Source organism: Siphateles boraxobius, unplaced genomic scaffold (assembly GCF_051911475.1).
Source record: "Siphateles boraxobius isolate OS27281-9 unplaced genomic scaffold, OSU_SipBor_1 22, whole genome shotgun sequence".
NCBI classification, from domain to species: Eukaryota; Metazoa; Chordata; class Actinopteri; order Cypriniformes; family Leuciscidae; genus Siphateles; species Siphateles boraxobius.
In genome coordinates, this window is record NW_027508833.1 from 27,588,091 (window position 1) to 27,660,179 (window position 72,089).

Sequence of the window (72,089 nt, forward strand, 5' to 3'; positions counted from 1 at the left end):
AATCCTCGGGAGGAACCTCCAGGTCGTAGATGGGTTCCGGGCAGGCCTCCCGGAGCTTGAAGGGCGCAGGCAGGACGAGGCGCAGAGGCGGGGCCGGCAGGGCGAGGCGCAGAGGCATGGCCGGCAGGGCGAGGCGCAGAGGCGGGGCCGGCAGGGCGAGGCGCAGAGGCGGGGCCGGCAGGGCGAGGCGCAGAGGCGGGGCCGGCAGGGCGAGGCGCAGAGGCGGGGCCGGCAGGGCGAGGAGTCTGGGAACGCCCTCCGTAGCCTGGCGAAGCAAACGAGTCCTCTTCCTCCTTCTGCGACGACGCTTCACTGGGCTTGATTCACTACTGGACGTACTTGACTCGGCAGACTCGCTTGACTCGGCAGACTCGCTTGACTCGGCAGACTCGCTTGACTCGGCAGACTCGCTTGACTCGGTAGACTCGCTTGACTCGGTAGACTCGCTTGACTCGGTAGACTCGGTAGACTCACCCGACTCGGTAGACTCACTTGACTCGGCACTTGATTCACTTGACTCGGCACTTGATTCACTTGACTTGGCACTTGATTCACTTGACTTGGCACTTGATTCACTTGACTTGGCACTTGATTCACTTGACTTGGCACTTGATTCACTTGACTTGGCACTTGATTCACTTGACTTGGCACTTGATTCACTTGACTTGGCACTTGATTCACTTGACTTGGCACTTGATTCACTTGACTCACTTGACTCGGAACTTGACTCACTTGACTCGGAACTTGACTCACTTGACTCGGAACTTGACTCAGAACTTGATTCACTTGACTCGGAACTTGACTCCGAACTTGATTCACTTGACCCGGCGGCGCTTGACTCACTTGACTCGGCGGCGCTTGACTCACTTGACTCGGCGGCACTTGACTCGGCGGCAATTGACTCGCTTGACTCGGGAAGCGCGGTCTCACTTGACTCGGCGGCAATTGACTCGCTTGACTCGGGAAGCGCGGTCTCACCTGACTCGGCGGCACTTGACTCACTTGACTCACTTGGTTCGTCGAGGCTGAAGCGACTTGCGGGTTCGGAAGACAGAAGCTCAGCCTCAGGCATGTCGATCTCGGCAGGAAGAAGCTCAGGCATGTCGGTCTCGGCAGGAAGAAGCTCAGGCATGTCGTGGAAAGCGGGCTCGACTCGGTTCTCGTGAAGCGCAGGCTCGTGGAGCGTGGTCTCGGCTGAGCAGCTGAAGTGAAGCGCGGGCGCGACCGGGCTGACGTTAAGCGCAGGCTCTCGCAGCTTCTCCTCCACGCCCACAGTAAACGGGGAACCGCTCCACAACAGGGCCAGGTCAACGTACCATTCTAAAGATCCGTGAGGACCAGGTTCGGGCATCAGAGACCGGAGTGGTTCCGATAATCCTCCGCGGAAGAAGATCTTCAAGCCGTGGGTGTTCATTTGCGCGAGATATGCCAGCTCGAGGAATTCTGCGACATAATCCTCGATGGCGCGATTCTCCTGGCGAAGACGGAGGATCTGGACATCAGGACTCCAGGTTGGCATGGCTGCTAGATCCTAGGGGGTCAGTTATTCTGTTACGAATTTGCGTGGAAGCAAAGGCAGTAGGCGGATCTAAATGCAGCAGTTGACTTTAATTACGGGTTCAGAACAGACAAGATACTAGTGGTACGCACATTAAACATACATTCAATAACTGACCACGAACAAAAGAGCAGACAGGATTTAAATACACAGACGGGATGAGGGAACAAGACACAGCTGGGGCAAATCAGAACACCGAGCGGGACCATACAACCTAACAAGACAACACACCTGAAACAAGGGACCTAATAATGACATGACTAGGATAACAGACTACAACTAACAAGGCACAAACTGAATAAAAGACCAAAGACAGAGAAACCACAAACCAGAAACATGACAAAATGAATAAACACTGTAACAAACTGTAATTTCTCGTTATATCTTGCATTTTGGACTTTAATACTCACATTCTGACTTTCTATCTTATTTTACATTTTATCTCACAACAGACAACAGGCTTCCATATCTCAAAAACTGAAAAAATAAGCCCCAGTGGAATGCAGGAGTGCAGCCTGTAGTAATGGAGCCTGTATCTATTCAGTGTTTTTATGTGTCAAAGTAATGTCTTAAAATACCTTCACAATATCTGTCAGCATATTGTAATTAATTCAATTTAGTTTTTTAATCGTTTGAAAGTCCTATTAATATTTACACAAAAGTGATGGTGAACCATGGCTACCACGGGAAGCAAAAGAAAACCATTATCGTTCATAAAAATTTCATGTCATTGTTACCTTAGGTAACCAGATCAGAAGAGAAACAAACAAGTATTGTTTGGAGCTGTGCAACGCTACAAGTGTTCCCATGAGCAACCATGTGTGTATGTGTGTCTTCATCAGACACAAGATCCGCCAGCCACTCAGACAAAAGTTTCTGTAAGATCCGATCTGTCAGACACACAGCCTCTCGCCCTGGGGAAAGAGAGAGAGAGTGTTTGTAAGTGTGTGCGTGTTTGCAGACAAATCTCTCTTGAGCAGCTGATGTGTATCTCTTTAGTCTGGAATTGCAAAAGCTAGTGAAACCTAACATTATATCAGTGAAACACATTTACCATGTACACACACACACACACACACACGCACAGGCCTGCTGCTCTTGTGTTAACTGATCTCTCTGGATCTGAAGGTTAAACATTCACCTGAATTGTTTCCGCATAGTAAATGTTTTCTAGCTGAAACAGAGGGCCCTGAAGGGAGTTCCTTTTATTTGCTCTGTTTTTTTTCAAGTCGCTCAAGGGCTCACTCAAATGCATGGCGCTCCAAATGTGTTTTCCCTCTGAGCATCAATGTAGTATAAAATTCTGCTTGTGAAAATCTAGATAACTTGCTAGTTAAAGTGGATTAAACAATCTTTTGGAATTGCATTAATAGTTGCATAGAGTCAACATAATTTTAACAGTAGAAGACTAAAATGCTTTAGTAAAAACCTGTTAATTGATTAATAGTAAGTTCTTTTAACCAATCTTACTATGGGAAAAACTGTAATAAATCTAACAGGACATTTAATTAATTTCACAGTAAAATACTGTTAAATGTACCGTTTTCAGAAGTAAAAAAAGTACAAATCATCTTATAAATTACTGCAAAAAGCCATAAACAGACATTCCCAGAATTCCCTGTGACAGCTCACATCTGAAGGTTTTTCATTTGAATAAATAAGCTACTGCTTAGTTCCCTTTCAAATGGGAACTTGCACTGCGTCTAAAAAGACACTATGGGGAACATGCGTGCACCCAGTGTGACCAGTGTCTGAAGCATCTGTCTAAACACGACAATGATGTTGGCCGGCGACAGCCCATGATGCATCTACCGGTGCAACCTCAGTATAAAAGTACACGTCATCCTCTTCTTCGTCTTCAGGTGCTGTTTGTTTGTGATGTATAAGGGGATCATCATGAGGATTGTAGTGCAAAGCGTTTCAGGAAGTTTGTGCATCCGTGTCAGCATTAATCTTGATGACAAACACTGGGCAAGGAAAATACATACTCAGTCTTCAAGGGGGCTTAATGCAATGTGAGAGCTCTGCTCTCGTTTGGGGATCACAGATGGAGCTGGTCGAGAGAAAGGTGTGGCTATTTCTCGTTTTTCAGTGGTTTATAAGTGCGATCTGCTCAATGACGATTTGTTGTAACTTACATCCTCTGATCCATCGGGTAGCACTCTGCTGGCTGAGAGCCAGGAAGAGCCGGATGTGGCTGTAGAGGGCGAAGAAGTAGTTGAACCCTCTCAGCCTGCCTGCCCCGCATGAGAGTTGTTGGATGTTATGCCCCGTGCCTCAGACAGATTAGATCTGACGGGGTGGCTCAAGAGATGTGAAGTTGCTTGCAGCCGGTTAGATAAGGGATTTTTGTCCGGACATAACCGTCCCGCTTCAGTGAGTCACCCGTTTCTTCCGGATCTCCACAGCGAGGTAGAGAGCTCATGGAGGAAACCATATTCGTCCTGCATCCACCTTTTTCAGCCCACACGAATTACTCAACTGTAGAGGGGATGCATGAGCACGGATATGTATTGATCCGTTTAAGAGATGCTGGCAAACTAACTCTCTGTGGGATAGGCATCGACATTGATCCCTCAGGCTCTGCCATCAAAGCCTGTAAGCGTTACGCCGGTTTCACACTGCACGTGTTAGCAGAGCGTAAGCAGCGTGTATTCTTTTTATGGAGCCCATGTTAACAGATTAGAGCATTCACACCGCACGCAGAGGCGGCGCGGCAGCACGTAACAGGAGCAGAGCAGGAGCAGCAGTGCCGCGATAGTTTCGGCGCCCAGTCTATTTTTGCCGTGCCGCTTACGCTGAATTAAAGTGACAATGCATTGATCATGGCCAAAATACATAGCAGCTTTAGCCAAAAATCGCATTGATGATATCTATTGTGTTTTAAACAGTCAATCAATGTCCTTCATCAATTTAAAAAGAAAACAAATGTCCAAAAACAAACTTGTTGCCCAAACTACAAAAACAAAGATGAACCAAACGTTATATAATATATTAATAAAATAAGCTTCTTGACAAGTCTTTTTTCTTAAATGTATATGAAAACGAAATAAAGCAATGCCAACTTACTCAGTAGGCTACTCTGTCTATTCAGACGCTGCGGTTCAGCCGCGCGCGTCAAACGCTGCCAGTGTGAAAGCAAAACGCGCGTGTCCTGCTTCCGCTCACTGTACGCACTGCTCCTGCGCTGCTTACGCTCTGCTAACACTTGCAGTGTGAAACCGGCGTTACACTTTGTGTTGCAAGCTTACCAGGCCAATCTGTTGTAGGACCTAGCCTAGGGCCAGGGTCTTTCCCCTGAGGCGGTGGCCGAGCTGCTCCACACCATGGATCTTGCTCTCCTCTGCCATTTTCTCTTGAACATTCTTTTCAATGAGGTAGTTTCGCCTTCCTTTCACATCCGTCAAGACTGTGGTCAGAAAGTTCAGGGAGGCGAAGACACAGTCTGTGGCATTCAAAGTCTACATACTGCGATGTAATACATCGCATACATACTACATACACTACCATACACAAACTGAGGTTGGGTAGGTACAGTAGATGCTTTACATCAGGCCAGTTTGTACCAGTATGTAATGTAATACCAGTATTCATTAAGATGTACATTCTGAGGGGTCTGGATCAGGACTTGATGGGGAGTGTGAGAGCATGCCTAGTCAAGCCAAAGTTGAGGATGTTTGCCAGCTATGGCATCACTCCTCTTGGTATAACCAGACTAGATGAGTGCTTAAGGTTTAGCTGATATTGAGGGAGGCAGCCAGTAATCAAATGAATTCAGATGACCACAGAGTGTTCTAGTATTAAATCTATTGCTAAACAAATTAGTCTTAATGGGGTACAAAAACAGGGTTTGTCTTTACTAGACAGAACAGAAGGTGATGTAGCTTGTTGGTTAAAAACTAGGTTACAAAATGTTCGCATTTTTACTATTGTGCATTTAAGTCAACGGTTCAACTTGTTTAGTAATAAGCTTTTAGTAACCTTGGAGGAAAAACAATCATTAGTTATCAGTTTGAGCTCATATATTTTGTACACCATCTCAAACTGAACACTGCTGCTCAGATACTCGTCCACACATGCATACATGATTTACAAATACACAAAGATATGCAAATCTACAAACTTACATTCACACGAACGCTTACTGCTGCAATTCACTCAAATTAGAGAAATAAACTGATTTGGTGAGAACATGCAGAATCAAAAGCTGAACTAACACATACAATCAAAACCACATCTCACTTCCTGTAGTTAATGATGTCATAACAATTCTTGCACTTACAGTACGTGACTTATCTGTAATATATTGGTACCAAGAAAAGGACATTATACTGCAAATGCATTGATGAGGGAACATTTTACATTTAATTTCTGAAGATTTTGTTTTTGTTGTTCGTTGTTGAAACATTGAGTTTGGAGAAAATGTTTATTTTTCTGAGATTGAATCTGACCAGTTTTTCTCAACATAAAGTGTTCAATGCAAAGCATGTTTGAATAATGAGAAGTGCAAATATTGCAGAATAGGGAGGGACAGTATGGATAAGGGAAATGTTTATGAAGTCTCAGTTCATGTGTCAGGTGAGTCAAGGCAGTTATTTCCTATAAACATTTTGGATTAACTTGGCTAATAAAACTTTATTGTGTGACACACCTTGTGACCAATTATATTTTATTTTCTTATATGTAACTACCATGAAACAAGAGACTTGGCATGTATTGTGTTTTTGACAATTGCTGAAGCAGATAGCTAAGGATTTGTGTCAAGACTAAACATCAGTTTCATTATTAGCACTAAACCCAGTTGCAATGTAAGACACATAAGTTTTTAATACTGAGAAAGAAATTCATTATAGTGAAATAAATGATCCGTGGAAGAGGCAAAGGCTGCCCTTCAAATTAGTGATATCGTAGGGCAGGTACAGCATGGAAGAGGGGGTTTTGGGCTCAGTTTAGCTCCTCCTAAATGGCAAAACCCAGCTCGAAGGAGGAAGCTGGTAGTCAACGAGGTGTGAAAGCAGGAGGAGAGAATGAGGTGTATAAAGGCCATTTCCCAGGCCAAGCAGGGAGAGTGGATGAGATGGGAGAGTGTGGAACAACGCAAGATGGGCTGGCAAGACCTCTGGTCAATGGAAGAGAGTAGGATCAGTTTCCTTATCAGGTCAACATAATGATGTTCTCCCATCACCACAGAACCTAAACCTCTGGGTAGGAGAGGATCCCTCTTGTCCTTTGTGTTCATCACCTGCCACATTAAGGCACATTTTGACAGGATGTAAGGTGGCTCTTAGCCAAGGTCGGTTTACTTGGCGCCATGACCAAGTACTCCGATGTTTGGCTTTAGCATTGGAACATAAGCGTAACATGACCAATAAGTTGCCACCTGTTCTTGCAAAACATTATACACAGAAGACAATATTCCTCCGCCCAGGCGAGCAACCACCAAGAAAAGGTGTTAACCAATTCTCGTCCAGGACGACTGGAAGCTGCTAGGGACTTGAAAATGCTGGCTGATCTTGATCAAAGGCTTATTTTTCCACCTGAGATCGCCACCACTAAACTCCGACCAGATATTGTTTTGTGGTCTGGATCAGCACGCATTGCTCAACTCATAGAGTTAACAGTGCCATGGGAGGATGCTGTAGATGAGGCATATGAGAGGAAGAAACTGCGGTATGCTCAGCTGGCCACTGAAGCAGAACAGCGAGGATGGAGAGGTTTATCCAGTGGAAGTGGGTTGCCGAGGATTTGTGGCACACTCCACAACCCGGTTCCTCAGAGACGTTGGATTCAGTGGCCAAGAGTTGCGCCGTAAAGTAAAGTAAAGAACAGTAAAGAACTTATCTGAAGCAGCAACTTATCTGACGGAAAGATTCTGTCTGGCTGTGTACAGGCCGCCACGCTACGGGTTCGAAGAATTCTTGAAGAACTTGAAGAGTCTGTTGGTTTATTTGTATAGTTTGCATAGTAATTACAGTTATTACATTCCTGTGTATTTTGCGTGAATGAGGATTGGTGTTTGGACAGATATTCTGTTTTGCGGTAGTATGCCATACAGAACCGTTGCCACTGACCTGCTTTAACGACGGCAGTGGGGCTCAACAGCCTTAGTCAAATGGGTTGGCGCGTAGGGTTGGGTTGCGGAGAGATTGTGAGAGATTGTGGTTAGCTCACATGTGAACTACGAGGAAGGAGCAACCTCAGCAGAGGGATGTAAGGGTCAGTAAGCTGAGCTGAGTTGAGTGGGGGACGGAGGGGGGTGATTCTGGGACGCCAGAGTCACTGTCGAGCCCTCTTGAGGTGTCGTGGACTAGTCGACGAAACACTGAGGACGGAAGGTGCCCACTTGAAGACCCTAGAGATGTCACTTACTCAGCTCAATCCAGACGGTTGTCATGGGGGGACCGCACTGTGGTTGCAGCCGTTGTGTGTGCTGACGCGCAAATACACTGCAGCTATTAACACCAGACAGAAGGAGATTCACATCACCATATGGAAAGAAGCGTAAATGGATGGAGAAACATAGGTTACTGTAAAGCTACGTCTTAGTTGGTGCTTATCTTGGCGAAAGCCGATTACAGATCAGCATAAAGTTTTAACATCTACTCTCGTGTAATGGAAATCATGGTGATGGAACTTGTTTGTTTATAGAGCTCATTGTGCTTTATTACAGGGCTTCTCATGTCTATTGGTGAACAGCAGGGGAAAAACAATGTTAAATTCAAATAATAAACTGCAGCTAACCTTAGTTATAACCGTCCCAAGTTAAGATGGCAAAATTAATAGGCATATGAACTTTTAAAAGGGAGGAGAAAAACCTTCCCATGTGTCCAATTAAACACTATTCTATGGTATTTTGGTGCAAATTATCCTCCATTTGGTAGAAACCAAATTAGATGGATGCCAATATGGACAGGTAACATGACAATCTCTCATTCTTGTGAACCATGAACACACAAGAAAAAGGCAATACTCATCAAAATTCAAGAAATATTTAGAAACCTATTATAGACTAGACTAGAATAAATGACTTTAAGAAAACAATTTTGCCCCACAACTGTCTGGTATTTGGTAACCACTTCATGATTTTCTTAATTCTGAATATGGACCTGAATGAAATAAATAATAAGATTATGCAAAACCACTAGTGTTTAACAAAAACAAAACAAAAATCAGCATTTTAATTCGCCCCCCCCCCCCCCCCCCCTTTTTACTGTACAAGTATTTCAGCATTTTTTTTCTTTACTTTTTGCTCTACAATCTCCAGACAGTTACAGCACATATATTGTGTGTGTGCTTGCATGTGTGTGTGAGTTGCACTTTTATGTATTTTTGAATAACCTGATAGATCCACACAAAAATTTGTGTCAGATTTTTGATGTACATATTGAAGGAAGAACATTTTCTCCTAAAGTTATCCAGTAAAAATCTCTGGCTGCTTTATTTTGGAGCTATTAGGTGACATAATTTCATAAGAAATTCCTGCCATGTCTAACAGCAGCAGGACTCACAAAAGTATCCTGCCAGAGCCGGATGATGAGGGCAGAGACGCTGGAAATTATATTTAAATGGTTCATACAAGCTGCTGTGTGAATGGAACAGTTTAAGATTCACATCTGTTATAAAATACTGTTATACAAAACGTTAACACCTTGAATGTACCAAGCAAACAGTAAACATTCTCAGAACTTTGGAAAATGTTCTGGCAAGATTCTCTCAGAGTTATGAACATTCTTCCAGTAAAGTTAATAGAATGTTAATTTAAACTTGTCTGGTCTTTAATAATGTTCTCTAAATATCAGCCAGAAGCACAAAAATTGTATTAATACGTTGTGCAGAACATAGAATCTTATTTAAAAGTTTCCATAATGTTTGCAAAATGCTAAAATGGAAAGTTTCCTTAATGTTTTCTGTAAAAAAAATATTATTCAAATATTTAACATTGTTAAATTGTTCAAATGTTATTCAAAATTGTATTAAAACATTTGAAAAACTGCATGCTTTGAACCAAAATTAATTTTTCATAACTTAATGGGAACATTAGCTAAATGCTTATATGTTCAATATAGAGTTGTAATCAAAATTATTCAACCCCCATTGTAAATTAGATTTATTGGCAAAATGTACAGACTTTCAGCTGTTTGCAATGAACAAATCAAACAAAAGTAATTCAAATAGCACAACACAACAAATGTTTCATGTAGTTTCCCCTAATTCAACTGAAAATGCAACTTTTATTGACTTCTGAAGTCTCAAAATGATTCAACACCTGAATAGAATCTCTCCCAACAGCAAAAATCTAAAAAACAGGGGTTGTCTCAAGCACACCTGATGTAACTAATCAAGGACTTCATTAGTTGCACCAGGTATGCTTGAGCTAGAACACATAAAATACCTGAACTGGCTAGGTTTGGTGATAGCCATATCTGCAACATGCAGTCAAACATGACAAAGAATGGTCCACAAAGTTAAGAGAAGATATTATTGCATGTACCATTGCACCTTCACAAACAAGGAACAGGATAGAAAAAGATAGCGAAGGCACTGAATGTTCCCATAAAGACACCTTTGGAAGCGTAGTTCGTTTAAAGTTAAAGGAAAAGTGGTTACACTTTCTGGACAGACTAGAAAAAGGAAGATATCAACGGCTGCAACCAGATTTCTGAGAAGGCGAGTTCAGAAACACCCTAGAGTGACTGCCTAAAACCTGCAGCAAGACTTGGTGGCGCCAGTCACTGAGGTTTCAGCTTGCAGAGTAAGGTGTGTCCTAACACATGACAGAACTCCAAGACGTACACCACTACTGACCCAAAAGATAACATTTACTCAAAATCATATAAATAAGCCACAGACGTTTTGGGATTCTGTTCTGTGGAGGGATGAAATAAAACGAACATTTCAGCCCAATGGATCAGTGGTATGTCTGGAGGAAGAAGAATGAAGCATATGCTGAAAAGAACACTGCCTACACAGTTAAGCATGGTGGTGCTCAGTAATGCTCTGAGGCTGCTTTGCTTCCTCTGGCACTGGAAACCTGCAGTGTGTGGAAGGCAAGAAATTCTAGGAGAAAACGTCATGCCGACAGTGAGGAAGCTAAAGCTTGGGTGTCCTTGGAACATCCAACAGGACAATGATCCCAAGCATACCTCAAATTCCACCAAGGCTTGGTTGCAGAAGAAGTCCTGGAAGATTCTACATTGGCCATCACAGTCACCTGACTTGAACTCCGTAGAAAATCTCTGGTGTGATTTGAAGGTTGCGGTTGCAGACCCGTCGCCAGACCTCAGTCTTAAGGGGGGCATATGAAATGTATGGGGGGGGGCACAATTATTATTAGCCTACAGTATGTATACACACACACACACACACACACACACACACATACATACGCACGCAAATACACTCGCACAGATACTTTGAGTGGAGGCAGCGCTGTCCTCTCTCCAGTCCCAGTACAGCGGGAGGAAGCGTTTCTCTGAGCAGAACCTCCACATCAAAGTATCATTCCACTCGGAAGGAACTGAAGCGAGTAAGCCGGCGAAAACTCGTTTTGAAACAGCTTTCAAAAATGCGGGGTAACTGTTGAGCGGCTTAGTTGTATGTCACGTACGTTACTTTTGTAAGGCCGTGATAGGCTGTTGCAGTGTAGATTCCCATCAGTCAAACTAAATCACACCATTGTTTCTTTATATTTTTAATATTTTAATGATAAAGAATGCAACATTAATGCAACACAAAATTAGCAACTATGATAATATTAAAATTAAATTAAAATTAAATTAAAATTAAATTAAAATTAAATTATCTGTGCCTCAAGTGCACAAGCATTTTTCGGTGCGGGCCCGGCCCCCTATGGCCCGCCCATAGCGACGGGTCTGGGCTGTTGCAGCAAGCAAACCCAATAACTGAACTGGAGGCCATTGCTCATGAGGAATGGGCTAAGATTCCTCAAAAACACTGCCAGAAGCTGATGTCTGGTTATATATCTCATTTGCAGCAGGTCATAACAGCAAAAGGGTGTTCTACTAAATACTAAAGATGCTTGCCATGAGGGGATTGAATAATTTTGAGACTGCAGCAGTCATTAAAAGTTGCATTTTCAGTTGAATTTGGGGAAACCACTTGAAAAATGTGTTGTGTTGAGCTATTTAAATGACATTTGTTCTTTGCAAACAGCTGAAAGTCTGTAAATGTTGCCAATAAACCTGATTTGCAATAGGGGTTGAATAATTTCAATTACAACTGTAGAATATATTTTTGTTAGCTGTGTAGCCAGCTGTTTAATTCTGTTAATATTATAGGTCGCGCTGTCGCCTCATAACAAGAAGGTCCCCAGTTTGAACCCCAGCTAATCCAGGAGTCCTTTCTGTTTAGAGTTTGCATGTTCTCCCCGTGTCAGCGTGGGTTTCCTCTGGGTGCTCCAGTTTCCCCCACAATCTAAAAACATTAAGAATGTAAATGTGTGTTTGGGTATGAGTCCAAAACCATGTAATGTGGAGGGTCGGGGAAAGACCTGGCGACCTACCCCAGAAAAATCATCACCAACAAAATTCATGGACAGTCTTGCGTATGTCAAGAGATGGCCCATGTTATTATCAAGAGTCAGATACGACTGAAATGATTAATGAATGACTTTGTTTGTAGTCTTATATACATGGGGTTTTTGACTGTGTTTAGTTTTACTGTATGTTTGTTTGTTCCAGGTGTTTGGTGGATTGGTGTGGACCCTGATGGCCTCCACCTATGTGAACCCAGGAAATCCTCAGGGCTGGGTCATGTTTGTGTCCCTTTCCTCTTCCTTATCACCACTTTCTGGTTCTTCATGACATAAACCAAAGCGGCATAAACCATAGCAGCATCTGGCCTGGCTTGGTAATAAAACATCAGTTCATGGTTTTAGCATATTTTTTGGACATAGTTTTGGAGACAGCATGCATGGTAATATTATTGTATTCTCTGGAGTACCACAATATTATCATACGGTACCATTACTGAACCATGGTTCCACCACAGTACTTTTTTGTTCAAAGTTTGGTTTCTCATACCAACATTAATTCAAATGTAGACCTAGACATTTTAATAGTTTATTTAGGGCAATGAATAATAAAGTCCTGGACATGACATTCGTTCTCACTTTTGTTCTGTATTTTGCTTTCTTTAGGATGGATATCATCTCATTGCCGTATTGTTTTATCTGAGTGCTGCAGTGCATTTGACTAATGTCACAATCTCAAAACAAGGACAGGGTAAAGTCTACCAGCTAGACATTCTTGCTGTGGTAAGACTCATTCATTACAGATAATGAAAGTAAAATCTTTATATCACTCATTGATCCTCAAGGCAACACACTACATTAAGAGCCTGGGAGATGTAAACATTTGAGCAGGATTAATCCATATTATTTGATATCATAATGATAAGGAGGTACAAAAACTTTGAGATAGTCAAACGATGTATGTTCTAACAACTCTTTAAGTAAAAATAAAAAAATGACTGGTCTATATAAAAGTGATATTGATCCAAACACCATCTTCAGTTGAAAACACAGGAAGTAACTCCTCTTGCTGTGGAGAACACCGATCTCTTCATACAGCGGGGTGGCACAGTTTCTAAAACAGGTGTTTGGGAATCTGGTCTTTTGGATGGACCGGACATTTGTCATTGGTTTAAAATACACAGGGATGCTATGCTTGGAGAAAATCCTTCTGAAAATCTCAGATATTCCAGTCACATAAGGAATGACCACATGGCTTTTACGGACAGTACGCACCCTCTCGCTTGATTTTTTTTCTCCCTCCTTTTTTCATCTTATATTGGTTTTAATAAAATCCCCTGGATCTGGATAACCACATTTCTTTAGCATGTTTAATGTAGTTATTTTCTTGTTCTCTGGCCTCAGGATATGTGGGTACACTCTCAATACTATACTGAACCACAGGAACAAAACATCCAAACATAAGATGGAGAACAGACAACTGAACCAAGGAAACTGAGGACTTAAATACACAGAGGTAAACGAGGGAACTAAATGAACAGGTGAACTTAATTAGGCTAACTGGCACACACAAGGAAACTAGGTCAACATACACAAGCATGGAACAGAAACAAACCAAAACAGAATATACACGTTACATTACACCCGCCTCCCGAAAGGCCCGTCCCCAAGCTGAAACTTTAGTCCAACTGTGGAGGGAGGGAGGGAGGGGGCTTAAGTGGTGGATGCAGAGCAGGGACATGGGACAAGCAGGGCCAGGGTGGAGATGAAGTCAGGAGGAGCCAGGTTGGAACCCTCAGTAGAAGGGCCAGGACGCAGGCCCAAGGCAGAGTTGAAGGATGGAGGAACCATGGGGAAGCCTTACCAGATGAATCTAGGCCCTAGGGGAACGCCAGAACGAGACAAAGCCAGCTGGAGTGGAGATCCAGGTGGAGGCGAGGGACTGTAGGGACCGGGCAATGACGAAGGTCCTGGAGGGCAGGGCAGAGCAGCAGAAAGAGCAACCGAGGTGGAGCCAGGGGACCAGAAGATGGAGACGAAGCAACTGAGGACCAAGACGGAGCTGGATGGCAGGAGGAGCGCGCCAGAGCGAAAATGGAAATTTTAATATTCAGTTATTTGTGGTGAGTTGCAATAAACCAGGTAGACCAAACCATGTCTTTCTTCAGTTTTATTCTTGCAAGAAGGCCATTCACATACAGACATCAGAATTTTCTGCAGCGAAGGGCAACCTTGCATAATGAGGGCTGCCTTTTTATACACAACTAACCTCACTCTGCTGTTTTCCTGTTATGTTTGAGAAAGAAGATTTATATACCATATAAGGAGACAAAAACATCTCTTACTCTCTAGACCACAAGACAGAGGGACTGTTTCTAAGAAATAGCAGGATGTTGAGTAAACAGGTGAGAGACATTTTCAGTTCATACGAGGTGACATTTGAAATAACACAGTAATTTACCACTTAGATCAGTTGTCTGTTGCATGCAAGCTTTACATTACATGATGTAAAATTATTTGCAACCACATCTCTCCCTTTTTATTAGTATTAATCAACTTAAAAGTATTTTAAATTATACATAGCCTATTCATCGTGTGAAAATCATTTGCAGTGTTTGTATTTTTGTTGCACAAGACCATTTTCACAATCTATTTAATTAACACTTTGAAGACCCAGAAAGGTAGGAAAAAAATCGTTAAAATAGTCCATGTGACTAAAGTGGTTCAACCTTAATTTTATGAAGCGAGAATAATTTTTGTGCGCCCAAAAAAAAAAAAGATGTATAAAAGTATGTATAAAAAGAGCCTTTTGTACATTGTCGTGTTTCTTTAGAAATAAATAATGGACAAATTAAGGCTTTAGACGCCTCAGATGTAAAGTTATTCGCTGTCAAAGTGACGCCAAAATGAATGGGAGTCAATGGAATGCTAACAGCAGGTGTTGGTCTGCTACAATGGCGGCCCCCGTGAGGCTTCAGTTTCTGGCTGATGGATTACCCCCTTGCTTTATTCAGCAAATTTCTTCTCTTCCATATCAGTCTCTGACGCGCGTTCACGAGAACACCACAACGCTTGCGTGTGGAAAGCCGTGATCCTCTGTTATACAGCGAGATATACATGTGTCGTCTCATCTTCTGAATTATCCAAACTTTTGAAGGTGTGGCATGTAGATATCGCAATCGATGCAGCAGATACTCTCCTGTTCAGTAGGCATCGCTTGGCACTGATGATCTGAGCGTGCATCTTCCTCTGCTTGTAAACACAGCCCTGTGTTTCCGGGTCAAATGTCAGAATGCCTGCTCCTGCGTCATCAACACCTCACACACATGCATCAAGACTGATACGGAAGAGAAGAAATTGTTGAATAAAGTCGTTGTTTTATTTTTTTGGTGCACAAAAAGTATTCTCGTCGCTTCATAAATTTAAGGTTGAACCACTGTAGTAGTCACATGGACTATTTTAACAATGTCTTTCCTACATTTCTGGACCTTCAAAGTGTTAATTAAATAGCTGTCAATGTAGCCCCCCTGAGCCAATCGGATTTCATCAAAAATATCTTAATTTGTGTTCTGATGATGAACAAAAATATTACGGGTTTGGAACAACATGAGGGTGAGTAATTAATGATAGAATTTTCATTTTTGGGAGAACTAACCCTTTAATCGTTCCAGTTCAAAGCATCACTTCAAAGAAGAAAATGCAATCTGCTGTTTTTCTGAGACATAGACATCTCTGTTGGTTTATAAAATCAACCTTTAAAGTGCCAAAAAGAATTGGACCCATGCATGCACTAACAAATTACAACATCAGATGTCGTTTAAGACATCCCCATGCATTTATTCATCTTTATGCGTGTTCTGTATGATCTTACCCAATTTCCTAATCATATTTTGTAAGATTTTAATTACTTTACAGATTTTCATGATTACCCAGATTTTCTTTTTGCCTGTAGGCTATTGATAGCTTTAATCGGATTGCATGGGAATATTCGGACCTGGTCCGTCAAAGCTATCACACATTCTCTATTATTTAGAGAAAAACTGTTGCAACTCTTATCAATTTGTAGCATCTAAATTTTTCATTTCTGCGTTAGGATTTTAAAACCCTCAAGTTTCTTCAATATTAATCGCTAGATTATTTATTATTTTTACAATAATGTAAGTAGTGAGAGTCCCTATTGTCTATATTATAAAGAGAACTCTTTTCGCTTTACATGCAGCCTACCTGAAATATTTTCGAATAAATCAGTAACTAATCAAATCGTGAGATGTATGTCAATACTCAGCCTATACAGTTTGATAGAATCAAACAAAATGATCAAAATCATCACAAAAACGTATTCTTACTCAACTTAAATTATTAGTTGGTCCACATCTTCTTAGGTGTGTAGATCATCTCATTAGCATCATGGATTTTCAGGGTGACTTTGTGAGCCGTTGCAATGGTGTTTGGATGAACACTGACATGTCTTGTCGTTTCTTCTTATAATTGTCCAGTGATTTTTAAATAAAGTGTTTTGTTTAAACACTTTACAACCTGGATGTTTTAGAAAATCACGAATCTACATAGTCAAAAGAAGTAGCTAGCCCAAATTCCGTAAGGGCATCAAGAATCGTGTTCCACCCAGGCCTACTGATTAATGCTGGACCTCACCCTATTTTTATACATGTTTATTTAAAGTTATGATGTCACATAGTTGAAAACTATATGCCCTTGAAGAAAGAGGACAATCCTTGTCCTTATCTGTCATTATAACTGTTTTACACAGCAATAACTTTGCCACATTGTTAACTAGTTTTGACTCTGTTTTTGACTTTATTCACAACTTCCCTTCCACAGTCGAGTATGTCTGTGTATTTGCGAACACCTGAGCTGATTGGCCTGTGCAGTAGGCTATTACTCAACCCGTTGCCAAACAGCACCCACATACACGATTCCCGCGTCCCTCAACAACATCACAGCCTCTCCTCACGTAGGGTGTGTTCACACAGAGCAGGTTTTTCAGGTCTCCAGTGGACATTGAAAAGAAGCGCCCGTGGCTCCGTTACTCCATTCATTCCTCTGGAGGATGGCAGCCGTCACGCAGCAGATGTCGAGCCTGCCTAGCGGACTCCGGATCTGCACCACAGCACCGGACATCCTCTACCTGCCCGAACTGGTGGGTGAACGGAACATTTAATGCTATTTTTTATCCAGTTATTGTAAAATAGCATATCAGATGAATATGGGTAAATATTAAAATAATCTTTTAGAATATTTCGGTCATTGTGTTAGCTATTTATTTTTATATTTTGCCTATATTTTATGTTTATTTTTAATGAAGCAATTTTTTCTATTTTAACATTTGAAGGTAATGGAAATGAAACGAGTAAAAATTTCAATTAAAATAGAAATAGGCCTACATATTTTTAGAGCTTCCGTTTGTGGGGTAAATATTTCTATAGGCTATTTAGGCTACAGTTCTAGGTAAACTTTGATATGTTAGGCTGTATATCTTTCTAAAGTAGCCTATGGTCTCACTTCATTTAGTTTTATTTATATTAAATAGGAGAATGGAACGGTTGGAGAAGGGAAGTTACATTTTTTTTTACGATTATCACATTTTAATTATTAGAATTTTATTCAATTCTATTTCTCTAATAATGTTTTTATTTTTATATATATTTTACTACAAACTGTAATTGACTGCGGGTTTCTGGTGACATGAGGTCTCAGCCCAGCACCTCCACAACAACCGCATTTGACACCGAGGTAAATGAGGGACACACAATAGGCTACACTTACGGAACCCATACACCTGAATTAACCTGTAACGATGGATCAACGAATGGTGTTTAATAAAGGGGAGTTTGTTTTGTGGTTTTGGTTCTTGTCTGACTCTGAGCTCAGTCGAAGCTATGAGGGGCATGAATGTGAGTTTAGATTATGTATCAGATTCAGTAGCTCAAATTAAAGCCGAGATGAGTCTGTCTGTTTGGAGGATTTGTGCAAGAGACAGAGAAAACAGAGACGGTGAGTTTGCTTGCTTTTTTATCTTTTGTTCTTTGTTTGGAATTTTTACTCTGTTACAGTTGGCCATTTACATAGTTTTAGACAGTAGGGCTGCACGATTCATCCTAAAATGTGAATCACGATTTTTCTCCATGGGAATTGAGATCACGATTTTCTTACACGATTCTAATTTTTTCAACCAAAATTTACTGCACTCAAGTACAAAAAAAAAAAAAAACAAGAACAAAAAACACAGGACATTCAGTATAAAAAAAGTGCAGGAGTAACAAAAAATTGTATTTGTCTATTTCTTTGTTTTATAATATAACTTTGCTTTTCATTTATTACTTAAAGCCCACTTTAAGTTTTTCGATAGCTACATTAAAATCTAATAGCCTAACTGATAAAGTTCACTCATTAATTAAAACAAGTGAACAGTCATTAATAAAATAAGAACAAATACACAAATTACAAGCAGAGATGAATACTAAATAACAAAGTTTACAAAGTCTAACAGTAGGCCAAGTATTCAGGTACAGAAATTAGCCTAAGCCTAAATGTAAAATAACACTATTTGTTCACTGTATAAATTAAATATAGTTTCATCTTTGTTAAAGCTGTATTTTGTTGTTTTATTCATATCAATAACACAGAAAACAGTGTATGTATATATATTAAGTGTGTGCTGTCACTTTAAGACCGACTGCACAGACTGGAAAAAAAAATGACAAACATCCATTTCTTTCTCAACTGTTCACTTATGACATAAGCGAGAGAATAGTTGTTGAGACGTCCATTTAGACAGGTATTTTGTCAATTTTGTGTTTATGTGTCCGTTCAAGGGCAAGGAAACGCGAAAGAGGAATCAATTCTGTATTCGAGCGCTGTCTGACACGCGCCTCTCTCTCTCTCTCTCTCTCTCTCTCTCTCTCTCTCTCTCTCTCTCTCTCTCTCTCTCTCTCTCTCTGCGCTTCGAGTGTGTGTGGCTGGGGGCTTTGCGCACAGATAACGCGCGAGTCCCGGTTTTCGTCTTTTCTTCTGTGATTAAAATGGTTTGAATGTGTAAATTGGCAAGCGGTACACGTCCAAATGATAAACTTTCACTCTTTGATGGTTATATTTAGCAGTTAACCCGCGAATCACATGCGTGCCGAACTGCAGAACCTAAGTGCGATCCATTCCACCCATAGCGCGTTATTTCGTTTAATTTCATTGGCAGAATCGTAGAAATGCAGGATTAAGATCGCATGGGGTGTTTAATCGAGATTGCGATCTTTTAACGATTAATCGTGCAGCCCTATTAGACAGTGGCATGCACAGACCTCCTCAGGGGCCGGGGCGGAGGGACCAAAAAGGGCACTAAATAAATAAAAAAAATATTACTTCTTGATTTTTTCCCCCCCCCTATTCTTTCTTTCCTTGGCATTCTAATAAAATATGTTGATACAATTATTAGAAAGCATAGCACATCAAATGAAAATAGGGAAATTATGATAATATTACTAAATATTATTTACTTTACCAAACAAAACAGTGAAAATCAAGAAGGTAATTATGGAAAATTTATTTTTAGTTTTGTTGATGTTGTAAATTTAATGTATGTATTATATGTATGAAAGACAGTGTTAGCTATCATGAATCACACTTTACAAAAGGTTTCATTATTAAAATTAGCTAAATGAACTGCACTTCTACAGCATTTATTAATCTTAGTTAATATTAATTTCAGCATTTACTAAAACATTAAAATCAAAGGTTGTATTTGTTATCATTAGTTAATGCACTGACTGTGACAACATGAATAAACAATTAACAGTTGTAGTGTTAACTAAGACATAGCCTACAGTAACAAAACAAATGAACCTTATTGTAAAGTGTTAGGCTATGAAATCAAATATATAAGTTCCTTACAATTTAGAGTTGGACATGGACTTAAGATTTAATTTAACTAACTGTTAGATGTATTTCCCCTTGCACTTTTATTCCTTGGATAAAAACGAATGACATTGTCACTCAGAATGCGTCTGAAATCGAGTTATTTATTGTAAAAATAACTCGCATAATGCAGAAACATTTAGAGTAGCATGGTGATGGTAGGATAAATGTAATTTTCCGTATTAGCTTAAATGTTACCTGCTGCTCGTTTGAAGAGACTCGCGTGAACTGCTGCGTAGTGGCAAAGCCGTCTAAGGAAAGCCGACTCGGTTACTAACGTAACCTCGGTTCCCTGAGAGGAGGGAACGAGTATTGCGTAAGTAGCTTACGCTATGGGAAAACTCCTTTTCTCGAGAATATTGAAGTCTTTATGTAAAACGCATTGCAGCTGCACAGCAGACAGCAATGAGCGAAGGAGCTCGGTCATTGGCTGTGCTGCGGCAACTTGCTCGAACCAATGACGTGGCGACTCTGAATGCGCGAACAATGAGCGTGCCTCGCGCTCGCGCCCGCGCTCGTCAGAGCCCGCCAAGATGGGCGTGGCCAAGAGCTATATATTGGGCACCCGTCATGAGAGTTCTTTAGGTTAAAACGACTGAAGCGAACTAACCAAGCACAAGCACGACAGCTTACGCAATACTCGTTCCCTCCTCTCAGGGAACCAAGGTTACGTTAGTAACCGAGTCGTTCCCTTTCGAGAGGTCTCTTCTATTGCGTAAGTAGCTTACGCTATGGGAACACCATGCAAAACGCTGTGCGTGCTGAACTTCGCCTTATGATAGCCAGAGGCAGGTGCCTGAGCTAAAAGGCAAAGTTATCATCCAACTAGCCGGCAGAGGCGAGCTTTATATGTGGGAAAAAAGTAAAGAGCAGCCAGAAGGCGCTCAGTGTGACACAAGCACATACATAATCTAGATACGAACTCATAGTTCTACTAGCATCATGCTGATAGTACATTGGAATGCCATGTCGGGACCTGTAGGTTGTAAAACCTGATAAATGTGGACGGTGAGGCCCAGCCTGCCGCCGCACAAATATCCTCGATCGGTATCCCGCTCGACCACGCCCAGGAAGAAGCCACACTCCTGGTGGAGTGTGCTTTGACTCCCCAGGGGCATTGAAGTCCCCTGGCTTCATAAGCCAGAGTTATAGCCTCAACTATCCAGTGAGAGATTCTCTGCTTTGAAAAGGCGGAACCCTTCGTACAGCCGCCAAAGCATACAAACAGTTGTTCTGTCTGTCTGAATGGGGCAGAAAGCTCCAAATACACTCTGAGAGCCCTAACGGGGCAGAGTAGGTTAGCGTCATGTTCGTCTACTGGAGACGATAGCGCAGTTAGGGAGATAACCTGTGCTCTGAAGGGAGTGGTGAGCACTTTAGGAATATACCCATGTTTTGGCCTAAGGACGACCCTGCAGTCGTTAGGTCCGAATTCCAAGCAGTCAGCGCTTGCCGAAAGCGCGTGCAGATCGCCCACTCTCTTGACCGAGGCGAGTGCCAGCAAGAGCGCAGTTTTGAGCGAGAGCTGCTCAAGGTGCACGGTTCGGAGTGGTTCGAACGGGGGCCCTTTAAGGGCGTCTAGGACAGTAGCTAGGTCCCAGATCGGCACTGAGGGGGGGCGTGAAGGGTTCATCCTCCTAGCGCCCCTTAGGAAACGAATAATTAGGTCGTTTCTCCCCAATGGACGTTCCATCACAGGGTCGTGTGACGCTGTGATGGCCGCCACATATACTTTGAGCGTGGAGGGGGAGCGGCCCGCCTCCAGAAGCCCTTGTAGAAAAACGAGTATGTTCGTAATCTCGCATGTTTCAGGGTTCAGGCCCTCGGCGTTACACCAGTCACTGAACACTTTCCATTTCTGGGCATATAAGAGTCTCGTGGAGGGCACCCGCGCCTCAGCGATGGTTTTTAGCGCTCCACTCGTGAGGTTCCTGGGAACCCGTTGAGGGGCCATGCAGAGGGGCCAAGAGGTCGGCCTCGCCAAAGATTTTCCATAACCACTGAATCGTCAGCGGGTTGAGAGCCCATTCTCCTGGGAGAATCTTGTCTCTGGATAGCATGTCTGCCCCTTGGTTCAGCGCGCCTGGCACATGCGCTGCTCTCAGCGAGCGCAAGTTGTGCTGGGACCATAAGATGAGTCTCCTGGCCATTGAATGCATGGAGCTCGACCTGAGTCCACCCTGGCGATTTATGTACGACACTACCGTCATGTTGTCCGTTCGGACCAGGACGTGTTCGTTTTTTAGATGTGGAAGCAGGGCTCTGAGAGCCAAAGCGACCGCTTTCATCTCCAGACAGTTTATGTGTAGGCGCTTCTCCGGGTTTGACCAAAAGCCGGAGACAGGCCTGCCCTCGTAAAGGGCCCCCCAACCAATTTTGGAGGCATCTGTTGTGATCATCTTTCTCCTTGTGTTCACACCCAGACTCACGCCTGACTGGTACCAGTCGGCGGCTTTCCAGTGCGTCAGGGCTTTTATACAGCCGTGGTTCGCTCTGATTAAAAGGTGGCCCGAACGCCACGCGTGAGCAGGGACGCGGCTCTTGAGCCAGCGTTGGAGAGGACGCATATGCAACAATCCTAGCTGGAGTACGGCCGATGCTGAGGCCATGAGACCCAGCATCCTCTGAAACCGCTTGACGGGGGTGCGCGCGCCCGCCCTGAATGATGTTGCAAGGCGCCGGATGGTGAGCGCGCGCTCTGATGAGAGACGAGCTGTCATTTGCATCGAGTCTAGAACTATTCCCAGGAAAGAAATCTTCTGGCTGGGAGATAGTATACTTTTTGCAAAATTGATTCTTAGACCCAGGCATTCTAGATGGCTGATAATCCAAGATCTGTGTGTTATTAACTGACTCTCTGATTGTGCTAGGACCAGCCAATCGTCGAGATAATTCAGTATTCGCACTCCCCTTCGTCTCAGGGGGGAGAGTGCTGCATCCATACATTTCGTGAATGTACGGGGAGCCAGGGACAGGCAGAACGGAAGTACTGTGTACTGGTAAGACTGTCCCTCGAAAGCGAATCTCAGAAAAGGCCTGTGATGAGGCACTATTGGAATGTGAAAGTAAGCATCTTTCAGATCCACTGAGAGAAACCAATCTCCTGGGCGTACTTGCGCGAGGATATGTTTGGTTGTCAACATTCTGAACGAGCGAATCATTAGTGCTTTGTTCAGGTGTCTGAGATCTAGGATGGGGCGGAGACCGCCATTCTTTTTCGGGACGAGAATATAGCGGCTGTAAAAACCTGCCCCGCTCATAGAGGGGGAAACAGTTTCTACAGCGGCCTTTTCTATTAATTTGCGCACCTCGGTGCGTAGAACATGCAAACACTCCTTTCTCACTTTCGTTTCGACCACAGTCGTAAAACGTGGTGGTCTGCGAGTGAACTGGAGCGAGTATGAATGGGAATGTTTTCCCATGCCGCTGCGTGTACAGATATGGGCTGAATACATGCTAGGGGCGGGCCGCTGTGACGTAGGGACTCGGCCAGCGAATCGCCTGAGCTCGTAGCTCTCAGAGGCGCGGGCGCGCGCTGAGCAGCTGAGTGAATGGGCGCGTGTGTGATTACAACAGCACGCACTATGTCTGTAAGACTCGCAGCCTGAGCTGGGGTTGTGTTTGACACTGTAGGGACAGTGTTTATAAGTGGGGGTGCATAGACAGTGGTAGGCACACGCGTCACTTTTATAATGTTTCCCGCTTGTACTGGGGATGAATTCATAACTGTGTGAACAGTGCTTGTGTGTAGTGGTGCGTACATGACCGTAGGCACGTGATCTACATTCATGGGGCGTGCAGCCTGAGCTGGGAATGAATTTGGCACTGTTTTGACAGTATCTGGGAATGCACACTTTGTGGACATGTGAACCCTTAGTGACACAGGCAGAAAAAGACTCTTTTTGTGTTTTCTGTGTGTCGCCGTAAAAACGGCATTTGTTTGCAGGTGAGCGAGCTCTGTGACTGGCCCATTGACTGCTGTATAGACATTTCCAGCCGCCTGTACGGGGACTGGGTAATGTTTGAGATTTTGCAGAGAGAGTGGTCCGGCTTTTGCGAGACACGCACTCTCTCTTCTCATTCCTGTGGCTAGGAAGGCTTTCGAGGCTCAGGGTTCAGCACAATCTTGGGCCGAGGACCCCGTCGCTCAGGAGGCGGCTTGCGGTTGTGGGAGCGCGAGCGTCAGTCTGAGGCGCGGGCTGAGAGGCGGTGGGGGCTGATCTAGCCCGCTGCGGCTGTGGCGGCCTCTGTCTGCTCTGCGATGAGCTGGAGCGTTTAGGCAGGAAATGGCGCATAGCTTGTGAAGCGTTCTGGGCCTCAGTGAAGCGTTCGGCGAAACCTTTAACTGCCGGTCCAAACAGCCCTCTGGTGGAGATAGGCCAGTCGAGAAACGGGGCCTTATCCGCGTCCTTCATCTCCGTCAGAGTCAGCCACAAATGGCGCTCGAAAACAGTCAAATTAGCCATGGCGCAGCCAATAGACTGGGTGGTGGCCTTCGTGGCTCGCAGGGCTATGTCAGTCGCGCTGCGTAGGTCCTTGAAGGCTCCGGGTTCGGGGCCAGACTCGTCCAGGGAGCGGAGAAGCTTGGCTTGGAACACTTGAAGTACCGCCATTGAGTGAAGCGCTGACGCAGCTTGGCCGGCGGCGGCGTAGGCGCGACCAGTGAGAGCCGAAGTGGTGCGGCAGGGCTTCGAGGGGTGGGAAGCCTTGGCTTTCCATCCGGTGGTGGAGGGCGGGCAGAGATGATTGGCCACGGCCTCCTCGAGGGGCGGCGTTCCCTCGTAGCCTCTTTCCTTCGCGCCGTCCAGAGAGGAGAGCGACGAAAAAAAGAAGGCTTCAGACGCGCAGAGTGGGGAGCTTTCCATGATTTGGTGAGTTCGTCGTGAACTTCCGGGAAGAAAGGAGAAGGCCTTTGCCGAGGGGCCTGCTGGCGCCCCTGCAGAAACCACTCGTCCAGTCGGCTTCGGGTTGGTTCTTCGGGAGAAGACCAATCGAGCCCGAGGTCCTCCACGGCCTTCGAGAGGATGCGGACAATCTCTGGATCCAGAGAGGATCCCCCACTCGTGCTAGTTAGCGTCGACGGGGCGGGGTCGAAAGTGGAGCCCGGCCAGTCGTCAGATGCAGCGTCGATGGAAAAAGAGTCATCTACTCCCCCGTCGTCCTCGGACGCGCCGAAAGTCACAAGGCCCACCGCTCTGCTAGAGGGGTGTGGGTCCGGCTGAGTGAACTGAACCGGCGGTGGGGAAGACAAGAGCGGCGGTGAAGCACGCGGAGACTGGCTCGGCGTGACGTCACTGAGCTCAGGTTCAGGAGCCTCTGTGAGCGGCGCTTTTTATTAACACGCGGCTCAAACAGAGGGGTGTCGGCGATGGGCTCGCTTGCGGCGAAAGCGAGCCCGCAGTGCGGAGAGACCCAGGTCGTCACATTCGGGGCATCCACCCTTGGTCAAAGCAGCTTCTGCGTGGTCCCGGCCCAGACAGCGAGCGCAGATGATGTGACGATCCCCTTCCGGAAGAAGGTCTCTGCACGACACCCAGGAAGGCATTTGAAACAACGCCTCAGAAATTTGCTCTTTTACAAATGTCGCGGGGCGAACAGATGTAAATACTTGCGTGTAGCGTGTAGCGCGCCGGATGGCTCAGTAGGATGGCGTTCGAAGGCGGCTGAAGATGCCGACGTCCTCGTAGCAATCCCGCTGGTATGCTTTTCCACGGCGGCGAAGGCTTTCAATAATCCGGAGGATTCAGCGAAGAAGGTGTTCGCTGAAGGAGATTAAATCTAAAGAACTCTCATGACGGGGCGCCCAATATATAGCTCTTGGCCACGCCCATCTTGGCGGGCTCTGACGCACGCGGGCGCGAGGCGCGCTAATTGGTCGCGCATTCAGAGTCGCCCCGTCATTGGTTCGAGCAAGTTGCCGCAGCACAGCCAATGACCGAGCTCCTTCGCTCATTGCTGTCTGCTGTGCAGCTGCAATGCGTTTTACATAAAGACTTCAATATTCTCGAGAAAATGAGTTTTCCCACAGCGTAAGCTACTTACGCAATAGGAGAGACCTCTCGAAAGGGAACTGGCCACTCCCTATTAAGCACTATTGTACCAAATTTTGGTTTTAGTTCCACCAGAGTTCCACTGGGGGGCGATTTTCCGAGTGCAAAATGAATGGGAGTCTATGGGGCTAGACGGCTAGTCTCTTTCACCCGATTGCCGTTGAGAAATCTCAGATTTGAATGTAGATTTTGCAAGTTCAACATGGATTATAGGTCCTAAGTTGAATGAACAAGTACTTATGTCCTTTCGATTTCTTACAGGTTGAGTTGTGGTTGCCCATAACACGCTAGCATTCCGCTAATGGACTTTGATTGGTCAGTGAAGGACTGATTACGTCCAGAGATACCGCTTGATGGCATCGTGGCATCCGAAGCAATTTTGGCGTGGTCTTTTAAAACAACAAAACAAAAACCCTTATAGCACGTGTATTTACCTGTGTCAGCGGTATTGTTGATGTCTCGAGAGAAAAGAAAGTGCAGATCGCTAAAGCACCAAAGTGACTGAAGGATTGCCGTAAAGCAGTATCTCTGGCCGTACAATGTATATGACGTCATTGCCATTTCAAAAGACTTTTTAAAGCAAATAAGTGACTCTAAAAAATCTAACACCCAGTAATCTGTAATTTCTTTGCATCTCCTTTCGAAAACAACATTCAAATTACTAGACAAAAAATTATATCCTGAGAAAAGTGGATTTTTAGGGGTATAGCTCCATAGACCTCCATTCATTCTGCACTCGTCCTGTGAGCGCCCTCATATGGAGCCAGAGTGGAACTGCAACCAGTTCAGAACCCGGAAGTTTACTGCCAGTGAAACTTCTCCCCATATTAGACATTCTCTGGTAGTGGGTACCAGAACCATAGACATCATATAGATAGACGCCCTATCGACCGCTACTGCCTATTGGCGCGGACGAGCCGGGGGGCCGCCATCTTAAACCGGTCACCCGCTCCGCTCAGTGTAATATGTTTGGCAGGTGCAATGAGCTGCCAGCGCATTTAATTAATCATACTTCACTGAATACCAAACTGATTTTCACGTGGGTTTTTTTTGCTGCAAAGGTCATACATGTAGCTACAATACAGGACACATTGAATATTTTGTTCACTAAATACAACCAATAGTAGAGTAATGTTAAATGTTAAATCTTACTTGTGAAAAATAATCCCCGAGTGATGGTCCGCCGATTTGAGCAGAAATATGCTGCACAGTGCTCTGGCATCTACTGCTGCTATGGAACGCAAATAGGAGTATGACCGGTTTAAGATGGCGGCCGCATTTTTTGCGCCACAGCGGCCAAAAGGGCATCTAGTCTCTGTATGATATCTATGACCAGAACCGTTAACTGCGTATGAGGCGCTGCAAAGGAAACTCGACCTACCACTTATCCGCCAATTTTTTTTTAATATAATATTTGTTTGTATTATTATTGTTAGTGGCAAGGGTGTGTAAGTGTGTTATATATTATAATATTTATAATAATAATTATTATTATTTACAATTATCAGAAAAGGGCACAATACATTTTGAGACAAAAGGGGCAGGGGCTTGGATTTTGGTTGGAAATGAATGTCGGGTTCACGTCAGAACCCGACTGATGTTGGTTTCTGACGTCAACCCGATTTTCATTTTTAATGTTGGGTTTAGTCTTCTAAATGTGCATTTTGTCATTGTTTTGGAGCACACTAGCTTATAGATAACAGTAAGGCTAACATATTCGTACTAAAAGCCAAAAAATTTAAATAGGGCACTATTTGAGGGAACAGCCAGGTGTCCGAAACCCTTGTGGACCTTATTGAGTGCACTTATTCAATCTCAAATTCAATCCCACTACTGAAACTGTGTTCTAGAAATACATTTGATGTAGATATGAGGGTAGGCAGTCTGAGGCATAATGCTGTAGCCTAAGTATTACATACAACAATACAACAATAATAAAATAATGCATTACTTCTTACTTTTGATACTTAATTACTTTTAAAAATGAGTACTTCTATACTTTTACTTAAGTAAAAATTGGTCTTTACAACTTTCACTTTTAACAGAGTAATATTTGACCAGTAGTAGGCTATCTGTACTTTCACTCAAGTAAGGAAGTTGTGTACCTTACTTTGTCCACCTCTGAAAACAGGTCTCAACGTCTCATTGCATCAGATTGAATGTCTGAGAAAATGTTAACAGCAATACAAACAGACGGTGATATGGACTTTAATAGCAGGCTAGCTAATCAGCTATACCCAAGCTAGTTATTTTTGTTGTTGGCATTTTATTTGATTTAAAACATCTAATAAAATAGTAAATATTAGTGAGTCAATCTGCATATGCGATGGACATACAAACGAGCTGAACCATGAGCGATGCAACCTGTTTTAGGCTGCAGAATACATAAATTTGTTGCGCATAACCCCCAGTCTCAATAAGCTCCCTAATTCTGTTGTCAAGGCACTGATCAGAGAGTCAGCCATGTCAAGCGCCGTCTCAATCTAGCCTGGGCACCCCCATGCTGCCTTGCGCGCAGCACGATTTTATTCACGCTGCTATGGCAGCCTGGATTCCATGGACCAGATTTTCGTCTCAGCGAGGGGACCATTCACAGAACTGGGAGGGAGCAGCAAGACGATGACGACGTCTATGCAACACACCAAAGCAGTTGTTTATACCTATGGATCCAACATGGCAGCAGACGCAAAGTTACCTTTCGATGCAGCCTATAGTCAATAGTCGCTGAACGCCATCGTGTACAAATAAATATCTGACCCATCGTCGTCTTCCTCGTCTAATTTCTGTCGCTCTACATATGTCATCTGGTATAATTGAAACGATTGGCTATGAGCTACGTACAGGCGCATTTGATAGACGTAGCACCCAATAAACGGCTCTGGGCATTCGTAAACCACGATTCAAATACGAGAATATTAACATGTGGTTCCCAGGCCCCCGTCTCAATGAGACTGGGTCTGACGTTAGCCAGGCTAGTCTCAATATCAAAATCCTTAGAAACGTTGGCTGAGTCCGAAATAGATACTCTCTTGAGTAGGAACTTTTTTTGAATTAGTAGGTAGCCTACCGCTAAAAAAAAGTGCGCTAGTGTGAATGTGTGTAAAATGAATGTAATCTGGACGTACTGAATTCGCCATCTTGTCATTATCATGTGACCTACCAACATCAGTTACGTCGCTTCACTGCCATTCACAAGCTTCTCCTGTGGCCTTATGGTATTGTAAGGTGTCCATCGAATGCACATCTCTCAATGGTCATCCGGGTACTTTTTGCCCGGAGATACATACAATTTGGACATACATAGCCTACTTCTTTTTTCACAAACTGTTTTTGCCTAGTATGTGATTTCGGCTGCAGCCATTCTCTCCCTTAAAAGTGCACAATGCAGTGTCTGAAGTGTGAAACATAAATCAAGTGAGCCAACTAACACATAATGATAAGTGATACATTTTTTTAAAATGAAAAATATTATTTAATTATATTTACGGCTGAAATGTTGCACATCTATGTAACAAGCAAAGTATTTATCATAATGTACTTCAAATAACATTGAGGGGCTGTTTACACGACACGGTTTTCAACGAAAAACGTAAAACTTTTTATGAGTTTTGGCCGTTCGTTTACACGACAGTTTTGTGTGCCTGAAAACAAAACCCCCATTCACACAGATCTGCGAAAACGACTAAAAATGCTGTATTCTGCTGCCAGGCCATTAAATGGCGATGAAACACTATAGAGTGAACACGTAATATGCATGTGCATGACATCATCGTTTTCTGAGATTTGAGTTATTGTTGTTTACACGGAGTCCCTTTTCAAAAACTTGCACTTTGAAACCCGTTTTCAAAAGTTTGCGTTTTCAGGCACCTAAAACGCCGTTGTTTTGTAAACTAACAGCCAAAACCCATAAAAAGTTTTCCGTTTTTAGTTGAAAACGGTGTTATGTAAACAGCCCCATAGACTGTAAAAGTGCAAATTTTTGAAAACGGTCTCTGTGTAAACAACAAAAACACGAATCTCTGAAGATGATGACCTGATGTCATGCACACGCACACTCAGCAGAATATAGGTTTTTTAGTTTTTTTTGGCGGATCTGTGAAAATTGGGATAATTTTGATGGTGTCGTCTGTAGCCTACGTGAAAATGAGTCATCACTATCCCAATGTGTAGTCACCCAGCGTCCTTACTGTCATTACCAGTGCCTGAATTTGTGTACACAATATACTGATTCACGACCTAGGAAGCTAGGGAGCTGATGGAGACACACCCTCTGCCTCAGACGTCACCTCCACTGACTATGGCTGCGCCCAAAAACTGGTAAATGCTGCCTTCAGAGGACACATTCCAAGGTCGTGAGGCATCAAGGCACGTCTGAATGCAATGTTAGTTCCCTTTCGCTGTCACTCCGAGTTACGTCGGATGACGACGAATGGGGTTTCGCTCAGAAAGCCTATCGACTTCGAGTATAAAAAACGAGCCAATGGCAAAGAAATGCCATGGGTCTGCGGATTTTGCATAGTGTATCTTCGCCTTACCTCGTGGGTAAAAAAGTAGGACGCCGGCAACATGCAGATATGTTTTCGCTTCGGAGCCAACAATATCTCTTCACTCCACAGCCATTTCTGACTTTGCTCTACGAGACGAGCCACTCTCTCCGGTGTTGTTGTGACGGCTATCTGCAACGAGTTCACATTGCCTGCTGATCTGTGCAGTGATCTGCCAGTGAGTGTGTTTCTCCCTGCTCGCTTCAACATCGCAGAGTTTTTTCTCGTCTTTTCTTCGTCTTTTTAAAGACGGCTTGCCCGTGCATTTCTGGTTGCGGTCGACTCATTTCCAATTTTCATGGGCACATTCTCTGCTCTGCGTGCTTGGGCTTGATCACGCTAGAACAGCGTTTGTGGATGACTCACGTTCTCCCCGCGGGAACATGACCATCGCGTCATTACGGTTGAGACTCAATGATCTCATTAGAGAGAGAGTCCCCTCATCCACACCCCGATCTAACACTCTCCACGTGAGGTGCTACTTTGGCTGGTGGCCAGGGTGACCTGAGGGTGATGGTGTGGAACAAAGGCGCCTACTATCCGTCCGTGCCCTAAGCCCCCGTCTTCATTGACGCAACCCGTGAGCGATCACGGGACGCCCGCGGGCCCGTCTTCGAACCCCCCGCGGGTTTCCTTTGACGTTCCAGAATCGGATCTGTTGTCCATCGCAGCATCACAGGGCGGGCAAGAATCTTCAGGAAGTGAAGATTCGACAGTGCTGCCACTTTCGTGTGTGCATATGGCATTTGTCGAGTCAGATCCTGAGATGACGGCCATGCTTTCCCGGGCCGCTGCGAGCACCAGACTAGGGTGGAACCTTCCATCCTGTCTGAGCGCTCGCTGCTGGACGATTGGTTTTTGGGTGCGGCCGCTGACACCTGTCACCAGCGATCCCTCGTTGATCTCCTCCGCCCTTCCTCCCCTCAACGGGGCCGCTGCCTATGGGTACACTGGGGTCCCCCGGTTGAACGCTCTTTTGCGATGCTACTGTGTCCTCAGAGTGCTTCTTCTCGTCGCGATCCTAAGCACCCGTCCGAAGCCTGTCGTTTTTCGTCTACACAAGTTGTGATGAAATTCTATAGCACCACAGGACAGGCAGCTGCCTCACCGAATGCCATGGCCATTCTGCTGGTCTACCAGACCCAGATGCTCACGGACATGCACGAGGGCGGGACTGACCCAGGGACTGACCCGTACGCTCCCTGAGTCAGGTGATGCCCACCATTATGTGGCTGAACCTATCCAATGTGCAGGATGTCGGGCGGACCCGTCTGCTCGACACCCCCATATCCCAGGTCGGCCTCTTCGGCGGTGCGGTTGAGTGCTTTGCCCAACAGTTCTCAACCGCCCATGAGCAGACTCAGTCTTATTCTGGCCTGACGGCCCCGCTGTCCACTCAGATCCCTCAGTCTGCCCACCACCGAAGGCGCTCTCATCCCTCTCTTTTGCCAGACCCCTGGCAGAGCAGGCCCCCGCGGAACGCTGATCCTTCCCTGGCCGCCTCTGTTAGGGTGCAGTTATGACCGTGCCCTCACACCGGGCCGCTATGCCGTCCACGTCCGGGCCGGTCATCCACGGGATTGGTTTGCAGCGATCGGCCTAAGGACCTACTTTTATGTCTCCCTTCTCCTTCGACTTTGACCGTATCAGTACGCTGTTCTCCCATTTGGGCTAGCCCTGTCTCCTCGCGCCTTCACAAAAGTTGTCGAGGCAGCCCTTGTTCCTCCATGGGAACACGGGGTTCGCATCCTGACCTATCTCGGCGACTGGCTATCCTAGCTCACTCTCGAGACCAGGTTTGCGAACACAGGGACCCCGTGCTCCGGCACGTAGCTCGTCTGGGAAAAGAGTAAACTTTGCCCCTTGCAGAGGATCTCTTTTCTCGGTATTGACTTGGTCTCCTTCTCCACTCAGCCACTGCTGACTTGCCTGAGACAATCAAGCGCAAGAGTGCGGTTCCACTGAAGTTTTTTCAGAGGCTCCTGGGGCATAGGGCGTCCGTAGCCGCAACGTTGGATGGTAACTCCCTCCCCAGTCGGTTCAGCTGGTTTGGAACCAGTTCGGGGACACACAGGTAGATCTGTTTGCCTCCCACGACTCGACCCATTGCGTTCTGATTTGCTCTCTGTCCGAGGGCACGCTCGGCACGTACGCACTGGTGCACAGCTGGCCGTGGGGCCCCGCAAGTATGCGTTTTCCCTCAGTGAGCCATCTTGCACAGACCTGTGCAAGATCAGGAACGGCGAGGAGCAGGTCATTCTGGTCGCGCCACACTGGCCCGCCTGGACCTGGTTCTCCGAACTTGTACTCCTCCCGATAGCACCTCCTTGGCCAATTCCTCTGAGGAAGGACCCTATAGCACCCTCGTCCCGATCTTTGGAACCTCCACGTGTGGCTCCTGGATGGGACGAGGTAGGTTTGAGTACCCTACCACCAGCGGTGGTGGCTACCATCACTTCGGCTAGAGCATCGTCCGCGAGACATGCCTATGTGTTGAAGTGGAACCTCTTCGTCAACCCGTGCTCTTCTCACCGAGAAGACCCCCGGAGATGTTCGATCAGTGTCGTGCTTTCCTTCCTTCAAGAAGGGTTGGAGCGAAGGCTGTCTCCCTCCACCCTCAAAGTATACGTTGCCGCCATTGCCGCACACCATGATACGGTAGAAGGTAAGTCTGTTGGTAAGCACGACCTTATCGTCAGGTTCCTGAGAGGAGCGAGGAGACTGAATCCTCCTCGCCCTCCTCTCGTTCCCTCTTGGGACCTCTCAGTGGTTCTAACAGCCCTGCAGAGTGCTCCCTTTGAGCCTTTACAATCAGTGGAGCTTAAGTTCCTGTCAATGAAGACAGCGCTTCTGGTTGCTTTGGCCTCCATCAAGAGGGTAGGGGACCTGCACGCATTCTCCATTGACGAACCGTGCCTGGGATTCGGGCCGGCTTGCTCTCACGTGATCCTGAGACCCCGGCTTGGATATGTGCCCAAGGTTCCTACCACTCCCTTCCAGGACCAGGTGGTGAACCTGCAAGCGCTGCCCCTGCAGGAGGCAGACCCAGCCTTGGCACTGCTCTGTCCAGTACATGCTCTACGCGCCTATGTAGACAGAACGTGGTGTTCAGGACCTCAGACCAGCTCTTTGTCTGTTATGGTGGGAAGCGGAAGGGAAAGGCTCTCTCCAAGCAAAGGTTGTCTCATTAGATAGTGGACACCATTGCTTGGCATACCAGCAGCAAGGTTGACCGTGCCCCCTTGGTGTGACTGCCTACTCCACGCGGAGTGTGGTGTCCTCTTGGTGTATTCTCTAAGCCCATGTTACGTCTTCCTGCCACTTTCCGCTGTACCGCGGGGATCGCCTGAGTTCAGTCTCGGCTCCTCAGCGAAGAAACATATCTGCATGTTGCCGGCATCCTCCTTCTATACCCACGAGGTAAGGCGGAGATACGCTATGCAAATTCCGCAGACCCATGGCATTTCTTTGGCATTGGCTCGTTTTGTATATTCAAGTCGATAGGCTTTCTAAGCGAAACCCCATTCGTCGTCATCCGACGTAACGTCTCCGTTCCCTACTCAGCGAACGAGGGTTACTTACATAACCGAGACGTTTCACTTCCTGTCTCCTGAGATACCTTCATTTTGATCGATTTTTGAAGGCAGCATAGATCTATCCTTCGCTGCCTTTGATATCCCACAATCCTGTGCTTTCCATTCTGTGACAGTTGAGCTAGAAAAATAAAGATGGCGTCTTAATGTTGCTGCAAAAATCATTTTGTGTGTAAATGTAAATTAATGATCAACGTTTTCCACTTATGTAATTTCTAGTGAGAAAGTATTATTGTAGTCATAAAGCTCGCTCTAATTTGCTGTTTATCATTAAACCATTAGGCTGCTTTAGAAGTCTCTCCGAAATCAGTTTTGTGAGGTACTTCCGTGCGCAAACGCTGGCTGCAAAGTCATTGTCTGGCAGCGAGGCAACAAGTCAGCCTATGTGAGACTAGAGACAGTCTTTTACAGACTTTATGTTGTGTACAGACAAGTTATGTGGAGTGAGTTTATCATAAACATGTGTTAATAAGAATAAGTGTGTTAACTGGCTAATTATCTAAATCGAAAGGTCTAGTCAGGTTGGTTACTCTATGGGCATGCGCAAATTACTATACTGAATTTGCATGTGTGTTTGTGTTTGTCCTTCAGGTGTTTGGAGGGTTAGTATGGATCCTGGTGGCGTCCACACATGTGACTGAGGAAAACCCTCAGGGATGGGTGATGTTTGTATCAGTCTTCTGCTTTGTGATGACCTTCCTCTGGTTCATCATCTTCGCATGTGGAGGGCACAAAAACAGCAGCGCCTGGGCTACAGCGGTGAGCAGAGAACAGATTATAGAGCGAGTTTGTAGGTGTGTGTATGTGTGTCATTTGGGCCTCTAGGACACTTTTAATGTGGTGTCCAGAGGGGGGCCTTTAAAATGTGCATATACATACATGGTAATCTGCAATAATTTCAAGGATCTATTTCTACTTTATGTAACCCACAAAAATTACTTGCATTAATGTAATTTGTCAGGTTGATCTTCAGATGAACTGACATTTTTCACTTGAAACCAGTTAATTTAGAAGTTGTTACATTCATTTGGCACAAACTGTAAAAAAAATTGTTTTTTTTAAAAAATTGTAATTCATGAGTGATGCACATTCTAGTGATGCACTAAAATGAAAATGTAAAAAAAACGAAACCAAAAGTGGTATAGTGTTTGTTTTCTTGTATAATTGTATTAATAGTAGACTTTTTATTTAAACCGAAACACTGAAACTGAAACTTTCAGTTTCGCAATACCCCCCCCCCCAAATATATATATAAACGAACTGGCTTTGATTATGTCTTCTGTGTGCAGGACTTTATTTATCACCTTATTGCTGTTATGTTCTATCTGAGTGCCTCAGTGATCCTGGCTTATGTGACCATCGGCATGAGATTGTTAACACAACAAATTTCATTATATCCCTTTAAGTACTATCAAATCGACATTGCAGCTGTGGTAAGCACAAAATACACACACTTTGTTTTTATATGTTGACGTTGAATAGTTAAAAAAAAAAAATTATGCTCATTTCCCCCATTTTTATATTTAGATTAACGTCTAACGCTCACGTAAAGTTAATCTTCATCCTCTCCTCGGATCATTTTGACCCAAAACTCATTTTATTTTCATTTTTAAAAATTGAGTGTTTATTGGAAGGGCTAAGACCTTGGGACTTTTGTCGCTACTGAACTTGGAATACACACTTTTTTTGCCTAAATTTGAGGAGTTTATGTGGTTTTAAAAAAAATGGTAACAAATCCTTCACTCGTGGGTCAACACACACACACACACACACACACACACACACACACACACACACACACACACACACACACACACACACACACACACACACACACACACACACACACACACGTTGTTTTGAAATAAAAATCAATCAGTCACAATGCAGACTGCACACAGATATTAAGTGGTTAAATTTGAACACATTTACAATGCAGAACAACACTCCCCCCACCCAAATGCAAAATAAATGCATTTTTAAATAAAAATTCTTCAAGGTTTTACTTCTTGTTTTTTCCTGCTGTCCACCTTACTAACTTGAATTATTACAAAGTCTGACACTTCAGGATGAAAAAAAAAACAAAATGCTTAATAATCAAAATTAAAACTAAAAATGCTAAAACCTATTGCTAAAAAATTATTTAATAATGTCTAAATATATACATGAATGCATACTGAAGAAACAACTGAAGCAAATTGACTTTTAGGGGGGAACAGTTTATGTGTTCTATATAGAGCTATAAGGCCATCTAGTGGCAAGAGTCAGGAAATAATATTTTTTTCAGCAGACACCCAGTGTGAGACTTTTTGAGTTGTTATAACTCAAGTTATTTTGCATAGTAAATACCGCAAATAATTGCATTTTGTATTTAAGTTGTAATAATGTGAAGAATGTGTTTAAATTATATTATTGATAAAATCTAGTAATTTATAGGTAAATAAAACGTATAAAAATCTCCAAAAAATTACATAAAAAATAGAACAGATATCCAAATTAAGTGATATGAACTTTATGGACAAAAAATTCGGGCTTCGGGTTTTCAGCTTCAGCATTTTGACCCACAAGGGAAGGTTGCAGGTAACGGAGGAGAGGATGAGAGAATACTAATAATTTATAAATACTGTTAAAGGTGATCTTTAGCAAATCCAAAAATTAATGTCCATTTTTAAAATGATTTTTAAATCCGTTTAAAGTTCAAATGTTTGACTGAATTTTTGCCCTTTCTCTCCTTCAGGTGTTCTCTTATATTGCCACATTGCTTTACTTCATCCACTGCATCCTTTCTGCCATGCGGTGGAAATCCTTCTAATCAAAGAATCTGATCAAAAGGAAATAATTTTGACATAAATTGAAAAACATTGTAAAACTACTGGGGGCTGAGAGATGAATCTCAGGGGTCAGTCCTGAGTGCCCTCAACTGAAAAACCACAGCAATCATGATGTAATAATCCCACTTGCTCTTTTCATAGATTATTCTGACCTTATTGCTTCAGTAATGATGATGCTTTCTTATATTTGAGAGAAGGGAAACTTTTTAAAATGGTATCTGTACTAGTATGATGACTCCCTGTGTAGATGCAGATGAAAAAACAACATGGTTTTTTTTTATACTTGTATCTTTGTAACAGATGAATCAATGTTTTTATATTTAGCTACTACATACTATGAACAACATTATATTTTAATAAAAGAATATGAACTAGACAATTCCCTGTGTATTTAATTCCTGAGGCTGATAATGTTTGGCCTGTAAATATGACTATATAAATTATGCATTTTGATACAGGCAAATTATTTCAGTCACACGGCCTCAATATTTTCTGATGTTGAATGCATTTTGTAAAGTGTAATTTGCGCATTCTGTGCAAAAAGCTTTTTATACAAAAACAAGGGTTTTAATGTAGATTTATTGGTGCATTTACAGTTTTTATTCACGTGTAGGTAAGTGAGAAAGTCTACATTCACTTGCACGCTCCTCGTTCATGTGAATGGACACCAACATTTCCGGGGCTACTTCTGGACTTTTACTGTTTGGTGAAATGGTAGTTTAGCAGCATGGTTCCAATCCAAGCACATGCCCCAACACTCTTCCCAGCAAACAGTTGTCAGTTCGATACTAGAGAGTCGGCCTGCAGTGTGTTTTAGCAGGACATCCCCGTTCAGATCACCAGATGGTCCTTTTAACCCCTGCCCACACTGATCTCTTAACACCCTGTGCTGCCTTCACATCAGCCCAGTGCAGACGTGGGTTGGGCACATCGTCCTCCGCTTCAGGTTCCTTACGGGCGCCGAGCTGCGGTCGCGCCACCACGATGGGCAGAGGGCCCTGTTCGGCCCTGAACTCCACGACGTTCAGTTGCTTTTTATCAGATAGATTCTGATGAGTCTCCTGTAGAGGGACAGGGGAGAGGAAGTCAGTTACAAGCCAGTTTAGAGTGTCCTTAGTTTCCTTTGATCATGCATACTTAAGGTCCTAGTGAAGAATGGATTAGTCTGTACTAGTGATCTCTCTCTCTCTCTCTCTGCACAATTCCCACTTCTTCTGGGATCCAATGAGAGAGGACTCGGGATTGCAGTGATGACTGGAATTACATAGATTTAGCCTGAATAGTCAGTAAATAGTCTACCAAAAATGTTGATGCAAGGACACACCATACCAGGGAAAATCACGGTCACTATATCAAACAAGCCACTGAGACGTGTACAAAGACTGATCTTATAGGTTATGGTACTGTTATTATCTCTCACCTGATTGGCCAGGCCATGGAAGAGAGCCCTGGTGATGTTGAGGAGGTTCACCGAACCGTCGACTTTTGCGTACATATCCTCTATCCCAATCAGTTTACAGAGAGTGATCACTGCCCGATGACAATGCAGACCATAACCTGATAGAGAGAAAACAATAGAGGGCGAAAGTAAAGATCTTTTACAAGTTTTTATTTATTTAGTTTTTTACTTTTGAAAACAAAGTTTAGTCAAGACTTTGTCAATACTGCCATGTTCATTAATACCAGGTAATTTTATTGAGACTTAAACAGCACAATTTAATCAACAAAAATAACATTTAAAGATAGAGTCCACCTAAAATGAACATTCTGTCATAATTTACTCATCCTCATGTCGCTCTATGCCTTTCGTTCTTTTGTGGAGCATAATAGATGATCTAATAATGTGGATAACAAAACAGTTTCAGGTCCTATTGACTTCCATTGTTTTTTCGTCCATACAGTGGAAATCAACAGTAACCGAAACTGTTTGATTACCAACATTCTTCTAAATATATCCCAAAGGAAAAAAAAAATGTCAAACCGGTTTGGAGTGACATGATGGTAGAATTAAATTTTTTGGGTGTACGATCTCTTCAACTAAGACCATTATATGTGGTTAGGTAGTACATTAGTTATTACCTTGCTATTTTTTATCTTGACATTTTCATTAATGGTACATTTGTATTAAAATTGTTTATCATCACATTGCATATCTAGTTTAATCTTGAAATCAAAAAATCCTTATTCAATTGACATTTTCATGGGTGAGATTTCACTGGAGGAGAGAAGTGTGATCCGACAGCTGTGTTCAAGAACAATATTAAACACACATTACAAGACAAGAGTCTACAGATGGGAAAGGTGGCAGATCAGGTTCTCTGCGAGTCTCAGGTCCAATCATAACAGTTCCCACCAGGTTTCATTACTTAAGTGTCAGGTAAGACGTGGACTCTGAGGATTTGAGTCACATCAGAGCTGAACTCAGAACTCCATCTCAAATACGAACATCATAATTTCAGCTCCGATATCTGCAATCATTTAATCCATTGTGGCTCAGACTAGACGTAAAGGGAAATCTGATACATTTGCTTGATAGTTTGAAATGACAAAGGTTTTTTTTTTTAACTGCCAACTATTAACATGCAGTACTGACTGACTGAGATCATTCCCCTCAAAATCTGATCCAAAGTGGGCACAGAAGCATGCTACTAGATCTTCATAGCAAGTACAAGGGTCCTATATTTGATCTACAGAAACATGAAAAGTTTTGGACTTGGAAATGTGATGCATGTATGTGGAAACAGATTCTCTTATATGAAAAGAATCATACTGCAAAACATACAGTATAAGCTCTAACATACTGGGCACACAGCTCTGTTATTAAGCAAACTGTGATTGATTGTGTGCGAGTTACCTTTGTTCTGTTTCTTCATTCTGAGTGTGGTCCTTTTAAACTTAGACTCCATGTCATGATATACTGCACATGAGGATGAAAAGATAGACATTGACAACACATAGAAAGAGAAGTCTGCAAACTCATATGAGTCATATGACATTTTCTCTCTAGAGTATAAACCTTTTTTTATGTTTTTGAAAGTCTTATGCTCACCAAATTTGATTAAAAAAATACAGTAAAAACAGTAACATTGTGAAATATTATTACAACTTAAAATAACTTTTATTTCAGTAAATTTTAAAAAGGTAATTTATTCCTATGATGACATTTTCAGCATCATTAGTCCAGTGTCACATGATCATTCAGAAATCATTCTAATATGCTGATTTGGTGCTCCAGAAACATTTCTTATTATTAATGCTGAAAAAAGTTAAGTTGCTTAATATTTTTGTGATAAATAAAATTTCAGGATCTCAAAAGAACATTATTTATTTGAAATAGAAATATTTTAGTTTATATACATGCATTGTAATTTTAGTAAATTACATAGAAAATATTTGTTTTAACCATTTTTTGCATTACTGTACGATTGATTTTTTTAAATAAAAAAAACAGTAAAAAGTGAATAATAATATTAATGACGTTGCATCATTTCATATGACCAGCAAAATCAATGTGAAAGTGTTAAGAATTCAATATACATCAACCCCCCCCCCCCAAAAAAAGAGACTCTCAAAATACAAACATTAAAACATGGAAACTACATATGTAAATGATTAATGCTGCGACACAGTAGAATCCTTACTAGAATGGTCTTAAACTGCACAAGAGCACAAACACAGGAGTGATTTACAACGTCGGTTTGTTATATGATAGACAGTGATGCACGTGTGTAACACTCGCACGCGCACACAGAGTAGAGTGTGACTCACTGGTATGGTTGTTGTATCTCTCGATGTAGTAGAGATAATGCATGGCTCGGTTCTTTGCCTGTAAAACAAAGCAGCGTATTTAATGTCAAGATGATTTCACTGTAACCTGATTTGGTAGCTCTAACACTGAAATGCTGAAGGTTCAAATCTTTTAAGTGTGCCATAGGAACTGAGGATTTAAGCTCACAGCCCAATTCTGTCATTATTGTGCCCTTGAGCAAGTCATTTAACCTCAGGTTGTTTGAGAGGAGAATTGTGCCTGCAATGAGTGTCCGTTATGTGACTTTGGGTGGGCGTGAAATAATGTATGCATGTGACTTGTGGCTTACTTTTCTAAGTGCGGTGTTCTTGTCTGCTGCTTTCCCAAGTGCAAACCCTGCAGAGAAGCAGAGAACAAAACAGCTCATTGACACTGATTATGGCCATTGTATTTCCCCCAGCCTCATATTAAACTACTGCATTGTTCCACATACTCCAGACTTATAAAGTGCAAAAGTGCATATTTTCAAAACCGAGCGCAGTCAGTGCACACAACTCAGCGACTAGTCAGTGAGGTGTCTGAACAACTAGTTGAGGCTACTTTAATAAAGAACACCTGCTGTGAACACACAAGGCTTTCTCACTTTATGAAGGACAGGAATTGCAGTGTAATTGCAGATATTTATTGATAATATAATAACAATATTTTATAGTATTAATTAATAGTAAAGCAACTTTCCAAGTTCAAGGTTGCTATATAGACTAGCAATAACAGAAAAAACTATATGCAAATATTGTAAAATATTGTAAGCCATTTACTGTGTGATATAAATAATATTAATAATAACAATAATTATTATTATTAATAACAATATATTTATAATAATAATGTTTTATTATTATTAATCTTATGTTTTGTTTATAAATAATAATACATTTTTATGATATGTTTTTTTCATAAGTGCATTTATTGCTAAAAATGATGAAAACAACAACAACAAAATGTATACAGGACCTGGATCTAGATTAAGAAATTAAGCCTAGTGAATTATCATTAAAGGTGCACGTGTCGGATTTACCAGCGACTCCATTTCCATTGCCCACAGCGACCAGAGCACTGATGGATCTCTTCCTGCTCTCTTTGGCTGTGACATTAAACACACTCTTGACCTGTCAATCAAATAACAAACATCACATGATTGCCAATAGCTGCAGGGGCTCGATTTATGTTAAGTGTACTTCCTTAAACAACCAGCAGGAGGCAGTACAAACCTATTGGAAAAGGCTAATATGCTCCATTAAAACGCATCTCAAATACTCCAAGTCAAGTCACCTTCATTGCTTTACAGTGATAATAGGAAATTAAAGTAACAGAGATTGTTTTGGCTTTACAGCAGCTCTAGAATAAAGTTATTGTCCAGCTAAAGTTAGTTTTGATTGAATCACTTACGTTGCAGAGAGAGAGAGAGAGAGAGAGAGAGAGAGAGAGAGAGAGAGAGAGATATTATTATATTAAATTTTTTTCAGTCGTCATCTCACACGCACGCGCGCACACACACACACACACACACACACACACACACACACACACACACACACACACACACACACACACACACACACACGGCTGTAGATGTGTAATTGTATAGTATAAAGTAATACAGAATAAAAGCATTCTTGCTCCCGCTCCTTACTGAAATCGGTTATGTAAGGTTTGCTGTAGGAGTATTATTGATATGATGAGATCTTTGTGCTGAAAGAAAAAGCCACCCACTGGCAAGAACTAAATATGTTAGGAGGAAGGTACAGGGTGGATTTAAGACTGTTCAAAAAAAAAAAAAAAAAAACCTCAAGCACAAAAGTTATATAGCTGATTATGTCCTAAACCAGCAGCCAGCAATCATTTGAAGTGCCATATCTTGTTTTATTATATTTGTGTCGATACATACTTTCTGCAAGAAAGCCTTGCTTTAAAACCTTGGTTGCAGTAGTCTCTTCTCTTTTTTATTATTTATTAAAGAACTACATCACTCAAAGTACCCCTGTGCAACCCACTAGGCCAGTTTACATAGTTTAACCACACTGCATGGTTCATTTGGATTATTTGGCTTGCATACAGTTCATAATTAAATAGAGGATAAGGATTACTACAAGAGGTAGTTCCGCATGCAAAAACAAGGGGAGTTTAACATCTCTATATTAAACAGCTAAATAAGAAAACAGTATTAATCTTTCTTTCTCTCTTGTGCCAATGGTTACAAATGTCCATGCCAATGGTGGCACACATGCATAACATTGCCAAGTGTGGTCCTAAATCTTCAGGATCATTTAATTTCACATGTTCAGCTGTTTTTTGAAATCCAACTTCATACAATTAAACTACATTTTGGGATCTCATTACAAGTGCATAACTGAAAAAATACAACCCTGCTTAAAAGCTTAGGGTCAGTAAGATCATACTGACTCCAAAAGATCCATGTACACTGTTAAGATTAACTAATTTTACTACTTGGTCATTATTTTTTACCTCAATACAAGCCAGTAAAAGGTCTATTGATAAATGGGTTATTTCTAGAATCCAAGTATGTAAACAATCACCCACAACCCCATCTGCATCTCCACTGCTCCCAGGATGAGAACCACTGCATATGTGCATCCAATGAGATACATGCGACAACTTCATTATCTCACACTTACTTAAATTGCAAGATTATTATAATTGGTGACACTCTCTCCAAGATCCACTGTAGTCATTTGCTCGGTTTCTAGATCAACGAGGTCTCAGTAATGGCACACTGTGCTATTCAAATGGAAGCACTAAACAAAAATGATGGCAGGGGACAAAAAGAAGAACAATGTTTACTTAAAAAGAGAGGGAGAGATGGGTGGGGGAGACTCCCACCTGCATTTGGTCAGTGTGATGCTGAAACACATGCCATCTGTTCAGACTGCTTAGACAAACACATACACACCACCTTCAGTAAAAGCAAAACATTTGTTCATCTGAAGGAAAACCAAACACAAACAGTTCCAAACAATGACAGAGGTTTGTATAAACACATAACTGTACACATCTGCTCATTAGCTGTACTTGGTCTAGGTCATGTCATTATGCAATCACTGCAACCGTTGTCCTAACCCGCAATTATCATTTTAATGAAATGCAACAACTCCACCTCTGTATGCAGCTCAGGGATAAAAAAAAATGCATATGAGTGTGTTTATCTTTGCTAATCAGCCATTATAAATTACATGTACTACATCCTCACAACAGAGATATGTCAGACATATTAGCGAACCAAGATTATATAATCTAGCTCTTCTCAAATCCCATTTGCAATTAGAAATAGTTTCCAATTGTTCCCTATATTGTTGCAAATTTGGGTGTCACAGTGCTTATTTTGTATACATGTTTAAGAGAGCATAGCACAATGTAAACCACTTTCGGTGAGAAATTGTATGTGTAATGAAATGATGCATGTATGGGACTGAGCATAGAGGTGTAAAGAATGTCTAGAAAGTAATCTTGACTACAGTGTAAAATATGTAGACAATGCAACCTTGGCTACAGCGTAAAGAAGTGTTTCTCAACCTGTGGGTCAACCCAAAAGTGGGTCGCGAAACAACAACAAAACTTAATTCTAAATGTTTTTTTTAATGCAAGGCTTTTATTTTGAAAGAAGTGCATGAAAGCGGTGGCCTCTTCTGAAAAGACTTTGCTCTTCTGTCAGACAGAACACACTTTTCCATTCCACTGCGCTACTTTTACAGTGTATTTTTCTATGTAAACCCGCTAGAAGGACATTTTTGACCGATGCGCTGGAGTCTATAGCAAAGTCTTTTGCATGACACAGCATTCTAAAAATGCGACGCTCACTAGTCAACGTCTTGCGTTGACCTGATTCAGTATCTGTCAGGTCAGGTTATTACGGACAGTGTCATTATACTAACAATTTTTTCTTAGCTTGTTTAGGGACAGTTCACAATGAATGCTTTTCTTGCTGTTAAATTACGAGAATGCAACATCATAGTTACGTTGTCCATTAGTGAGTCATGAAATTATCAAAAAGTACCAATGCAGGTATGATGTTCATTCTATTCACCAGGATCAGCGTCCGTATTTACAATGTAGTTTCCATAACCTTCCCTCATGTTGTTCCAAATCTGTATGAGTTTCTTCTGTTGAACACAAAAGAAGATATTTTAAAGAATGTTGGTAATCAAACAGTTGATGGTAGCTATTGACTTCCATAATAGGAAAAAAAATGCTATGGAAGTCAATGGCTACCCATTGGAGAAAGAAATTCATACAGGCTTGGATCAACATGAGGGTGAGTAAATGATAACAGAATTCTATATTTTCGATGACTGTGTGGTAATTCATACCAACTTAATAACTTTATTGTATTAACAAAAACTAGTTTGGAACTGCTATTTAATAGCCTTACCTTAAAATACTGTTTTATTCATCAGTGTTAGTGATATTCTTACAATTGTGCATGTTAAGTAAAGTGGGACCGTACTGGTGTTAACCTTTTTTTTTATATATATATTTTCTTGGTTCAAAATTCTAAAAGAAAACATGGCTTAATGACCATGGGAAAATGTGGGTCCCATGGCCAAACAAGTTAAAAGCCACAAGTGTAAAATATTCAAAATGCAAACCTGACTACAGTGTAAAGTAGGACTACAAAATAAATTCCATATATCTACCAAAAATGAATAAAAGCCATATATCAATGCATGTTTCAAATTGAAGTATGACTGTGTTCTTTTACAGTACATCAGGTGTTCTCACTGTTGTAGAGTGTCTCAGTTCACAGTAAATGCTGTACCACAAAAAAACCATCTCTGCATGTTCTGAGAGTTTGGATCACTTACAAACGCAATAGGGAATATGACATGCTCCAAGTTTTCCACCAAAACAAGAGCTTAATGATTTAACATTTGAAAATAAAGAAATGAAAACGGAAATAAATTAGTATTTTTCTTTTTACAGTGAGTAATATTTCTTAAAGTAACATTTATTATCTTGTTTAATGAATTATAAAGGTACATTGCAGAGGTGGGAGTAAGTCACACATATTCAAGTCACAAGTAAGTCTCAAGTCCCATACCATCAAGTCTCAAGCAAGTCTAAGTCGCCTGTACACGGAACCAAGTCAAGTCAAGTCAAGTCAATGGTTCACTTCAAGCAAGTCAAGTCGAGTCCTGCTAAGGGTCAAGTCAAGTCCAAGTCAAGTTACAATACCAAACAGAAAAAAAGTTTATATTGGCCTCAACCTTATTTATTTTTGATTACCTTGATTACCTTCCTTATACATTTATATCGTAATATTAATAATATTTTTATAATTTATTACAGCATGTATTTATGATTATCAAACGTTGGGATTTTTATGATTATGTTAACAATTATATGAAAAATGTTGAAGATAAAACATTTGAAGGCAAATTCACAAGTGTGATGCATTAATTATATTGGTTTTATAGTAAATGTCATATGTTTAACTTTGCTTATAAAATTTTTTTTTATGCAATATCACCCAGACATTAACTTTCCCATTAATAGCCCATATTTGACCCCTTAAATGATTTCCAGGGGCATTTTTTTAACTATGTTCTAACCATTTTTTTTTCTATCAATGCATTTATACTGCAATTACAACTTCATAAATAATGTTATGAGATTAATTATTTAAATATAATCATTTTAATATAGAAAAAATTAGATGCTAAAAAATAATAAATTATATTTTTTTAATTATGAAATTAAAACCGCCAATAGGTGGCGCCAAATCAACGTCTTACTGTACGAGTCATAGAAGCATTCATTCAACGGATTCGTTCAAAGCGGCAGATTCATTCCATTGCGATGATTTATATAAAAATGTATATGAAGTCATTTTCGAGTCATACTGTTCAAGTCAAGTCTCGAGTCATTTGATCTCAAGTCAAAGTCAAGTCAAGTAATTTTCTTAATTTAGTCAAGCAAGTCTCAAGTCCTTAAATTTGCGACTCGAGTCAGACTCGAGTCGCGTCATGTGACTCGAGTCCCCCATCTCTGGTACATTGTAATGCATTATATGTTTTCATAAATGTAACGAAAGTTAAAAAGCATTGCATTATTTGCAGATTCCTTGGCCTTGCTACATCTAAAATTGGTTGTTTGTTAGGTTTTTTTAATACATTAGACTTAGTCAATTTTAAGATGTAAAATGTATTTAAAGAGTAGTATGACAATAACAATGTAATTAACTTGTGAATTGGTGTGTAAGATGCGGCAAAGGGGAATGAGATGAGGAACTGCATATGTTAGCCAAAAACTGTAAAATTCTTCCTCTTGCTTTAATTTATCTTCATAACCATTCTATCTTTTTACCACTCTCCTTTAACTATCAGCCATTTCTCTTGCCCTCCTCTGTCTGTCTCACTCTCACAGTCTTGCTCATGTATCATCCGCTCTAGAGCACTATGGCTCTCTTCCCTCTCTCTTGGCAGACATCGTGTGTCCTTGGGAGAGGTTCTTGGGTTTACAGGAAATATTTGGCTTAATTAATGTGTCTTTATAAGTACTTGGGCTCTTTGAGACTTTACTTATGCCTTGTCTAGGACACCCAGGAGACTGCGAGATGGAGGAAAGGAAAAGCGCAGCACTTTAAATGCATGTCTGATAATGTCACCAAGCTTTTCAAAACCACTTCAATTTAATCTCTGCATCCACAGAGACGGAGGTCCTGGAGAACAGCAAAAACTCTTCATTTGTGTGCAAGCCCGCTTGTGCGTGTACTGGGTTCTCTCATAAGCTCTGGGGGTAATGTGAGGACAACACGCCACCATGTGCCCGGTCACACAAGATATGTTGTTCTCCAGACTCAGAGCTAATGTGCTGGACACTGCAAAAGACTGAGGGGGTCTGACTCACAGTCTGTGGTGGTTCATTCTAGTCACTTTTGCCAGCGGCCCTAAAACGTCAATCAAAATGTGAGTACGAGAGAGATGGGAAAAGACAGAGCAACAGAATAGTTCTGTTGTAAAACCCCAGAGAGCTGCCTTTGTAGGCAGTATTTTAAGGCATCACAGCAACGTTCCTGGCGTGAATTCTGTTTAAAAAAGAAGGCAACTTAATTACGCAACCTCTTAAAACACATCCTTTTGGCAGCATCGCAAGCAACCTTTATAGAGTAAGCAATCCTATAATGCACGGTGACAAACTCAGTGGAAAAAATAAATCCAAGGTGGATTTGATTCAGTAATTATCGGATTAATTCATTTAACACCACGAATGTATGTTTCCAACTTGCACAAAAAAATAAAAAAGTTTGGGGTTAGATTTTCTTTTTTAAAATAAATTAATACTTTCATTTAGCAAGCATTAAACGCATTAAATTGATCAAAAAAGACAGTAAAGACACTTATAAATAGATTGCTATTTCAAATAAATGCTGTTCTTTTGAACTTTCTATTCATCAAAGAATTCTGAAAAAAATGCATCTTATTTTTCACAAAAACATTAATCAGCACAACTGTTTTCAATGTTGAAAAATAAGAAATGTTTCTTGAAGGCCAAATCAGCGAATTAGAATGATTTCTGAAGGATCATCAAAATTCAGCTCTGCCAAAACAGGAATAAATTACATTTTAAAATATATACAAATAGAAAACAGTTATTTTAAATTGTAGTAATATTTCACAATATTACAGTTTTTACTGTATTTTGGATCGAATAAATACAGCCTTGGTAAGCAGAAGAGACTTCTTTTAAAAACATTTAAAAAATCTTACTGATCCAAAACTTTTGAACAGCAGCGTAAATATTTAACTTCATGACCCTAGCAACAAGCTGAAGTATCAAGGAATTAAAATTTGCTTTTACCTAGTAACAAAGAATTATACATAAGAAGAACCAGTCATATTAAATAAAATAATGTAAGAATAATGTCACCTTTGCCATACACTTCTAGAAGTGATTGATATGAGATCCACCCGGCTGTGATTAAAGTGTATTCAAAGGCATTGTTTGATTACTGCTGCGCGCCCGACTAGACTATAGATCTTACTTCCATTCCCAAGTGACAGTGTTTACTGGAGCACTAAAGATCTTATTTCCATTCTGAAGTGATAGTGCTTAAGTGGAACACTAGAGACCTTATTCCCAAGGGTTCAAAAGGGGCAAGGCGTTGTCCGACTTGAAGCAGGTATTGAAGAGGAGACGCCTAGTAGAGTATATAAAGTTGTAAGTGTCGATTAAGAGATGCTTGGGTGTCGATTAGGAGACGCCCCAGGTTAACTTAGGGCAGGTGCGTAAGGGAAATTTACAACAGCACCGAGGCAGATCACTAGGTTTTGAAACACAGCTAATGAGAGAGAAAAAAAAAAAGAGGACAATTCCCCTAAATCATCAGGCTTCATTTTGTTTCCTTGAAGTGTTTAGATGGGGAAGAAAAAGCTTTGGCTGTAAAGCTGTCCACTTCTTTGCCAACAAAGCTTTATGTAAATGAAAGAATCAGAGGACAAAAGAAAGACAGAGAATGCAGTAGAGCAAAAAGAGTGAAAGAGAGACGAGGACCCGAGGTGAATTGTTGTACTGATTTCCTTTCTAAACTCAGCAACATTTCTCTGCCAAATGAGTCTTGTGGTGCCAGCCAGGGGCTCTATACAGAGATTTGTTTATCAAACGTTCATTGTGTGTATAATTAGATAATTCTCCTGATACTACACACTACATGATCATTTTGTGCTGAGCAGATTTTGTGCCCTGACTGCTCCCCATTTAAGAGTTCAAGAGAGTGGTTCAGAAGCTCTCAAACACACACATACAATCACATACACCAAACAATAAACACGACTCTCTTGAATTCAAAAAGATGAAATGTTGCAAATATCTCCAAAGAACATCTCTTTGACATCATTTTAAGGCATTTTCTCGACATATAGGCTGTTTCCAAATAGTAGGCAAAATTATTCTGCCTCCTGTAGCATTTACTTCATTTTGGCAATTCTAAGGCAACACAGTGTGTATCCTTTGTGGATTAAGCAATCCAAAAATGCACTGTGACGACCCCAGTGAAAAGAAGCCAAGGGAAAAATGTAAGTGTTAAATTTGTTTTAAAATGTCATTTATTCCTCTGATGGCAAAGCTGAATTTTCAGCATCATTACTGCAGTCTTCAGTGTCACAATCCTTCAGAAATCATTTTAATATGCTTGAGAAACATTTCTTACTTTTATCAAGTAATTGTGCTGCTTAATTATAAACAGATAGTTTTTGTGGAAACAGTGACTATATTTCTTCAGGATTCTTTGATGAATAAAAAGTTTAAAAGAACAGAATTTGACAAATCTTTTGTAACATTAGAATGCAAGTATCATAGTGTTTGTACAAAAGCTAATTTGCAACATTCATCTGTAGAACGGACTTTATAAACTACAAAAATTTTAAACAAATTAAAGGGGGGGGGGATAAACGAGTACATTTTAATGCAGTTTCGGGTTTACAAAATACATGGTTCTGTTCGTACTCACCTCTATGACGCGCGAGTCAAAATCTTCATAAGTTTCTAAAAGAAAAAAAGGACAAAGCACAGTCACAACTTTTTATAAATGACGATAAACACCAAAGGTCATTAGCACAGGTTGAGATTGTGAAAAGGGCTCACACAGCCTATTTATTTTTTGATCAGGGACAGCAAACGTGTTAAATGAGATTAGGTGAGTGTTCTGTTATGACCTCTAACCCCAGGGCTCTGCGGTTGGTGCAGTAACTCATTACAGGTGTTTCATTTTGCCTGTGAGAGACAAGCATATTTCCTCGATTTAAAGGAGGGGTTGTTGCTGTTGTGACTCAGGGGTGAGAAGTTGTTGGAACAGATCTAGACATGATTTAGACTCCAGGCCTCATCGTCGCTGGGCAATCCATCACCACGACTACTAGAGATTGCACCTACATCCCATCGGCCAATCAGACGGCAGGAAATGCATTCGAGCAGCAAGATGGTGAGCGGCAGAATAGAGATGAACAGCTGTGTAAATTACAAGGAGATTGCACTTTCTGCATCTCGTTTCGCCGTGCCTGAGTGTTAGAGCAACCGCAGCGTGTAGATGCAGGTGTTGTGCCATACATCTTACTATATGGTCAAAGATTGTGTACACACGCTTTTTAATAAAATTGTTTGCCTATTTCAGATACATTTATTATAAATCAAGTACACAGCTATACATCTCCTTGACCAAGAATTTTCAGTAGAATGGGACAAATCAAAAAGGTACACACACCTCCATTGGGCCCCGGGTCCAGCGGTCCCAGGCTTATCCCACCCCAGGAGTAGCCGGTCCAGCCTCTCTCTTTCTTTATCTTGGTCTTCCTGCGTTTTTCCCATTCATCCCTCTGGCGTTGCAGGGCTGCTGCCACCTCCTTCTGCTCTGCCTCTCCCCGTTGCGAGGGTTTCTGGACGGACCCATCCTTATACACCGGAGTATTCAGACCGGGCCACAGGTAGCCAGCACGACCTGAAGAGGAAACAAGAAACCATTTAAGTGCAAGAACTTAACGTTATTATAGGTTTCTACCTTTTTTCAAGAAAAGCCTACATGTAAGAAAGGGAGAAAAATAAATCGATAGAATCCCCTGAGGTCTTTTTAAGTGAAAGTAAATAATGCCACTCGATAACTGTGGCACCCAGTGAGTGATGTCAGCTTAGAAGATGGTTAGATTCCAACGGCAGATATAAACCTCTAAACTTGAAGCCGTGATTGATATTCATTAACTGGAATGGTGGGCGCAAACACCTCAAGAAATGGACAGCTAATGGTTATTGCTGTTTATAGCCATTTTTATCTAGTGTTGGCCTTAAATCTGTCCAGAGAAAAACAAATCTGGTTGGGGTAATAAAAGTAGTTTTTTTTAGGGTTTATTATTAAACAGCATTTTTCTCAATGTTTGATGTACTTTGCAGACCAGAGCTGCACGATTAATTCCCACATGCTTTTATTCCTAAATGACGATGATTCAGCCATGTCTTTTAAACTTTTGACAAGTATGATCACAGCGAACTTTGAAATTTGTGTTGGGGCTGCCACTGAGCCAGAGAGAACAGTTGTCTTGTATAAGTATGAAACATCTTCACTAACAGTTTTTTCAAAAACGCAATATCATTATTTATGTGTTAAAAACATTCAAATGATCAAGTACTTGGATAAAAGTTTATAGTCCAGACATAAACACTGATGTCTACGCTAGCGATAGAGTAAATCACCTTTTGAAAGTAACTTGACACTTCAAATAAAGATCGTATCAAATACATTGTTACAGTAGGTAGCAACAAGTACTGTTCAAAAATGCTTAATAATCTGGAAATGAAACAAGTCTTTGAGCGAATCATTGAATCATTCATTCAAACTGCTTTTTTTAATGAATTCAAATTATTTAAATATTTTTTTTTAAAAGACAGCAGCAATTAAACTCTAGTAAATTTGTTTAATTTTCTATTCAGAATAGTGATCTCTATTTTAAACAAAAACATTGTGATTCTCTATTTATCCAGAATAACATAGCTCTAATGCAGACATACGTTGCCTTAAAGGTTCACTACACAAGCCTGTTTAGAGTGGCAAAATGGCCATGCACACTACTGTTTAAAATGTCTAAGGGTCAGTAAGATTTTAACATTTTTATTTAGTAAGGAAGTAGTAAATTGATCAAAAGTGGGATGTACCTTCTCCAAGGTTCTGGCCTCTATTGAGATCTTTCTTCATTTTACGTTTGGTTCTCTTTCCTCTTCCCTTTCTGGCACCAGCACCGGACTCGGCTAAGACACCCCGCCAAAGCTCATCCGCTGTCACTAAGGGAATAAATGGATGTGAATAATTTTTTTTTTTAAACAAATCACAAAAACCTACAGCAACACATCACTAACCGTCTATTAGCACTCGAACATGCTCAAATAAGGTGAAGAAAAATAAACCCTTGGTATCGTTTTAACCTGTGTATTTAACAACTGCACACTAAAATGTAAATATCAGCTGTTGGTTTTACCATGCAAGTATGAACTTCATATTGTGTGTGTGTGTGTGTGTGTGTGTGTGTGTGTGTGTGTGTGTGTGTGTGTGTGTGTGTGTGTGTGTGTGCAGAGGGGTTGGGTAATCTGGGACATTGGGAGTTGTTTGATGTTGTTTTGATTTAATTAGGACTTAATTAGATGAGAGCGAGAGGCCTGCCAGGCCTAATGAAGCATCCGATTCCAACAAAAGCAGTTCAAGAAATTTCATAATTCTATCTGACAACCAAACATCCCCAATACACACTGACGCACATAAAACCGAAGCATTTAAAAACACACTTATGCTGGTAGACTCAATCACACCATCTGCAAAAGCGATGCTGAAGGAACATCCCTATGCAGTTCTAAAAGTTTAAAAACAAAAAAAAGTTTTTGGATGCACAGACTTTTCTTTAGAATTGTATCATTTTCTTAAGCTTGCACCATTTTGATGAAAAACTGTTCATGTCTCAAGGACCAGGTCCTTATGAAAGCAGACAAGTAAAAGAGATGCGGGAACAAACGATGTTGCATATATTAGAATAAAGGTGCTGTTAAGCAGATATTTTTGTTTAATTCACTAAAATTAAGAGTAATATTTATATTCAGGTTTCATGGTCCAGCAAAGATGTTTTGTTGACTTTGCAAAAGACTGTGCATCACTTCTACAATACTCTACATACTAGTAAGATTCATGTAGAAGCAAACCATGCCCCATGACCTATAAGTAATTTTGCTACCATCGGAAAAATAAGTTACAAATAAAATCTGAAAAATACATGGTCCATAAATGAATTGCTGTGGACTGCAGACTGGAGCTATCTTCTCGAGTCCTTAAATCTGTAGCCGACACGAATCACTTCTTACCCGAACCCGACATGCACAAATTATTTTTTTTAAAGAAAAACCCAATGGCATTTATTTTCGAAGCAGACTGGACCAGACAGTAAACGGCATTGACGTGTCCACAGCCTGCAGCCTCGCAGTCAGTCAGGAAAAAAACGTGGTGTCCTGCTGACTGATTTGGCTGCATTTATTTATTTACTTATTTATAATTACTATATTGCCTCCCGATGGATACACATAATTTCTGAGTTCTGCTTTCAATTGTGACCAGTAGATTGGAAAAATAAACGTGATAGCTCGTTAAAAATTAAATGAATAATTTATTTTCATTTAATTTAATTAGAGACCCTTCATTTCATGCAATTAAACAACATATGTAATTAATTCCATTAAAATTTTATCATTTTACAGACCATTTCAAAACATTTAGGGGACATTTTTTTGTAAAGCTGTGCTGAGATGTTTTACGCTATGAGGATTGGAAACTTGTCAATTGTCATTTAGAAGATGCTTAAAGCAACTTATGATACAGTACATACAGGGATCGTCTAAAATCATCTAACCAAAGCATATAATAGCATGCTTACATTTGTTGAAGAAGCTTGAATGTCTGTTCTGCTGCAGGGAGGAAGTGACTGGAGCACACTGGGTGGGACTGCGTCCTGCCAAGTGGGAGAGGTGAGCAGCGCCCCCTAGAGCTCTCAGTGCTCCGACACCTGTTGACGAGAGACAGAGGACATTTCTTTAAGTCGGCATAAAACGGAAGTTGCAATAGTCTTTTCTTCCCTATTGTGATGTATATCAGAGTGAAGCGGCTTCTTAAACAATAGAAAACGTAGGGCAGGAATCTTGATTTAGTCCATCAGGCAACGATTGTGGTTTGCTATTGTGACATGTGAATGACAGCTTGCCCAGCCGTTGCAGCAGTAAACACATCAACAGAGAAGAGATGTCTGTGCAATTAAACTAAAATTAAAGATAAAACTGGGTACATTCGATTATCATGAAAACGCATCCCAGAGAACGGTCGACTCGGTAGCCATGCTTTATTTACCCCAGGTTAATTTTTGGCCGGAATTGTCCTTTAAGTAAATGTTATTAGCCTAGTTACTATACTCTATATATTTATAACTACTTTGTAGTTTGATTGAGTATCAAAGATATTAGCATTTTTGAATAAGTATATGTACTCTTTGCTCCAGTACATTTGTGATGAACAATAAAAATAGTTATTATTTCTTAGGCATTTTTGGGCCATTTTTATTCCTATTTATTTGTTTCCTGTTTGTACAGCACTTTCAATTACTTCTGTGTATGAAATGTGCAATATAAATGAACTTGCCTTGCCTTGATGAGTAAAGTGGGGTTTATACTGTATAATTTGAGCCATGATTTGGCAGTCTGAGACAAATTATGAGAATCCTAAAAGATTATTTTGTTCCTAGGCTAAAATATGTAGTCTTTGATCACTAGTTTGACATTTTCGCAGACAGACAATTAATGACCATTGAGATAAAATTTTCTCTCCAATGAAATTTTGCTAGTGTCAGAAGATTTGACACACAGTCCTGCAGTGACTGCGACAACAACCGTCAAATCAAAACACCAATAGGACTGCCGAACCTGATGACTCAATTAGTGAGACAACAACACACCACCACTTGCTCCACACACGTCTTTGTTTTCTTTTTTAAGAAAAGCTATGATCAAAATTAACGCGAGATAATTGTTTTTTGTTGCTAACCACCATTTCTATTCGTGTGTCTGTTTTTAACGCATCTCGACTGACATTAATGACAACTGAGATCCTACAGTTTGACATGGGTGTCATGTTTGTACAGTATGACAAGAAACACTTTTTGGACTATAATAAATCGTACAGTGTGTACCCAGTTTAATGCAATTACTCGTTACATTTTGCATGGCATCTAATTTTTTCTGCATCAGTTTATTTTTGCTACAAAAGAAGCAATATCGCCATCTACAGCACATTTAAGGTACTACAGTATCTCACGAAAGTGAGAACACCCCTCAAATTTCAGCAAACATTTTAGTATATCTTCTCAAGGGACAATACAATACTATAGAAATTAAACTTGGATATATTTTAGAGTAGTCAATGTGCTGCTTGTATAGCAGTATATATTTACTGTCCTCTAAAAATAACTCAACATACAGCCATTATTGTCAAAATAGCTGGCAACAAAAGTGAGTACACCCTAAGTAATTACAGCTGTATGTCGTTTAACCGTATGAAAGTTTTTATCTGCTTGACAGGACCATACAAATGTGTGTATCTTGTATTAGAGCAGTTACAATTTGTGCTTTGAGTAGAATTCTCTCATACTGACCACTGGATATTCAACATGGCACCTCATGGCAAATAACTCTCAAATGATTTGAGAATTAGAATAGTTGCTCTCCACAAAGACTGCCTAGGCTATAAGAAGATTGGTAACACCCTGAAACCAAGTTACAGTACAGGCCAAGGTCATACAGAGGTTTTCCAAGACGGGTTCCACTTGGAACAGGCCTCGCAAGGGGCAATCAAAGAAGTTGAGTCCTCGTGCTGTGCCTCAGGTGCAGAAGTTGGCTCAGACGGATGAGTGCTGCCAGCAGTGCTTCAGAGGTTGCAGAAGCGGAAGGTCAGCTTGTCAGTGCTCAGACCATACACCGCACACTGCAAGTCGGTTTGCATGGCTGTTGTCCCAGAAGGAAGTCTCTTCTGAAGTTGGCTCACAAGAAAGCCCGCAAACAGTTTGCTGAAAGCAACCTGTCCAAGAGCATGAATTACTGGATGGTCTGTGAACTCCTGTGGTCTGATGAGATCTAAGATCTAAGATAAACTTGTGTGGATGGTTCAGATGGTGTCCAGCATGTGTGGTGACGCCCTGGTAAGGAGTACCAAGAAAAATTGAGCAGCAGAAAAATAATCTTTATATTAATCGTCCAATTAGTCGTTAGATTAGTTTACTAATCGCTAAAATAATTGCCCAACTAATCGTTTAGTTAATAATCGCTTACCCCAGCCCTATGGTAATGTATTAAAGATGTATTAACGTTATGAAAGCTGTTGGAGCGTAACGATGCCACTGGAGCAACTACTAATGAGAGACAAGCACGACACACAGCTCGAGAGCAGTGGAGCTTTTATTATACCGCAGATGACCGCTTCCGCTTCTTCCGGCCATGCGTATGTGATGTAATGCAGCGCTGTTTTATCATATTAGATACATTTGAGAGTGATGAAAGTTGTTTTAATGCTACTCTGTGCGTTCGCTCTGCGGCTACTACATGAGACACTTGTTGCAGTGAGCTAGATCGATAATAGGCATGGCAAATATGGTACTCACAGTAAATCAAGAAAATGAGATTTAAACAAAAAGACTAACTGTGTTGAGCTGTATAACAATGATTCGCCTTCTGTCGATGAATGTATCCAAACAGTTGCTCACCTGTCTAATAAAACACATAATAAATTAAAGCGCCTTTGGTGTTTCCATGGTTTCTACAAAATAAAAACAGAAATCAAGGGTAAAGCGGGTATGAGGTCATTGATAGGCGACACACGGACACGGTCCGTGTCCTGTTAAACCTGCTTATTTCTCTGGATTTAAACATTCGTAGAAAATTTCCGGATAATGCAAGCACACAAATCAACAAAATATATAACATCGTTCTAGCGTTTTTTGTATATTATGATTCAAATATCTTACATAGAGTGCCTTTAAGTCAGGATTAAGTTTTAGCTAAATTAGAACATTTAAGTAGGCTAGCTTTTAAAAATATGGCTTAGAAAAAAAACATTACTGATGTGCATACTGACACAAAACTGTGGCACTGACACATTTTAATACAATGCAAGGTTGCTTTCAGTAAAGACAGCTCAAACCTGTATTTTAGTCTGGGACTAGGCTTAAGCCTTGTCTGTGAACTTGGGCACACTGATTTTTTCAAGTCGTATTAGAAATAATGACTTTCAAGTAACTTGTAATGGAGTCATTTTCGCTGTAAGGTTAAGGTATCTGTAATTTTACTCAAGTATTGCTTTCAGGTACTTTTTACACTTCTGATAAAAACAAAGAAGCCCAGAGATATGATATCAAAGTTTCTAAAACGACTATATTGAACACACTAGTCTATTATATCACATGAAACCTTCCCATACTAAGCAACTGCTTACAAGAAGTTTTCCACATAATGTCATTATCATCTCATACTTGATATTTAAAATAATATAAACAATACATAGCGTACACAATATGACAATTGAACGATAACATGACATAACTAGTAACATGCTTCAAATATGACAACTGATTGACAGCTCAGGCAGGGATGTCTAGGGTGGTATTTATTTAGGGCAGATATTTTGTGCAACCTATATATGTCATGTTAGAGTTATGTATTTACTACAAGATTTTAATAAAGCAAATCATATTTCTTCTGCTCTTACAAGGACCGCTAGCATGTCCACACTAGTTTTTCTTCAAACCTCTTATAATCTACACACTCTTTACATTATCTCACCAAACATAGAGATATACGCTCAAAGGAGTTATAAATAAGTTAATTCAACAAGAGTTCTAATCAAAACGCACCTTCAAATGACAATCGGAGGACACTGCACAGCCTTGTGACCGCCGCCATGTTCGAATGCAGAGGGGTCCTTAAGCGTGAGCGGGCTGCTCAAACCTGTGCCTGACCAGAATTACAAAGGAGATCGTCTCTTTGAGATCGTTGATCTTTGATAAATTACAAAAAAATACAATTATTATTTTTTGTAAGAGAATGGCAGTTTCAGTTTTTTTATAGGGAATTTTCCAAAATATATTATACAATTTATTGTTGCAGTATCTGATTCAAAACATTTTATATTTTTAATAGCTTCATTAAGTGTAGTTGTACAATCATGACTTTATTAATTGAGTATGACAACCCCAGTTTAGTAGCCCATAAAACATCAGATTTTATAGATATTTGACAATTAGCCATACCAGGAAATAAAATCATATGGTTTTAGAACATGAAAGTGAGAATTTTTGGATAAAGCAGCCTAATCTTTTTTTATGGTTATTTTTTCAAGCATATCTTATAATTAAGCTTTGGGCCTAATTTTGGATGTTTAAGCCCACGCATGAAATTGCCTCATCAAAAGTTCAAAATGTAACATTGGCAGTGAAGAGCAGCAGGGCTATGAAGCCGTGTCTTCTGGGACATTACACCCATCTGCGCTCTGCTGCCTGTGGCACAGTGCCGGCGGTATGGGGGGGCATTAGGGGGCAATGCCCCCCCAAATGTCTTTTATGCCCCCCCCCCCCCCCCCCCCCCCCCAAATTGAATTATGATATAATTTACAAAATAATATCAGTTTAATTTAATTCACATTTCAGTGAGAAATAATAAAAATATATGTCTACAAACTGCTCATTTAGCTGAAAATATAATAAAGCCAACATAAAACCACAGTGTGGAGCTGTGAGGAAACCCCCCTGCCGCCCCCCTCGATCACTTGCACGTTAATACATGAATGAAATGACTTTCAGTTGGCGCGAGATTCCTGGCTGCATTCAAAACAAAGCAAACAGATGAAAACTGATAAACTGTTTTGATAAAGGTAACTACATGATGCTTTTTTAATAGTAGGCTACTGTAAACGCTTATGTTGCAAAGCAGAATAAAGATGTGTAGCTTTTTTTTTCTCTCTTCCGCCAGTGAGATAGCAGTTAAACTACTATCCTGTCAGTGAGAGACTGTGTGCATGTTCGTTAGCTTTGTTTATAATAAAGCTGTGGTCAGAGTCGGTCTTGCCATTTTTTTATAGGCCTATTTAACCCTTATTTAATCAAATTTCTTAAGAGTTGCACGTCTTGCAACAATGTGTAATGGTTTATGTGTTTATTGTATGGGTTGCATCACTTCATGGTAATAGCTAACAGAAAAGGCAGTAGCAATAATAAATATAGGATATCTGATATCCGAAAAAAAAGTCCCCATACCTAGTGCCCACCCATCGAATATAAATGCCCCCCTGCTGAGCGCAGTCTGAAGCCGGCTCTGCTGTGGCAGTGGCGTCATGCCCATTCAAAGTGAGGGGGCACGTGCCCCCTCAGATTTTTCCTCCCTGGTAATTTTTTTGTCACAACTTTATTCCTATTATGCTCCATTAGTACCACAGCCTTTAACGATTCAAATGTATTCTTCTGGATGTGTAATAAATCGGTCAACATCAGCCCGCCCCTTTTTCCTAATATGGTGTCTGTGTATATCAAATCTAGAGCAAATCTTTGCTGTGTATGTTCAAGCAACTCACTCGTCTCGCACGTTGAGCTGTCAATGTTCTCTTACGAGAGTATCTCTCGTATTGTGTAATATCTTACGCTATGGGGAAAACCTCTTTTCCACGAGATACTGAAGCCAAAAATTATCCTTAATTTTGAATTAATGTAAAACGCTGTGCAGCAGCATGCAGACATAGGCAAGACGGCTTGCGCGCCTATTGGCTGCCCTGCGGCAACAGCAGCAGCCTATCGAGAGTGGCCCTGCGTGACACATATCCAATGGGGGCATTTCGCGCCCACTTCGTCACTTCGCGTCCCGCCAGAAAGGGCGTGGTCTCGCCCTATAAATATAGCTCGATTAGGCTGGTACACTGATTTTCATCTCTTCAGCAAAGCATCACACATCGCTGGATCCGGAGTGAGAAACAACGCCGTCTGAGAAAAAGCACATAGCGGGACGAGCCTTTGAGTCTGAAGTCGCTGGCATCGCCGCCTTTAGCCGCCATACCTGCTACGCTTTCCGGCGTCATATCCTTTTCAAGTGTGTGTGTGTGTGTGTGTTCGCCGCTGTGACACACATTTTTCACTGTCTCTCCCTCTCTCATCAAAGAGCTGCGTCTTTTTCAAGATGCATAGATCCTGCGGCTCGTGCCGAGCCACGCTCAGTTAAGAGGATCGCCATGTCATCTGCGTTTCCTGCCTGGGTGAGGATCATGCGGCTCTCGCTCTCGTCGACGGCGGATGCCCTCACTGTGAGCTACTGCCGATGGTGACTCTGAGGACTCGCCTGGCATCATTCTCAGAGCCTGCACTTCAACCCGCTGTAGCGCCGTGCCGTAAGAAGTGCTGTGCCCAGGACGGCCCGAGCCTTCTCCTGCCCGCCAAAGCTCGCCGGTTCGCCCGCCAGCTTCGCCGGCATCGCTCGAGTCCCTCCCCGACGGACAGCAACCGCCGTCCGCCGCCGCTTCCGCCATTGAGGTCGACGAAACAGCCGAGGCCTGTTCTATCCTGGCATCGGATAGTGAGGATTGGGTGAGCTCTGTGGACCTCCCCTCTGCTATCCGCGAGCCTTCTGGGAAACGAGCCGGCATTGAATCGGAGCTGATGCGTCTGCTCTCTCAAGCCGTCGACAACCTCGGCCTCAACTGGGAGGCACCCGCGCAGCCTGCGCGCAACCGACTGGACGGATGCTTCCTCAAGAAGGACCACGCGCCGTCACAATCCAGGCCCGCGCCTTTTCTTCCTGAGCTTCACGAAGAAGTCGCGAGGTCTTGGGGTGCCCCCCTCTCGGCCAGGGTGCGTACCTCTGTCTCGGCTGCATTCTCCAATGTGGACGGTGCGAAAGACAAAGGATACCTTTCTCTTCCCCCAGTGGAAGCAGCGGTAGCTTCCCATCTCTGCCCGCCCTCTGCTGGACGGCGAGCGCAGACGGCTCTACCATCTAAAGCCTGCCGAGTGACGTCAGCCATGCACGGTCACGCATACGCCGCCGCCGGGCAAGCCGCGTCAGCACTACACACGATGGCCATCTTGCAGATCTTCAAGGCCGACCTTCTCCGAAAAATGGACGAGGAAGGCGGTGGGTCGATTAGCATTGCGGATTTGCGGAGCGCTACAGACCTGGCTCTACGCGTTACAAAATCAGCTGCACAGGGAATTGGGCGGAACATGGCCTCTCTCACCGTGGCTGAGAGACATCTGTGGTTGACGCTGTCTGAAATGACTGAAGCGGAGCGCTCTGTATTCCTCGACGCGCTCATTTCGTCAGCTGGCCTCTTCGGATCTGCCGTCAAAGATTTCGCGGACAGATTCCAAGAGGTTCAAAAGACATCGCAGGGGATGAAGCACTTCCTTCCAAAGCGCTGTAGTTCCGCAGCAGGTCGCTCTAAACAGCAGTCCGCCCGGAGCTCCCAGCAGCAACCTGCACCACCCGCCGCCCCCGCTTCTCAACGCCGCCAGGCCCGAGAACAGAGACCGCGCTCTCGCTCTGCTGGACGCCGCCCCCCTCAGCGCGGGCCCCGGCCGAGGATTGAAATCAAGCCCGAGGTCTCAAAGCCTTCCTAGCCTCTCTAGGAAAGCGACGGTGTTCAAATCTCGCTGCGGCAGGATTTTCACCGAAACGTTTTGCTCGTCCAGTTCCATGCAATGTGACTATTCCAGCGTATTTAGCAGTCAACAAGCCGGTCCATTTGCCCGCTTGCCTGCACACAAAAGCCGTTTTTACGGCTACCCAGATAAATCCAATAAAGACTGTATTTTCTGGTGTTCCGGCCATGGCTGACGGTGTTATGAGTGTTGCAAGAATGCCCACGTCTCAGTGCCCATTCCCACACGCAGACACAGCCCGCCACAATACAGGGCTAGCACAAATAAAATCGACTAATGTCGATTGTGCAAAAAATGTAGTGTACGTGCCCACGACACAGTGCCCACAAATACTACACAAAGCATGTCCCACGGTTTCAGTAAAAAAAAAACAATTAATTTTCAGTCGGCGACAGTGTTCTCAGTGCAGTGAGTGTGCCTGCTATCCTGCGCCCACATTCCCTCACAGACATGCCGAACCCCACGGGGCTCGTCCCGCTCGCCTTCTCTCCACAACCTGTCAGAGAGAAGCTGAGCGCGGTCGGGCTGCCCGCTGTGATCATCGCTCCCCCCGCCTCGCACACTGCAAACACAGTGTCTATTTCCCAGCACACCGCAGCTCTCCGGCCGCCGCTATGCCGCGGCCAGAGCCCAGATTTCATTCTACCTCTAGCCTTTCACGCAGATGCGTGGGCAAAGCTTCCCGGGGTATCGAAGTGGGTGCTGAATATTATAAAAAGAGGCTATTCGCTACAGTTCACTCGACGCCCCCACTGTTGCGCGTATCTCATAGTATCTCATCTACTTCGAGCCGAGATAGCGAAACTACTGAGCAAAGGGGCTATAGAACCTTTATCTCAGGCTCAGAGCGAAGGGGGGCTATACAGCAGGTATTTTCTGGTACCGAAAAAAGACGGGGGTCTCAGACCCATTCTAGATCTGCGACAGCTGAACAAAGCGCTCACAAAGTGCCAGTTCAGAATGATTAAAACCAGGAAAATCCTCGCGCAAGTTCGCCAGGAGGACTGGTTTATGTCAATAGATCTGAAAGATGCCTATTTTAAAATACAAATAGCGTAACATCACAGGCGATTCTTGAGATTCGCCTTCGAGGGCCAGGCATACCAATACAAAGTCCTGCCGTTCGGCCTGTCCCTGGCACCCTGTAAATTTCCGAAGTGCATGGACGCGGCTCTCGCACCACTGAGACTCCAGGGCATGCAAATTTTGAACTACTTGGACGATTGGCTGATTCTAGCTCGATCACAATTAGAGCTCATAGAACACAGGGCCACACTACTCGAGCATCTCGAGAATCTGGGTCTCACAGTCAATTGGGCGAAGAGCCCGCTGTCTCCCAGCCAGAAAATGTATTTTCTGGGAACAGTGCTGGACTGACAGCGCAGCGCGTCCATGACAGCGCGTCTGTCGCCAGAGCGCGAACTGGACATTCGGCACGCCGTGAAATCCTTCCGCCGCAGCTCGATAGTCCAGCTCAAAAGGTTTCAGAAAATGCTGGGCCTCATGGCCTCAGCAGCTTCAGTGCTCCAGCTGGGTCTGCTTCGGATGCACCCACTGCAGCTGTGGCTGCAAGCATGAGTTCCGCCCAGGGCATGGACCGCTGGTCGGTTTCGCCTCCGGGTCGATCTGAAATGCGTTTCAGCTTTGGAAACTTGGAAGATAACCGGCTGGTATCAGTCAGGTGTGAGTCTGGGGACTCCCTCGAGTGTGAAGGTGGTGACCATGGACACCTCCACCTCGGGATGGGGAGCGCTGCTCGAGGGCAGACCGTTCTTTGGGCAGTGGTCAGAACGGGAAAAGCTCCTACACATAAACTGTCTGGAGATGATGGCAGTCGACAACGCGCAACGGCGGTTCTGTCCCCAGATAGAGGGTCACCACGTCTTGGTCCGGTCGGACAACATGTCAGTGGTGGCATACATAAATCGCCAGGGCGGCATCAAGTCCCGAAACCTTTACAGGCTATCGGAACGCCTCCTGGTCTGGGCTCAGCACAACCTGCTTTCACTGAAAGCGGTGCATGTGCCTGGTCACCTGAATCTGGGACCAGACAGACTGTCCAGAGACAATGTCCCAGCAGGGGAATGGTCGCTGCACCCGCAGACGATCCAACTGCTGTGGGAGACATTCGGCAGAGCGCAGGTGGACCTGTTCGCGTCCCACGAGAACGCTCACTGTCTGAAATATTTATCCAAGAGCAAGGACGCGCTGGCCCACGTCTGGCCCCGCTGTCCCCTCTATGCTTTTCCCCCCGTCTCGCTCCTGCCTCAAGTGCTCGAACGAATCAGGGAAAACAGATGCCCAGTGCTGCTTGTGGCTCCGCTCTGGACAAACCAGACTTGGTTCACAGTCCTCATGCGGCTGACCAGAACTGCCCCGTGGCCAATACCGTTGAGGAAAGACCTCCTCTCTCAGGCCAAGGGCTCGATTTGGCATCCTCTGCCGCAACTATGGTCCCTTCATGCATGGGCCATCAACGGGTACTCGCTAACCTCCCAGAGGGAGTGTTAAACACGATCACGCAGGCGAGGGCCCAGTCTACTAGACAGCTCTATTCCTCGAAATGGTCTGTGTTCTCTGCCTGGTGTCAAGCTCAGGGCTTTTCACCCGTAGACTGCGGGGTCACGGAAGTACTCTCCTTCCTCCAAGAGCTGCTGGATAAGGGCAGGACCACATCCACGCTCACAGTGTACGTGGCGGCCATAACAACGTTTACAAAACCTGTGTCTGGCCAGTCACTGGGGAAAAAAACGACCTAGTCGTGCGATTCCTCAAAGGTGCTCGGAGGCTGAACCCTCCTAGACCTCCTTCAGTCCCGGTGTGGGACCTTTCTACGGTTTTGGAAGCCATGAAAAGTGCCCCATTCGAGCAAATCCATTTGTCAGACATGAAGCATCTGTCTTTCAAAACGGTGTTTCTTTTGGCTCTCGCTTCAGTGAAGTGCATAGGGGACTTACAAGCGCTTTCAGTAAGCGCGTCATGTATGGAGTTTGGGCCTAATGACTCAAAAGTCATACTCAAACCAAGGCACGGGTACGTGCCCAAATCCCTCAACACACCGTTCAGGGCCAAGGTTATTTCCCTGTGCGCACTCTTGGTTCATGATGAGGAGGAGGATGCGAGTCTCCTTTGCCCTGTCAGGGCACTGAGAGCTTATGTGTCCGGCTCGTCTGTCTTCAGACAGACCGAGCAGCTCTTCGTTTTGTTTGGCGGACGCTCCAAAGGACTGGCCGCATCAAAACAGAGCCTATCCAGATGGATAGTCGACGGTATAGGTCTGGCTTACACTTCTAAGGGCCTGCAGTGTCCTTTGGGTGTCAGAGCGCACTCCACGAGAGGCGTGGCCTCGTCGTGGGCGTGGTTTAGTGGGGTTACCCTGCAAGATATCTTTACGGCCGCGGGCTGGGCCTCGCCGTCTACATTTATAAGGTTTTATAACCTAGAGGTTCCCGCCTTACAAGCCAAGCTTCTGTCGGTATAGAATTCAGTGCTATCTGCCCCACTGTGCCGGCCCAGATGCTGAGTTTTGCTTGTGCATCGCTCACTGATCAATAAAACAGCTCCATGGGTAGTGAATAACCCGTACTATTGCCCAGTTCAGGCTGAACACATTCACCCTGTCTGTGTGAAACACTGTTAACATAACTAGCTCCTGTAGGATGCTATTTTGTGGGGAATGATGCTTGCAGCCTCTCTTTTCCGACTCTCTGTTAGTCTATGGTGATTATGCACTATATCAGCCCCGGGCTACTGCCCTTGGGACTTTGGTGTCGGATCCCAGTACGCACAACGTTTTGCATTGTGTTCCCCATAGCGTAAGATATTACGCAGTAAGAGAGATACACTCGTAAGAGAACGTACTCGGTTACTAACGTAACCTCGGTTCTCTCTAGAGAGGGAACAAGTACTGCGTATCTTGCCGTGCATACACAGCTCTGGTTCGCTTTGACGATGAAAACCAGTGTACCAGCCTAATCGAGCTATATTTATAGGGCGAGATCACGCCCTTTCTGGCGGGACGTGACGAAGTGGGCGCGAAATGCCCCCATTGGATATGTGTCACGCAGGGCCACTCTCGATAGGCTGCTGCTGTTGCCGCAGGGCAGCCAATAGGCGCGCAAGCCGTCTTGCCTATGTCTGCATGCTGCTGCACAGCGTTTTACATTAATTCAAAATTAAGCATAATTTTTGGCTTCAATATCTCGTGGAAAAGAGGTTTTCCACATAGCGTAAGATATTACGCAGTACTCGTTCAGTCTCTAGAGAGAACCGAGGTTACGTTAGTAACCAAGTACGTTTTACAGATGGTCTTGATGTTGTAAGTGGGCAAAGCAACAAATCGGCATTGAATTAGTTATCGGATGATATTAAAAGGTAGTGGGATCATTTGTGGTTAACCTGGAAATTTTAACTTGATCAAAAAGTTATGGATTTGATATTAGGATATTGGATTTGCGAATTCAGAGCATTAACTTAAGTTGTGTCAGTGCAACGTTATCGATAGCTAGCCTAGTCAAGTCAAGTCAAGTCATCCTCATAGCGCTTTTAACAATGTAGATTGTTTCAAAGCAGCTTTACAGAGATAAACATATAATTTAAGGTAACAGAGATTGGTTTAGTTTTATAGTGGTTCTTGAAAAATGTTTTTTCCAGCTAAAGTTAGTTTTGACATCATGGCCGGCACAGCGGAGCATATAGCACTGAATTCTATACCGACAGAAGCTTGGCTTGTAAGGCGGGACCAGTCTCTGATCTCTCTAAACAGACTTTAAACGTGAACCTGTGATAGACGCTGATGGCGTTCACATGTGCATTAAGAATTGATTCTATAGTTATGTGCGTTTGAATATATGTGCGCAGGTTTGTAATTCCTTACAAACCATGCCTAAACAAACTACTTGTCTTGTCTATAAATTTGATGCAGAATTTTATTTTATCTTATCCCACATGGAAAGAACTATATGAGGATATATGCGCATATATGAAACCTATATGCAGTTTATATGCACATATATGCTAATATATATGCTGCATATATGCGTATATATGGCACATATAGGCAAAACTGAGGTGCATACAGGTCCTTCTCAAAAAATTAGCATATTGTGATAAAGTTCATTATTTTCCATAATGTAATGATAAAAATTAAACTTTCATATATTTTAGATTCATTGCACACCAACTGAAATATTTCAGGTCTTTTATTGTTTTAATACTGATGATTTTGGCATACAGCTCATGAAAACCCAAAATTCCTATCTAAAAAAATTAGCATATCATGAAAAGGGTCTCTAAACGAGCTATTAACCTAATCATCTGAATCAACTAATTAACTCTAAACACCTGCAAAAGATTCCTGAGGCTTTTAAAAACTCCAGGCCTGTTTCATTACTCAAAACCGCAATCATGGGTAAGACTGCCGACCTGACTGCTGTCCAGAAGGCCATCATTGACACCCTCAAGCAAGAGGGTAAGACACAGAAAGAAATTTCTGAACAAATAGGCTGTTCCCAGAGTGCTGTATCAAGGCACCTCAGTGGGAAGTCTGTGGGAAGGAAAAAGTGTGGCAAAAAACGCTGGATAACGAGAAGAGGTGACCGGACCCTGAGGAAGATTGTGGAGAAGGACCGATTCCAGACCTTGGGGGACTTGCGGAAGCAGTGGACTGAGTCTGGAGTAGAAACATCCAGAGCCACCGTGCACAAGCGTGTGCAGGAAATGGGCTACAGGTGCCGCATTCCCCAGGTCAAGCCACTTTTGAACCAGAAACAGCGGCAGAAGCGCCTGACCTGGGCTACAGAGAAGCAACACTGGACTGTTGCTCAGTGGTCCAAATTACTTTTTTCGGATGAAAGCAAATTTTGCATGTCATTCGGAAATCAAGGTGGCTGGATGGAAGTCTGGAGGAAGACTGGGGAGAAGGAAATGCCAAAATGCCTGAAGTCCAGTGCTGCTTCTCTGTAGCCCAGGTCAGGCACTTCTGCCGCTGTTTCTGGTTCAAAAGTGGCTTGACCTGGGGAATGCGGCACCTATAGCCCATTTCCTGCACACGCCTGTGCACGGTGGCTCTGGATGTTTCTACTCCAGACTCAGTCCACTGCTTCCGCAGGTCCCCCAAGGGACCAAATTCTAATTATTTCCCATCTGCCTTTCTGCTGTTATCGCGGGACGCTAGTCCCGAGGTAAATAGCGTTCGTCAGCTCCAGTTTGTATCCAGCCTCTCACGGAGACTTCAGATGCCCCAACGCCTGTGAAGAGACGACTCAAAGCCGGCGATATGTTATGCCATAAATTAATACATGATTAACTGACTGTATTTTTCTATGTACATTTCCGAAACGCACTTTCTGTAAAGCTGCTTTGAGACAATGTGTATTGTGAAAAGCGCTATACAAATAAATTTGAATTGAATTGAATTGAATTAACAATGCAGTCCCCATGACGGACATTTAAATATGAAAGAATGATGCCTCTAAAAAAAGGGGGGGTGATGTTTCCAATCAGAATTTCATTCAGATTAAGCAGAATCCAATCAGAATCTTCCAATGGACGTGTTTACATGACGCATTTTTTATTATGATCAGCCCTTTATCCAAAACATGTGTCCAATCGCAGCTGTACTGTAAGCACTTTGGGTTCCTGATGAAGCACTATATTATTATTATTATTATTATTATTATTATTATTATTATTAAACTGTCTTATTATTTTTGTCTTCTCTAGATGCTACATTGAAGAAGTGGCCGGCAACCAGCCGAGGACAGATAGGCACATCTATCAATATCGAAGCTCACAGAGCTGAGAAGATCAACAAGATAAATTGGGTTTTATTCTGTTCAGTTTTTTGTCTTATTTTTGTTCTTGTAATATTTGATTGTTTTTAATTAAATAAATAATTAAAATGTCTACATCTTGGGCTATTATTTATGTTGCCTAGAAGCTATGGATTTTAATAATTATACTAATATATAGGTAACATATAGCTGCATATATATGTGCATATATGCACCTATATAGGTACATATATGCATGTATATATGCACCTATATAGGTACATATATGCACGTATATATGCACCTATATAGGTACATATATGCACGTATATAGGGTACATATATGCACGTATATAGGTAAATATATGCACCTATATAGGTACATATATCCATGTATATATGTGTACATATATGCACGTATATATGTACACATATATGTACATATATGTGCATATATGCACATATAATATAGGAAAATGGCCAATTTTATATGTCACATATATTAAAATCCTATATCAAAACCTATATTAAAACATATGTTTATATAGGTTCTTTCCATGTGGGATCACTTTGGGTAGGTACGCGAACCGAAAAATTCCACAACGTTATATCTGTAGAGTGGTATAGGGATCCTCCATAGGGAGAGGCTAGTTGGCACTTCAGCACTGCATTGTCATCAGGTCCAGGCGTAAGTCCTTCGTCAGATCTGGAAACGGCCTGGATCCGGCAGGCTGCGGGAAAACCTCGGGATAAACAAAGACACTAAAATTAGCGTAGATGCCATTCTTCTTATGATGTAACGAGTACATCAGGATTTAAGGGAAGTGTTCCCAGTTCCGGCTGACCTAATCTAAGGAGCCTAATATTGAATTATAGAAGTCTATAGAGTGTTATGTGAATGCTATGTCAAAGAGATGTGTTTTTAGTCTAGCTTTGAATTGACAGACTGTGTCTGCTTCCCGGACAATGTTAGGAAGATTGATCCAAAGTTTTGGTGCTAAATAGGAAAAGGATCTACCGCCAGCAGTCGATTTAGATATTCTAGGTATTATCAACTGGCCAGAACTTTGAGATCGCAATAGACGTGAAGGACTATAATGCGTTAAGAGCTCGCTCAAGTACTGGGGGGCTAAACCATTTAGTGCTTTGTAAGTAATCAGCAATATTTTAAAATTTATACGATGTTTAATAGGGAGCCAATGCAGTGTTGACAGAACCGGGCTAATATGGTCGTACTTCCTGGTTCTGGTAAGAACTCTAGCGGCTGCGTTTTCAACTAGCTGTAGTTTGTTTATTAAGCGTTCAGGTCAACCACCCAGTAGAGCATTACAATAATCTAGCCTTGATGTCATGAACGCATTAACTAGTTGTTCCGCATTTGTCAATGAGAGCATATGACGTAATTTAGATATATTTTTAAGATGGAAAAATGCGGTTTTACAGACACTAGACACGTGACTTTCAAATGAAAGATTGGTTTTTCAAAGAGCACACCCAGGTTCCTAACTGACGACGAAGACTTAAGAGAGCAGCCATCAAGTGTTAGACGGTATTCTAGGATATTACGTGTGGAAGTTTTTTGACCAATAATTAGAATCTCTGTTTTTTCAGAATTTAGTAGTAGGAAATTTCTAGTCATCCAATTTTTTTATATCAACTATGCATTCCGATAATTTTGTGAATTGGTGAGTTTCGTTAGGTTTGGAAGAATTATAGAGCTCAGTATCATCAGCATAACAGTGAAAGATAATTCCATGTTTCCTAATGATATCTCCTAAAGGTAGCATGTACAGAGTGAACAGCAGCGGTCCTAGTACTGAGCCTTGTGGTACGCCATACTGAACTTGTGATCGATAAGACATCTCTTCATTTACTGCTACAAACTGATAGCGGTCAGATAAATATGATTTAAACCATGCTAATGCAATTCCACTAATGCCAACATAGTTTTCTAGTCTATTTAAAAGAATGTTGTGGTCAATGGTGTCAAATGCAGCACTAAGATCAAGTAACACTAATAGAGAGATACAACCACGATCGGATGATAAGAGCAAATCATTTGTGACTCTAATGAGAGCTGTCTCAGTGCTATGGTGCGGTCTAAATCCTGTCTGGATGTCCTCGCAGACATAATTTCTTTCAAGAAAGGAACACAGTTGTGAGGATACTGCTTTTTCTAGTATCTTTGACAGAAAAGGTAGATTTGAGATCGGCCTGTAATTGACTAATTCTGTAGGGTCAAGTTGCGTTTTTTTTAACAAGCGGTTTAATCATAGCCAGCTTAAAGGTTTTTGGTACGTATCCTAGAGACAAAGACGAATTAATGATGTTAAGCAGAGGATCTATGACTTCTGGAAGCATCTCTTTCAGTAGTTTAGTCGGTATAGGGTCTAACATACATGTTGTCGATTTAGATGAATTAATGAGTTTGGAAAATTCTTCCTCTCCTATGGCAACTAATGAATCAAATTTTACCTTAGGGAGACTATAATGCACTCCCTGATGCGATGCTGTAGTAGACGGTTGCATAGTTATAATTTTGTCCCTAATATTATCAATCTTATAAGTGAAGAAGTTCATAAAGTCATTACGGCTGTGTTTCTTGGAAACTTCTGGGCTTGAAACTTCCTTTTTCGTTAGTGTAGCCAATTTTTCAAATAAATACCTAGGATTATGTTTATTTTCTTCTAATTGTGTTGAAAAATAAGCAGATCTAGCAGCTTTTAAAGCCTCTCTGTAAGCAATCGAGCTTTCCTTCCATGAAATCCGAAATACCTCTAGTTTTGTTTTCTTCCAGTTAGCCTAGTCTAACCGTAAACTAGTTGGCTAACGTTACTGCCTGCCATACAAAGCCAATAAGCCATAGTAGGTTAAATGTACAAGTTACTAGCTTTTCTGTTAGCTCATAAATTACTCTTTACAAGTTCCTTATTTAAAATGTAATAATGAGCAGTGTGATTCAATGATTTTACTAAAGTAATGTTACATATTACATTTGATTTGATTACTTTTTTACATTTCTGTCAAATATTAACCATTTTCAAATAAACGGGGTAGTGTTAACCTTATTCAGCACTGAAATCTGTCAAACTTCTTTCAAAGTCCTTCATCACATATTAATATTAAAATAACTTAATTTTAGAGCACCACAAAGTCAGACCTCAGCACCTTTATGTACCTTTAATGTAAGATCGTTCTTAGGTCACATACCAATTTAAAATCATACCATAAAAACTGTAATGGTACTGTTTTTAAAATAATGTGTAGTAGGCCTAAGTGTACAGTAAGTGTGTGTGGGTAAACAT

The 72,089-nt window shown here is 42.2% G+C and overlaps 2 protein-coding genes and 1 long non-coding RNA gene across 4 annotated transcripts; 2 read left to right on the forward strand and 1 right to left on the reverse strand.

Annotated features, from left to right (window-relative positions):
• Positions 1–1,934: 1,934 nt before the first annotated feature.
• Positions 1,935–12,835, forward strand: LOC143746409 (uncharacterized). The gene is made up of 3 exons (XR_013206539.1): positions 1,935–2,377; positions 12,259–12,427; positions 12,717–12,835. It is a non-coding gene; the product is annotated as an uncharacterized LOC143746409 (long non-coding RNA).
• A 4,014-nt stretch (positions 12,836–16,849) lies between these two features.
• Positions 16,850–37,366, forward strand: malb (mal, T cell differentiation protein (MAL blood group) b). The gene is made up of 4 exons (XM_077239420.1): positions 16,850–17,208; positions 34,755–34,922; positions 35,453–35,596; positions 36,901–37,366. The coding sequence occupies exons 1-4, from the start codon at positions 17,119–17,121 to the stop codon at positions 36,973–36,975; spliced, it is 477 nt and encodes a 158-aa protein (XP_077095535.1). The 5' UTR covers positions 16,850–17,118; the 3' UTR covers positions 36,976–37,366.
• A 189-nt stretch (positions 37,367–37,555) lies between these two features.
• Positions 37,556–58,325, reverse strand: mrps5 (mitochondrial ribosomal protein S5). 2 transcript variants are annotated; one of them, XM_077239418.1, is made up of 11 exons: positions 58,226–58,325; positions 54,212–54,340; positions 52,455–52,580; positions 51,016–51,249; positions 50,266–50,300; positions 41,821–41,911; positions 41,092–41,138; positions 40,763–40,820; positions 39,849–39,911; positions 38,415–38,551; positions 37,556–38,055 (listed from the first exon to the last, which is right to left on the reverse strand). In XM_077239418.1, the coding sequence occupies exons 1-11, from the start codon at positions 58,272–58,274 to the stop codon at positions 37,831–37,833; spliced, it is 1,194 nt and encodes a 397-aa protein (XP_077095533.1). In that variant the 5' UTR covers positions 58,275–58,325; the 3' UTR covers positions 37,556–37,830. The 2 variants fall into 2 exon arrangements, with proteins under 2 accessions (XP_077095533.1, XP_077095534.1); XM_077239419.1 differs by lacking the exon at positions 58,226–58,325 and adding an exon at positions 54,536–54,579.
• Positions 58,326–72,089: the final 13,764 nt, after the last annotated feature.

Bases quoted from the DNA above. Each gene is read 5' to 3' on its own strand.
- malb (XM_077239420.1), top strand. From the start codon at position 17,119: ATGGCAGCCGTCACGCAGCAGATGTCGAGCCTGCCTAGCGGACTCCGG. The intron at 17,209-34,754 runs GTGGGTGAACGG...TTTGTCCTTCAG, and splicing joins TCCTCTACCTGCCCGAACTG to GTGTTTGGAGGGTTAGTATG. The intron at 34,923-35,452 runs GTGAGCAGAGAA...TTCTGTGTGCAG, and splicing joins GCAGCGCCTGGGCTACAGCG to GACTTTATTTATCACCTTAT.
- mrps5 (XM_077239418.1), bottom strand. From the start codon at position 58,274: ATGGCGGCGGTCACAAGGCTGTGCAGTGTCCTCCGATTGTCATTTGAA. The intron at 51,250-52,454 runs GTACATCCCACT...TTTCCTCTTCAG, and splicing joins AGGCCAGAACCTTGGAGAAG to GTCGTGCTGGCTACCTGTGG. The intron at 38,056-38,414 runs GTGAGAGATAAT...GTCCCTCTACAG, and splicing joins TCCATGGCCTGGCCAATCAG to GAGACTCATCAGAATCTATC.